Source organism: Oryza brachyantha, chromosome 4, assembly GCF_000231095.2.
Source record: "Oryza brachyantha chromosome 4, ObraRS2, whole genome shotgun sequence".
NCBI classification, from domain to species: domain Eukaryota; kingdom Viridiplantae; phylum Streptophyta; class Magnoliopsida; order Poales; family Poaceae; genus Oryza; species Oryza brachyantha.
Genome location: NC_023166.2, coordinates 1697386 through 1750466, shown reverse-complemented (window position 1 = coordinate 1750466; position 53081 = coordinate 1697386). Strand labels below are relative to the sequence as shown.

Here is a 53081-nt window from a genome sequence, read left to right as displayed (position 1 = left end):
CCACCGCTGGTGCCCGCTTCTAGATCGACTCGTCTTGTATAGAAGGAAAGAGACAGGATGACGAAGGCGGCTCGGCTGAATCCAGGAAAGAGGCAGCACAAAATAGGCAGGAGGACAGGGATCGTAAAGCAGAGGAGGTCGGCTCGGCTGAATCAATATTCATAATTAGCACATGTTTTGCTCCGTTCGGCTGTGTTCGGTTAACCTATTAGCTCAACATTTTGTTTTGCACGCAAAATGATAAATGTAATTAGCATAGGGTTAGTTAAGTATTAATTATTAAGAAGTGGAAAAATAAATTTGTTAGATTTTTTTGAGCAACTTTTATATAGAAAACTTTCATTAAAAAAAGCTAAGTTTAGCCATTTGAAAAGCGTACTAACAAAAAACGAATAACAATTTAAGCCAAAACAATAATAAGAACATGCGAATAAAACTCCTCTTCAACCTGGTATTGTCAAATACTTTTTGGAATTTTAAATAAATATGGTGAAAAAATATCCGTTCACGTATAGTTTTTTGAAATGTGATAACAAAAAGGAAAACTTCAAATATATACTTAATTAAATTTTGACAATTAAGTTCGGTCTAGAACTCAAACCATGTGTGCTCATAAGGAAAATTTAAAACTAAACAATCCCAAAATTTATGTACAAATAACATTTTTTATCACGCCGGTAAGATCACTGAAGCAACATTAGGCCTCTCACAATCAGCTGATCCAGCCCGTCCCTTGAACCCACCACTTAGGAAAGAGAAGGCAAAAACCGCCGTGAACCACAACCTGTGAGGTTGCCCGAGTCTTGCAGGGGATACCGGTTTCTTTGTCAGTTTGCGCAGGGGAGAGGGAGACTCCATGGCTAGGGCACCAGATTGTGGGCGTCGTTCCCCGTGCTCGTGTACTCAGCGGTGCAATCCCCCCAAATGCCCTTGGCTCACGTACTCTTCTCCCCCACCCCGCGTGATCTTTTCCACTTCGCTCCCGCGCCAAAATCGCGGCATCTGTTCCTTTTCTTCCGCCCCCATGATTAATTTGCAGAGCAGCACATCGCATCGAGACCGAGCTGAACATCAGCGGCTCCCCTTCCGTCTCCAGCGTACCGACTGCAGGCCCTAGTATAAGCTCGAGTTCCCCCATCGCTCATGCCCCCCTGGTAGGAGCACCGACACGAATGCATTGTAGATCTTGTTGCTCTATAGGTCCTTCAACCAAATTTTTCTAGATCTACGGGTCTTGATTGCTTGGACTATGAGAGGCCTTATGTGGCATAGCAGGCCTTACGGTGCTGTCAGGCCCTCTACGTTGTGCGGCCCATGATATACATACATGGAATACTTCCTGTACACCAGATGCTGCTCCGCTAATCACTCCGCTGCCGCCGATGATCACGTTATTGACCACTAATCAAATACCCTTCATTAATTAATTATTTACAACAGTGGCATGAAAATAATTTCCAAAAATAACCATCTACTAAACTATTACCTGATCTATGAGTCGTAGCATCAACTTATATGAATCATTGGATGAGCTATATTGGACAACCGATCTACATCTTAAGGTACAATAAAAAAATCTCTTTTTTTTCCAAATAACCATCTACTCTATGAGTCGTAGCATCAACTTACATACATGGACCATTGGATGGGCTATATATTGGACAGGCGATCTACATCTTAAGGTACAATAAAAAATCTCTTTTTTTCCTATCAAAATAGCCAACAAACAGATAGCAATATCATGCAGGAAACTCTACGAGGTTATTATCTGAAAATTACAGGGTATTGCTGAAAATTATAAAATCAGGTTAAGATAAGCTGCTTATCAAATTAGAAAATCAGTAGAGGGTTTGTATATGCATAATAGAATAATTCAGAGCATTTATTTATCTGATTCTCCCGACAAAAAAAATTATTTAGAAGCCCAAGTTAATAACGCACATCGCTGAACATTACATTGATTAAACAGTGACTAAAGAGAATATTTCATCGATATTTTTAAAAAGGGCTAGAATATTATGAATGGAAATTGACATAGAGAGATTTAACTGAAATGAACCATTAGTGACTTAATTAGCAGTGACTTGGTTCAATAAAATCACCTCCTCAAAGTAAATAAGATCATGTGTATTAATCTTTGGTAAATCCTTCACTAAGAAGTTTCTAGCTTACAGATACATGAGAAAGATGGAAAAATACGAGGTAAATGCAAACGGTTGCTAGTTGAATCGTGACAAAATGTAGTCTTTAGTAGGGAAATCTTCAATGGATTCGCATTCAAGAGTGTGCATAACATATCCTAGCTGAGTTTTACCGATCCCTGGGCACAATGAGAGGGTGACGAAGATTCGGCATTGAAACAACACAGATGGCAGCTACAAAGGGGCACGGTGGCGGCTTGGCCAGGGATGACGACCACCCGCTGCTGAACATGCACCCATCGGAACCGGGCATATTAGATCGGCGATGGGGAAGAGATCTTCCTGGCCATAGCGCTCGGGACGCAAGGCTGCTAGGGAATCAGTGGGTGACGGAGGCCTTCCTGGTGCCGGCGTTGGGGATCGAAATCTAGTCGATCCGAGTCGATGTCTGTGCCTGGAGATTCCACAGCGACGGAGATGGCAATGGGTTCATGCAATGGGTGGTTGTGTTTGTGCCCGGCGAATCCACAAGGCAGCAATGACGGACGAGGGCAATCACCAGCGGGTCGGCTCAAACAGCGGCGAAAGCTGGGTTAGAGGGAGCGCGTTGGGGTTTGGGAAGCAACATAGGAGATTGGGAATACCGCGCATCATGGCGTGAGAAACGCAAGTGATGACGGTACGGATAATGCATTGTGTGTGTGTGGGTGTGGGGAGAGACGAGCAACGACGTGGACCATCGGATGAGATAGAGATGATTTAGATCTGTCCAATGAGTAAAATGAGTTGGTGCACTATAGGGTAGAAAAAGTATACTATTGCACAGTGCAAAAAATTCCCTACTTGATAGTTGATACATGTATTCTTCGAAGGGAGTTGAGCACCAATTTTTGCACAATCTGACCCTTTTCAAGAACAACTTATAAAAATAAATCGGTTTGAAAACAATTTAAAAAATAGACCATTTGCTCTATGCCACTCCTGACGGTGCAGAGGTCTTTCATCTCTAGGCACCCACCGGGGATTGGCACTAAGGTAGCTGCCTCCTAGATAGGGCACACTTTGTCAGCAAGGTCCGTGCCGAGTCCTAACGCGGAGATGGACCTTCGTGCCTTTGAGTATAGCCCAGATCAGAATGGTTTATTTTTAAAGTAAGTTTGGAACCAGTCTGCTTTACAATTACTTCTGAAAAAAGGTCAATTAGTGTAAATTTCAGAGTTGCGCAACGAGGGGGACTAGGTTGCCTGTTGCCACTGCACAAGTGCCCAGCGCCTGTTGCCTCCGCAGCTCGTCGTTCGCCCCTGGCCCCTGCGCCGGCTGCCGCCTAGCGTGCGCCAGCTGGTCGACGCACCCGGCCTCCCATGGCCCCTAGCCACAGCCCGATGCCCTGGCCCGCACAGTTGTTCGGCATAGGCCGCGGCGTCGCTGGCCGCCCCTCCCACGTGGTGCCCTGGTCTCGCCACGACACCTCCGTCCACCCAGCTTCGCTTCGCCGCTGCAACCGCTAGTGCATACGCCCGTGCCCATAGCTGCTGGCTGGCCTGACCAGCTACAACTATTGTTCAGTCTTTGTGAAGGGAAAATTGGGCCTTACCTATGAAATAGGCCTAAAGAGGGGGAGTAGGAGACAACCCACTAAGCCTAGATTTTCTTGGGCTGAAATAGACCTTTTTTTATTTTATTGAATACATATATGAAATGTATAGTATATATAAATGTTTTGGCTAAATATTTTGGGTATACATGTCAATAGCGTTGAATAAGGGTGAGCCCTCCATCTGCACTGCTCCTAGCCATTTTGTGAAGAGTCTGTTTTTTTTTTATTTGGCCTTGCCACCAATGTTCCCTCTCTATAGTCTGTACGCTTTGTCTACAAGTGTGCAGTCATTTTGGACTCTGGATGCAGCTGAGCTGGTGCAGCCGAAGTGCCAGCCATTTTCTTCTCTCTTCTTTCCTCGCCTCGTTGAGTCCACGGAGTTTGAGTTGCTCGTCTTCTTCAGGTATGGTGCCTCTTCCCAGCGTCATCCTTGAATCAGCTTTCAAGGCTTAACCTTTCTACCGTTGGACGATTCATCGCGATTACACCAGATTCACCATTTCTTAGAGCCACCCCGGCATCTCGTCCTGCATCTCCTCCTCTCATTGTGTCGATATAATATAATTAAAGTCGCAACAGATCTCTGCTCTTGGGGGTTGGAATTCATTGGTCCGTCGTTCTGGAGAACGTCATCAAACAGAGATTTGAAGCAATTATTGAATAAACAAAGTACTTCAGTGCACTAAGAAATAGTTTACCAATAGATCAAATTCAGGACCGAAAGCTTGTTACTGGGAGTTTCTTCTTTAAGATTATATAGGAGTGAACAAAGATTGATGATGATCACACGATACCAAAAGGACAAGCAATGAAGAAATGACATTTGTAGTGGCTATCGTCGGTCTATATGCAGCAGCGAGCACAACAGGGGGCCAAGCAGCCCCTTCGGCCCACTGGCCCATTAGTACCCCAGCAGCACCTCCAGCTTATTCTAGGGGCTTGCAAGCCTAAGCCAAAACACCGAGCTACTTAGAGCAACTACAACAGTAGAAGATATAAATATATTTTAAGAGGATAAGAGGTAAGAAAATGAGAGTAGGCTATAGATTTATAGCCAGCTATAGTACGTACTCCAAGACATAATGTGTGTACAACAGGTGGGACATGATAATATATGTTTTATAGATTGCTATTGTATGAATTAATTATTAAATTAGTCATAGATTAATTGAAGCCAGTAGTTGGCTATACTACTGAACTTGCTCTTTTGCAATAGAAGATCACGAATACCAAAGGACAACTAGATTTCCAACCCACCATCGCTTCGTTTGGTTTAGCAACGGCGAGAAAATTGCGTCAAGCCGCACTGCACGCTGCCAACTTTCAGCCAGTAAGCCTCTTGGCCTCTCGACATTTTCATTGATCACTTGCTTAGTTGATCTCTTTGATGTCTCTTTGTATTGACTCTTGTTAAGAGTCGCTTGACCTCTTGTGATTTATGATCTTTTTTAATAGTTACTAATTTACAATGCAATAACATGTCTACTTAAGTTCTTAATTATTTTCCCCATTTGTTACTCACTATTAACAAAGTTCAAACAAATGGCGAAAAGAACATTGCAAAATTACTTTTCACGTGATCTAAACAACTCTCCCATTGATGATGCCGTGAATGGATCAAAGAAGACTCAGATGGAATTTAATCCTGAAGACATCATCGCAGATTCGGCAAAGCCTATACCAATTGACGAGGACTAGCAATATACCCATGCTAACGCTACAACACAATTTAATAATATAAATAAGATATTTTAAATTCTTTTAAATACAATCATATATAAAACAAACATTAGAAGTTATTTGTATACCAAACATTTGTTAATCTGATTATTTAAACAAACTCTGACAAAGTAGCAGCAAACCACTAGTTAAACGTGATTATTATAGCTTTAAGTAATTAATCATGGATCGGACAATATTATAATAAACTATGAGTTTTAAGTTTGGACAGTAATTGCAAAACTTGCAAGGCCATATTTATATGTTAATTTTAGAAACACTGCAATAACAAAGTGATACACTGATTTAGATCATTGTAATATCAAGTTCACATATTGCAAGGATAATTTTAATTAAATATTTTATTTGCATTACATAATATTAACAGAAAATTTAAAAACTAAATTTAGTGAGAATCACTTTATACAAACATGAGTTGCATCACGTTCAACCTTCTGGTCTTTCTGTAATAAAACAAATTTAGTTGACGTTTGTACATATCGAAGGAACAAAACAACAATAGTGCAACTCTCAAATAACACGTACTTCAAAGTCTTGTAGGATCGCAACAGGGTAAAAGAACTATCAGAGAGGGGGTGAATGGTAGCTAGATCAAAAAACCAAATCTTTTCACGGAAACAAAAAATTACCTTCACAAAAGCCTTACCGAAGCCTCCGGTCGCATTGCATTTATGCCACCGGTCAGACCACTAGCATAACCTCGGTCAGACCAATGTTGAGTGGCCGGTCAGACCGTCAGCCTACCAGTGGTTAGACTGTCGGGATCCTAGAAAAACACCGGTCGACAAAGCTTCAAGATGTAGATTGAATCTCTCAACTTTTATTGATCAACCAGTAATTACAAAGTGCATATAAAGTACTCCTAACCAAAACTTTCGATCTAAAATCGAAATAGAGTCGAAACCCTGACTTTTTCTCTCAAACGGCACAAAAAAGCTCTCCGGGGGCATACCCCTCGGTACCTATTTATAACCTCGACGTGGGTATGCAAGGCCCACATATCTAGCATAAATTAGGACTCCCAATCTCGTGGAAAACCAATTCTTATCCGTAACTTACCATATCTCTATCTCTAATACAACAAATCTTCTCAAATCCGGACTCTACCCGAACTCAACTTCCATATCCCATACGCACACAATATCTTCATCGTATGCCACATGGAATGTTCACCACCACCTGCATTGAACTCTAGCCTAAGTATCCCGCATGATATCTCGACCGCCGGACGTCAACTTATCTCCAAATTGACTCCCAATCCATCACTGGCAATACTCTCCCGAGGCATCAAGTCACCTACACATGAATCAAACAAAGAAACCATATTCTGCGACCAAGCTATCTCCAACTTGACTCATGATTAGCAAAACAATAGTACCCATACGTATAGAAACCAACTAGAAGTCGAATTCACGAAGAACAAATCTGAAACCGAAAATAAAACCGAAAGCTGAAACTTTCGGGGCTGACCTGCCGGTCTAACTGCCCAGATACCTGTGGTCTGACCGCAGTTATCTGAAAGGTCTGACCGCCCATATACCTGCGGTCTGACCGCCCGGTCATTTTTCACAAAAACATTTAACTCGCAAACCACCAATTTGTTCATCAGAAAAACATGTAGATCACTCCTTGGTCTTACAAGTCTAACTTTGCTATGAGTTTAAAAACAAATTTCATCATGTTTTCTTATATTACTAAAGATATCTAAATTAAATATTAAGTGATCATATAATATCTAGAAAATATTTATCACATGAATTCTTTATAGTTTAAAAAGAATATATAGCAATTTATAACAATGAGAAATTATTAATGATATTTTCATTTGTTATGTTTCCAGTTCATTATTATCAGGAGATGAACATATCTTTCAATGATTTAAAAAATATTCTACAGTGTTGTATCATTTGATATATTAAAAAAATATTTATTTTTCATAAAACCATGGTGGTAAAAAAATATTTCAAGAACAACATATATTCATTCGTATTACTAGAGATTTATCTTTCATATTATTTTTTGTGATTCAACTACCAAGGCGTCCAATAAAATGGTAGAGAGCCTTGATCGATATTATAATTAGCGTAATTAATATAGTGTTGAACATAAACTTCATTGTCTTGGTATCATTTCCGATGTTTTAACAGCGTGAGTCACAAATTATGATAGAACTTTGATTCAAAATGTATACATTGCATATTTATAGAAATTTTATAATTAAAAAATTATATATTTATAACATATAAAAATTTATAGTTGGTAAGATAATGTTTAGTTAAGAAAGTCTCTGAAACATGGAAAGTCTACATAAGGAGAGGTGGAGTCCGTCCAAGCCATCCGATCTTATAAAATGACTTTTATCGTCAGATTTGAAGAATGATGAATGAAACATGTAGAATGAGTAAAACATGTTTACGTACTATAGATGGATAGTTACAAATTTTCAAAATGTAAATTTGTAAGACTACAACACCTATCCAGAAAAAAATAACAGTGTATGTGTTACTCTCTTCACAATCGACGTAATTATACTATCCTATTATTACTCACCTACAATCGATAATGTATCAACACCTATGTGCACACATAAAAACACTAATCTTGTGCTCTGTCTGTCTCTAAATGTTTAACACCATTGATTTTTTCATACATGTTTGATTATTTGTCTTATTCAATCTTTTTTTAAAAATACGTAAAACTATATATATGCATAATTTAATAATAAATGAAATGATATAAAAATAATTAATAATTATGTAATTTTTTTGAATAAGATGAATAGTCAAACTTGTATAAAAAAGTCAACGGCGTCAAACATTTAGGGATAGAGAAAGTAGCATTTTTAATATAAAGTTAGTGAAGGAAGCAAAAGTACCATTGTAGACAACCTGTGCTACTGCAGCGGATGATGTCAATGTATTGCAAACTGTGAAATTGGCGCTGCATAAGGCATCTTCCAACGTACATTCAACATACTTTGCTACTATGAATGCCATTAATGTGTTGTTAGCCACGATAGTGCTACTACACCTACTCCCTACCAACGTTCATTGTACTTAAGAACAATGCAGACAGCAATATGATCTAATAATAATTGGTGATTCTGTGAAAGAGTTTGTCTTATGTATAGAGAATCTCCTAATATAGAAATAGTATATCAGATATTATCCATCCTAAATTAGTGATCATCCTTCCCATCCCACGTCACAAAAAACCATTGATTCAAAAAATCAGAAAAAACAAGTTGTTTATCTGAGACACCCCTTATGCAATGCATCATGAATTGTATAGACTGTTTCTTTCTTTTATATGTATCTGCAGTTTATTATATGGTGTATGGCCCTGTTGAAATGCACGAGTATATTAGCGCCTATTAAATTTGACTGTTTTGTCTGAACTGATTCAAGTGATAATTAAGTTGTAATTTCATTGTAATTATTACATACGGTAATTCAAACTTTATTAACCCACATTTCTAAATTTATCAAAATGCAACCAACTGCAATATTTTAATTGATCACGCCCTTAATTTTTGGTACATGTTTAATTATTCGTCTTCGTCAAAAGAAACTATATAATTATTTTTTATTCTGTTGTGATTAGATTTATTACTAAATATATTTTAATCATAACTTATTTTTTACATATTTACACAAAAATTTTAAATAAGACGAATGGTCAATCATGTGAGAAACAAAATCAAGGATATCATCTATTAAAATATAGAGAGAGTACAAGGAAAAATCCAAAAACAGTAAAGAGATTCAAATACACAAAGTTCACTGACCATTATTTTTATTATACTAGCAAAGTACCCATGCTTTGCAATTGTATATCAAATGCTTCGTAGATTCTTTGAGAGGGGTAAACTTGTATTCTAGAGATGAAATAAGATATTAATAACATATAGAATGACTATTTTTAACACTAAAGGAAAGAAAGACAGGTGGTGGGGTGGCTGCCACCACCATTGTTTTATTTTAAAGTAGTGTAGATTAACTTTCAGGATTTTTCATTTTTCGGTGCGTACATATATGCACAGAACAATAGTAGTAGAATACAAATGATCACCATCGGCCTATGTCTCACTTTTTGTTGTTTTTTCTTTTGTTTGGTATATATGCTCGACCATTAGCCACACGACGGTTGTATACTCGCCACCGGCGTTAAGCTTCTTGGCATGGGACTCTCTGTGACATCGGTTGGCAGCATATATGAGAAAGTTCAACCAAAACCTAAGCAGCATCTTCACTGGATCCAAACCCTTCAATTCTTCTTCACTGTTCCAGTTTAGCCATATCTTGGCAATGCTGCGTGCATACGTGAGACGAGGAATTGAAGGGTCAAACGCAGCGTCCATGTTGAGTAGGATTTTGGCGAGTTCGTTGGTCTGCTTGAGCCCAACAAACGTGGTGGCTGTGCTATTGTCGTTCCAGAACAGCCTGCATGCCAGGTTACTACTACTCCCCTTGCTGCCGGAAGAAATGAGTTGGTCACGGTACTCTGTGCATTTCTCGTCGAGGTTTTTGCAGGTCCGTTGGTACAGCCAGTTCTGGAGTATGCCAGGAAGCATTTCAGGTTGAGTCACAAGGAGGAACATAAGGTAGTTCGAGATTGCCCTGATGGAGTGCACGCGTTCGGCCTCCTTCTTGGTTTGATCTGCGCTGTCACCGGAGAGGATGAGATCAGTGGCGATGTGCCAGATGATGATGCTCTCGTGGAAGTCGACAGCTCGCAGATTCTTCAGCGCTTTTGCTAGCTTAGGGTACCTTTTTTTGTCGACTGGCAGCTTGTCCCATTTATGCCTAAGCAAGCCCATGGTGTTGAGATCATCCTTGGAGAGACTTTTCACTGCCTGATCCTTCGCCATCTCTGGAATGTTCAATCTCCATGAGTAGCAAGCTGTATCCCACCAATCCTCGTATCCCAGCTTCTTGGCTACACAGCCTAAAATGTTTAAACAGCAGTTTGACTTATGGATCTTTGCAGCGCGGAAGTAGAGCAAGTTGAACTGCCCAATCGTGCTCGGCCAACTCCTTGATCTTCCAAGGCAGCCTAGGGTCACTCTTGATGCAATCCACCGAAGATTCAGCACCAGTCGGCGGAGCCGGTGCCATCTTCCGCCGCATAGAGCCTTGTGCTGAAGCCATCTCCACCGTGTGCCACACAGGAAGGAGAGCGCCCAGCTTGAACCCAGCGCACTCAGCAGCGAGGCTGTCTCGATCACGAGGGCACCACCCAACAAGGCATACGTGACAGCGACTTCGACTCCGTTCTGCAGATCTTCGCTGCCACTGAAATGGAACAGCAGGAAGGAGGCAGCAATGGCGACCGGCGAGAAGACTCGGATGCAGTAGCCGATGGAGGTGTGGATCACGGCTGCCTTGGTGTAGAGCACGTCGTACATCAACGACAGCTCCATCTCCATCACCTTCCACATCTTCTCCGGTGTTCTCCTCAGGTTATTGATTATCGTCCTGGTGGTTTCAGTCTCCCATATTTCTGTATCCACATTGCTCACAGAGTCTACTATCCCACGCTTGCAGACGTGGAACAGCGAGTGAGCACGCTGTATAAGGAATTCATCAATGGAGTTGTAATGATCCTCACTCTGCAGGTAACCTTTATACCAGCGGATTTGCTTACCCGGTAGCTCCCTCACAGAGCTCTGGATGTTGCTCAAGTGACCCTGCTTCAGCGCCCATGTCCTATCGCCGTACATAACCAGGCCGACCACGAACATGAAGACGGTGGCCAGCAAGAGAGGGGTCGCCACGCCGCTGCCGATGATGATACGCTTGTAGAGGACAAAGCCAACACCGAGGGCCTGGACAAGGAGGGTCACCAGGTGACGCAGCCACAGCTGGTTGTCCTGCAGGGCGTAGGCGGTGATGTTGTCCGGCCCACCGAGGTGCAGCAGCAGGAATGGCGCCCAGAACGCCACAAGCCTGTGGTCGCGCGTCGTCACGCTGCTGCTGAGGGAGAGGTGGCCGAGGGCGTATATCGCCGTGGAGTCAGCCAGCTGATACGCCAGCCAGAGGAGGAACCTCCAAATCAGAAAGGCATCCGATTCGCGCCGGCGGTGTACAAATCAGAGGTTCGGAAGCTGTGGAAGGAACACCGAGCGGTGCGGCGGTTTCGTGTTGCAATCGCTGATTTAATCACCAGCTAGATCAATACATATATATAGATGAGATTGCTTAATACCTGGCTTTCCTAATACAACAGAAAGGAAACTCTATCTATCTATAGCCAAGATAAAGCGCATCTCTATCTATTTCTGTTTACAAGAGATATACTATGTTTAACACTTCCCCTCAATCTGAACTTATCAAATTTAGATGGTTTTTAAACATTTCAAACGGTCTCACAGCAAGCGCCTTAGTGAACCCATCTGCCACTTGATCCTTACTTGAAATATATTCTATCTTAAGGAGTCTCCCGGCGACTCTTTCTCTTACAAAATGATAATCAACCTCGATATGCTTTGTATGTGCATGAAACACTGGGTTTGCAGACATATACTTTGATCCAATATTATCACACCAGATTTTTTGCAGTGGGTGGTACCTGAATTTCTAGCTCTTTCAACAGAGTTTGAATCCACATTATCTCGGCTGTTGTATCTGCCAAGGCTTTATACTCAACTTCTGTGCTAGAACGAGAGACCGTTGCTTGCTTTCTAGCACTCCATGAGACAAGATTTGGACCTAAGAACACTGCAAAGCCTCCTGTAGATCTTCGATCATCTAGGCTGCCAGCCCAATCTGCATTTGAAAAGCCACTCACAAGCAAAGATGACGACTTACATATCTTAAGCCCCAATTTAGTAGTATGCTTAAGATATCTTAAAATTCTCTTGACAACACCCCAATGTTGTGTAGTTGGAGCACGTAAAAACTGACACACCTTATTTACTGGAAAGGACATATCAGGTCTTGTGAGAGTTAAATATTGTAGCGCTCCAACAATACTTCTATGGCTGTGTTTGGTAGGGAGGAAGATAAGTTAACTTATCCGGTGCGAAAAACGTAGCAATAGATTATGACATGATTAATTAATTATTAATTATTAAAAAATATGACATAGACTAATATGATTTTTTAAAGTAACTTTCTTATAGAAATTTTTTGCAAAAAATACACCCTTTTGCAGTTCAGAAAGTGTGCGCGTGGAAAACAGGGAGATAAGATATCTTATCCTGCCTATCGAACGAGGCCTATATTGTGTTGCATCATTCACTCCAAGTAAATTACTCTCATTCACATAGAGTTTTTCAGATGCATACTTTTCTTGACTAAGCAAAATTCCATTAGTTATCTTCTTTACCTCAATGCCAAGGAAATAATGATCACCAAAATCCTTCAAGGCAAACTCCTTTCCAAGATCCTGTAACAAAGCTGGAACTACACTAGGCACAAAACTTGTTACAATAATGTCATCTACATAGATATGTAGAAACATTGTGACATCCCCTTTACTGTAGAAAAATAGAGATATATCTGCTTTCGAGGCTTTAAACCCTAACTCCTGCAGCTTAGTGCTTAGCCTCGAATACCACGCTTTAGGTGTCTGTTTTAACTCATACAATGCCTTATCTAATTTATAGATGTAGTTTGATAAAGAAGACTTCTCGTACCCTGGAGGTTGTTTCGTATATACTTCTTTTTCTAGGAAACCATGAAGAAAGGCATTATGTACATCAAGCTGCCGCATACTCCAACCTCTAGATACAGCAATAGACAGAATTGTTCTAATAGTAACAGCTTTAACAACGGGACTAAAAGTATCCTCATAATCTATGCCATATCTTTGCTTGAAGCCTTTTGCCACCAGTCTACCCTTATACCTATCCAGACTTCCATCTACCTTTCTTTTGATCTTGTATACCCACTTACAATCGATCACATTTCTACCTTTTTGAGGCGGTACTAGATGCCATGTTTTGTTCTTCATCAAAGCCAAATACTCTGCATCCATTGCTTCTTTCGAATTCTTGTCACCTAGTGCTTCATTTACATCTTGTGGTTCACCTGTTGATGTAAAGCAACCATATTTTAATAGTACCATCTGTAGATACCTTTTCTTTCAGTATTCCACTTCTTGACCGAGTATGCGGTCGTGTTGGTGCAGACGCTTCTGTAGCTTCAACTTCCAGAGTATATTCTAGTTGAATAGTACCAGAATCAAAAAAACCATGTTCTTCTGTGTTGTTTGTCGCCGTGATGGAGTTGTCCCCTCCTGTCTCTTCGGCCTCCCCTGTAGACGAGTCCGCATGGGCCCCGTCAGTGGTATTGGTGGCGCACGTGTCACGCTTGGATTGGCCAGGCGAAGGAGACACACCACCGTTGACGCTGAAAATAACAATCAACGGTCACACACGTAGGCCTAGGAATCAATCTTAGACCATTCCAGTGCAGGACCTCATTTTTAGATATACTGGGCTTGCCAGTCAGTTTGATCCTGTAACTGATAAGATACGACATGAAAACAGTTAACCCTAAAATCGCTATCGGCCGGATAGCCGATACCGTAACAGGACCCTAGCCGATAGACTAGACGATCGGCTTTACAGGAATTTCGTGATAACAGGCATAAATATACTCAATCGGCTAAGTCAGAAGAAGGATAAATACCAGATAAGTCAACCAGAAAATTAATCTCAAAAGATCGGACCCAACCGAGACAGTTTTAAGATTGATCGGCCGATCGAACCGCTACAACATTTATTACCCACTAAATCGCTAGCCGATATAAGACTAAACATGAAATTTATACAATAAACTGATATGCTATTCTAATCATCCGCATAAAACAATATTAACCATCAACATGTATGCCCATACCAGATCTAGAAGATCGAACCTAATCGAGACAGTACAGATCTAAGCATAACCACGCATGGCATCAGATAAATATCATGGCAAGTGAATAACGAGATAGCAAAGCAGCGTAATCCATCAATCAATCTATTAAGCTCAGCCGATCAGACAACTTCCATGAACAGATCATACCAAACATACATAGAGCAGACTTAACCGAGGCAGTACGCAGTTTCGCATGATATAACTACAGAAACATGAAGATCAACAGGTTTAACCGGCTAATCAATGAATTACTAAAGATAACACTGGCTAGAACCCCAGTAGTAAGCCCTCGCAAGCCTCTAATCCAATCTGATAACATGAACCAAGCACACCTAATTGATCGGACCGAACCGAGACAGAATTAGATTGGCAAGACTCATGCGAACAGGTCAAATAGAAGAACTCACAAGGACTTGATTGAGAACTACCATTACCTCAAGCCAAAACAGATTAAAATAATGACAGAACTCAGCCCGCCGATCAACCAAACAGAGGATCCGATGCGACCGAGACAGCTCTGTCTTAGTTGATCGACGAGTTTCTGACGAACTTGAACTTACATTGCGAAGCTGATAAACCCCGTGCCAAAAACTCAAGCAAGTCGTAGATCTGAGGCGATGTGCCAAGTTCAATTGATCGAGAGATATTTTACAAGGACTCCGGGCACCTATATTTATAGCCCCAGGAAACAACTAATCGGATAATAATCCGCTACTACCTAACTTTACATTATTCGAACTCTAATTAAATAACAGAATCCTAAACAAACTTTGAGATAAATCCTAATTAATCTACATGGACTCATGGTTAACTACCAAAGTTATCTCCAGGCTTTGGGCCCAATCGGACTCCCATTCTTGTCTGATCCGAACTCTATCGGCTGCATTCTCCCCGCGTCCAGCTTTTTATCTCCAGCCGATTTGAGCTTTCTTATCCAATTCGGTTTTCAACCATGTTTCAATAATTAATGGTGATTTGCCAAAATCTGGCGTTAACATATGCCCCCCAATTTCGGAATAATTCATTTTTCCAAAATTTACTCTTTTGTAACCGACTTCCGCCATCGACTCGCTAGTGTAACGGTTCACCCAACGGATCCCTTGTTTTGTGCACTGTGCCAACTGTTACTTTCCGCCTGCTTCTATTATAAGCTTCCATTCCGCTCCGGCGTTCAACACTTTCATTTTCACACTCTTCCTGCTCCTCAAGCCCTTGCGCTCTGCATTTCCTGCTCGAGGCTACATTTCCCCACCGTCGTTCCGCGGAGCAGCGCCAATCAACCTGCTACGCCGAGCATCCTCTACCAGCAATGGCCTCCACGAGCTCATCACCGGACACCCCGTACGAGGTCCCAGAGGTAAGTTCTCGTTCCTGCCGTATTTTCGCTTTCCGCCATTGAATGCCCTGTTTTCTTGATTCTAGGGTTCACTGTTAGCGAATTTTCTTTGTACCACGCCTTGAATCGGCCCGTTAGCTGATTCCTCTTTCGCATCGTTTCCTTTTTTAGCAACTTAGAAACCAAATTATGATTCCTAGCCCCAACCCTAGGTTTTACTTTCTTGGGCCGATGGGCAATCCCGAACCCACAGAAATCATCTGCTCTGAAGCCAATCGGATCCCTTTCAAGAATGCCAGGCTCAATACTTCCGATTGGACCCAATCTTTCAGATCCTTCCCTACTCCCTTAACTGGTTCGAGAGATTGGTACAATCGGCTCTATAAGACTTATGGAACCCAGTGGGACGAGCTAGGCATTGGCCACTGCATAGGACTAAGTTTGTCTGAAATGGAAAAGGATGAGCCTTTGCTAGCTGCCGCCTCTTACTTTTGGTCCGACGCCTTGAACGCATTTACATACGGCCATGGTATGCTCACCCCCACTCTCATGGATGTCGTCATGTTGACTGGCCTGAACATCATGGCGCCCATGAACCCTCTAAACTTGAAGGGCACCTTCCAGCATCGGCTGCAGACCAAGGGCGTCGGAGGCTGGTCAGGATACATATCCTCCCACCACAAGGATTCTCGGACTGCCGATCATAGGGAACATAGCGCTTTCCTAAATCTCTGGTTAGAGCGTTTTGTGTTCTGCGGGCAAACTCTAGGCCCTACCACCAACTTCGAGAACATGGCAGAACGCTTAGCCGATGGAGATCCCATCCCTCTTGGCCAATACCTGCTCGGAGCAGTCTACCAGATGCTTCACCAAGTGACTTCCAAGCTATCGGCTGGCTAGCCAGTTGGATATATCGCTGGCCCATGGTGGTTTCTTCAGCTATGGCTGCGCCTCTATCTCTCCATGGTTTTGGAATTATCGGCCTTCTATCAGCGTAGCTTCCCTTCACTGTCTTTCCTAGAGACAGAACCAGCCGAAAGCCAGAGATGTATGTCCTATGGGGAAGTGGTATCTACCTTCCCAGGCCATCGAATGTCAGTTGCCCGATTGGCACGCATATTCAAGATCTGCTACCTGGGACCCGATCCTAATGCACAAACTTGATTTGCCTATCCGGATTTTCAAGAGTACGAAGTTCCGAGCATCCTTCGGCTGGATGAAGTGCACACCGATAAATGTTCCTCGGAGAACTTCTCCTTTGCTTGTACGCCGGGCTTACTACCAGTGAGCTTTCACGTCGGGCGGTTGGCCAGCCCGTCTTACGAGTTCTATCATCCGGCCCTGGCAGCCTGTCAGCAAGATTGAAATGAGAGGCCATGTAGCCTCGGCCTTAGAGTTTGACAAAATTTCCAGAATGGCCGAAGCTATCCCACTTGGGTCAATGGTCTCCTTTTCTTTTGGGAATACGGTGCTGGACCTTTACATCGGCTGGTGGGAGGAACTGCACCAACATCTATTTTCAGCTGCTGTCGGCTTCTTCTATAATCGGATTGACCCCGGTTATGAGCTGATTCTGAGGTAACTGTTGTACTAATTTTATATCTTTACTTCTGACACCTCATCTTGGTGGCTACTAACTCTTCTTTTATAGCCTACCGTCGCAATTCCCGCTGTTAGCAGAAGTGGCAAACCGATCGAGTACTCCTCATCAGCTCTTCCCTCCTTGGGCCACGGAGCACCTTCCCCAAACGAATATATCAAGAACTTCCCGGGGTCATCGAGTGCGGTGAAGAGGCCTCTTAGGAGTAAGAAGGTCACTTTGGCCCCGAAGAAAAAGAAGGCCAAGGCGATGGCGGTAGCCCTACCGGCCCCTGCATCATCGGCCGACTTGGATGCCGCCGTCAATGCTGCTACCGAGGATGTCTCCAACACCGAAATTCGCTAGCTGGTGATTGCTTGTCTTCTTCCCTCTCTGCAGGTAACTGCCTTATAACACACCCTTGCATCTATATTTTGCCGATTGTGTTGCTAATTCTGTTCCCTGCAGTCTCCAGCAATCGGCCGATGCTACCCCGGTGTCACCCACTGCCGGTGGTCCTACTGCTGCTGCTGTCATACCGCCAGTGCCACAGAGCCCAGCCTCACCATCTGGCCCATCCCCGAAATCCGGCACAAAGAGAAAGAGGGTGGCTCATCGGTCTCTCAAGCCAGCCGCCACGTCTGCAAAGGTACGTGTCCGATGGTGCCTCTACCATCTGGTTTTGTATCTTCGGTTAACATTTCGCTTTTCTTGCAATAGCTTCCTGATGCTCCCAGTTCACCGACCCAACCGGCCGATATTGATCCAACACCGGCACTCATCCTAGGAGAAGTTCCTACTGGTGTGCCCAACCCATCGGCCGATGCTGCTTCCGTGGTACAGGTATCCTTCTGCAGCTCATCCTCTTGCTTGACCCATGTTCAGGCTCACCCGTTGTCTCTATTTCAGGACTTAGGTGACTTCTTCTCTTTCGACGTCGGCCAATACTTGGATCCCTTTGAAGCCGACGCCGATGAGCCTGTTGATCTGCTGGCTGACCTTCGAGCCCAACTTCAAGATATCCTAGCCCGATTGGACTACCCCATCGACACGCTGATCAATGATGCCGGGCCGATTAGATCGAGAATCGAAGAAATCCAAGATCGGTTGCCTGACGACCTAGTGGACGCTATAGCTCCTGCGGGCTACATCGAGTCCCATCGGATCCCTGTGCTCTAGGCACGGCAAAGGATCACCGATCATGCTTCCCAGGCTATCGCTCAGGTGCGGCTTCAAGCAGACCGAGAACAGGCCGTAGCCGAGAAGGCCAAACTAGATGAACTGGCTGCACCGGGCATATCAACTTGTATTGAAAGGTTGCGGAAGGAAAAGGCCGAGCTGGAAGTGCGGTTGGCCAAAGTCACCGAGAGCTTACTGGCCGAGGAACAGAGGCTGGTAGATCTTCCATCGGTCGTAATTGCTCAAGAAAGTATTCTGAAGTCTGCTGTTCAAACCGCCATCCGCAGCCGTCGATCCCTGAAGGCAGTCCCTGGCACCGATGCCGATGATCTGAAGATCATTCACAACGCCGATGATGTCCGCCTGTCTGCGATTGCCGCCCTGAAGAGATACTTGGGCTTGTAATTTTAACTTCTCTTATGTAACCAGCTTGTTGCTACTGCTTGACACTTTATTGCCCTTTGGCACTTTTGGCTTTCAATGAACGGCTACCGCTTCCTTTCCGATTTGTGATAGATCTTGGTATAGAGATGTAGCTTCTGTGATGAGTTTTTGGTCTAAGGGCGATGTATTGACACCAGCCATCTTGAGGCGATACTTGATTGTATCGACTTTCACGTTAATCGGCCTTAGCCGATCAAGTGTTTATCCATACACTCAGATAGTATTTCTTTAGGTACTTCCCGTTTAGAGCTCTCTCGAACACTTCTCCATCTAATCCCTCTAGCATATATGCGTTTCCCGGGGCGCACTTGTGAACCCGAAAGGGGCCTTCCCAATTCGGTGACCACTTGCCGAAGACGTTATCTCTAGATCTGATCGGTATGACCAGCTTCCATACCAGTTCACCCTCTTCGAAAGTCTTGGACTTGACTTTCTTGTTGTAGTGTCTTGATACTCGAGCCTTGTTTTCTTTTATTTTTTCTTGCGCCCTTAACCGGGATTGGGCAACTTCTTCCGATTCATCCATCATGAGATTATAGTATTCATCGGCCGTCAACTAATCTTGCAACATCAATCTCCTAGAGCCGATGTTATTTTCCCATGGGATTACTGCCTCATGCCCATTTACCAGTTGATAGGGTGGGACCTGGACGGATCCATGGCATGCCATTCAATAAGCCCAGAGCGAATCGGCTAGCAAGGTATGCCATCTCCTAGGCTGCTCGGCTATCTTTCTTTTTATTAACTTGATCAAGCTTTTGTTTGAAGCCTCTGCCTGTCAATTGGCCTGAGCGTAATAAGGAGATCAATTGAGTAGTTTAATTTCCATACCAGCGACGAATTGTTGGAATTTCTCCGAGATAAATACCGATCCTTGGTCTGTGGTTATTGTTTGAGGAATTTCGAACCAGTATATGATGTGTTCCTTTATGAAATTTATCACGTTTGCCGAAGTTACTCTCTTGAGCGGTATGGCTACGAACCACTTGGTGAAATAATCTGTGGCCGCCAGTATGAACTTATGTCCTTTGCTTGACGGGGGATATATCTGTCCGATCATGTCGATGCCCCATTCTCTGAACGGCCAAGGTTTGATGGTCGGGTTCATAGCCGATGCCGGAGACCTCTGTATGTTGCCGAACCTTTGACAGTCTTGACAGCTCTTGTAATATGTAACGCAGTCTTCCAGCATAGTCGGCCAATACTACCCCACTCTCCGCAGCAACCACTTCATCTTGTAGGCCGATTGATGGGTACCGCATATGGCATCGTGCACTTCGCACATTACTACTTTAGCTTCCTCTTTGTCTAGGCATCTTAGCAATACGCCATCAATCGTCCTGTAATATAGCAGATCTTCGAGTAGTACATATTTGAGTGCTTTGTACCTAACTTTCCGGTTGGCCAATGATGACGGATCCTTTAGATAGTCGATAATCTCCTGTCTCTAGTCATCGGCTTCCGCGCATAATATGCATGCTCCTTCAATTAGCTCTATTTGCATTATCTTTGCTTCGGTTTCTGCATTCATCGGCCGGTAGCCCGATGCCCCTTGGGCTAGGGAGTTTGCTTCAATATTTGCTCTCGAGGAATGTGAGTCAATGTGATTTGCTTGAAATCTCCAAGTAGTTCTTTAGCCGCTTCATGGTAGGTTCTGAGGACGTCATCTCTGCACTCATACTCCCCAGATAGTTGTTTGATTACCAATTAGGAATCCCCCATGACCTCCACTGCCTCGAGACTTATCTCCTTTAACAGTTCCAGTCCTTTGATCAATGCTTCGTACTCGGCCTGATTGTTGGTCTGATACGGCTTGATTGTATATGCAAACTCAAAGCATGCCCCCCGAGGCGAGATTATCATTAGGTCGATGCCGCACCCATGTCTGCAGACCGATCCGTCGAGGAATACTATCCAAGGTGCGATTTCGACGTAATCGGCTTCCTTGTGGTGTTTGACTATGAAGTCGGCCATTACCTGTCCTTTTACTGCTTTGGCCGACTCGTATTTCAAGTCATATTCCGTTAATGCCAGAATCCATTTACCCATCCTTCCTTTCAGGACTGGGGCTGATAGCATGTATTTTATCACATCGGCTTTACATACGACTGTGCACTCGGCTGCCAGCAGGTAATGCCTTAGCTTGGTGCATGAAAAATACAAGCATAGGCATAGTCTTTCGACTTCTGGGTATCTGGTTTCGGCATCTAACAACGTTCTGTTCAAGTAATATACCACCCTTTCCTTGCCGTCTACTTCTTGGATAAGTACCGAGCCGATAGTTTTCTGATCGGCCGACAAATAAAGTTTAAAGGGTACCCCTTTTTTGGGTGGCATAATAACTGGAGGGTTTTTCAGGTATTCTTTGATTTTGTCAAACGCCCTTTGGTGACTCTCCCCCCAAGAGAATTCTTGATTGGCTTTTAATTTCAGCAAAGGAGAGAAGGGCTCGATTCTTCCAGACAGATTTGATATGAATCTTCGGATGAAATTAATTTTGCCGATCAAGGATTGTAATTTTGTCTTATCTTCCGGGCGTTGAGTGTCGTTTATCCCTTGAAGGCATCCCTGGGTTATCTCGATTCCTTTCTTGTGTACCATGAATCCCAGGAATTCCCCAGCCGAGACAGCAAAGGCACACTTGGTAGGGTTCATCTTCAATCCATACTGCCTTGTTCTCTCCAGTATGCGCCGAAGAATGCCCAGGTGTTCGTCCACTAGTCCTGACTTGACCACGACATCGTCTATGTAGATTTCTACCAAGGAACCGATTAAATCATGGAAGATGTAGTTCATGTCCCACTGGGCGTGCCAAAAATGTGTTGACGCTGAAAATAACAATCAACGGTCACACACGTAGGCCTGGGAATTAATCTTAGACCATTTCAGTGCAGGACCTAATTCTTAGATATACCGGACGTGCCAGTCAGTTTGATCCTGTAACTGACAAGATACGACATGGATACAGTTAACCCTAAAATCGCTATCGGCCGGATAGCCGATACTGTCCCAGGACCCTAGCCGATGGACTAGACGATCGGCTTTACAGGAATTTCGTGATAACAGGTATAAATATACTCAATCGGCTAAGTTAGAAGCAGGATAAATACCAGATAAGTCAACCAGCAAATTAATCTCAAAAGATCGGACCCAACCGAGACAGTTTTAAGATTGATTGGCCGATCGAACCGCTCCAACATTTATTACCCACTAAATCGCTAGCCGATATAAGACTAAACATGGAATTTATACAATAAACTGATATGCTATACTAATCATCCGCATAAAAACAATATTAACCAACAACATGTATGCCCATACCAGATCTAAAATATCGAACGTAATCGAGACAGTACAGATCTAAGCATAACCACGCATGTCATCAGATAAATATCATGGCAAGTGAATAACGAGATAGCAAAGCAGCGTAATCCATCAATCAATCTATTAAACTCAGCCCATCGGACAACTTCCATGAACAGATCATACCAAACATACATAGACCAGACTTAAGCGAGGCAGTACGCAATTTCACATGATATAACCACAGAAACATGAACATCAACAGGTTTAACCGGCTAATCAATGAATTACAAAAGATAACATAAGCCCTCGCAAGCCTCTAATCCAATCTGATAACATGAACCAAGCACACCTAATTGATTGGACCGAACCGAGACAGAATTAGATTGGCAAGACTCATGTGAACAGGTCAAATAGAAGAACTCATGAGGACTTGATTGAGAACTACCATTACCTCAAGCCAAAATAGATTAAAATAATGATAGAACTCAGCCCACTGATCAACCAAACGGAGGATCGGATGCGACCGAGACAACTCTGTCTTAGTTGATCAATGGGTTTCTGACGAACTTGAACTTACATTACGAAGCTGACAAACCCCGCGCCGAAAGCTCAAGCAAGTCGAAGATCTGATGCGATGCGCGAAGTTTAATTGATCGAGAGATATTTTACAAAGACCCCGGGCACCTATATTTATAGCCCCGGGAAACAACTAACCGGATAATAATCCGCTACTACCTAACTTTACATTATTCAGACTCTAATTAAATAACAGAATCCTAAACAAACTTTGAGATAAATCCTAATTAATCTACATGGACTCACGGTTAACTACCGAACTTATCTCCAAGCTTTAGGCCCAATCGGACTCCCATTCTTGTCCGATCCGAACTCTATCGGCTGCATTCTCCCCGCGTCCAGCTTTTTATCTCCAGCCGATTCGAGCTTTTTTATCCGATTCGGTTTTCAACCGTGTTTCAATCATTAACGGTGATTTGCCAGAATCTGGCGTTAACAGCCACGAGCTGCAGACGACTGGTTCTGATTCTGATCGCTGGTTGCTGCACCGTCCACCCGATGAGGACCACTAGATGTTTCTGCTGTATTTTCTCCTGCATCATTTTGTCCTGTATTTTCTGCACTTGGTTCATACGAGGAATCAATAGCATCAAGATTAGTATCAGGAGTATTAGACATATGATTATTCTGCATTTCTTCCCCTTGATCATAGCCGAGAGGAACAAGGGTGGATGGCAAGAGAGAGATCTCGGAGCGGAGGCGAACGCCAGCATTAGGATGCATGTGAGCAAAAGGGAAAACATTTCCATCAAATGTAACATCTCGAGATATATAAACACGACCGGTAGAGGGATCAAGACACTTAAAACCTTTATGGAGAGTGCTATAGCCGAGGAACACATTTTTTAGACCGAAATTGGAGTTTATGTGTGTTATAGGGACGAAGATTTGGCCAACATGCACAACCAAAAACCCGAAGAGAGGTGTAATTGGGTGACTGATGAAACAACCGCTCTAAAGGAGTAGAGAAGTCAATGGCTTTGCTAGGAATGCGATTTATGAGATATACAGCGGCGAGGAAAGCTTCGTCCCAGAGTTTTAACGGCATGGAAGCATGTGCAAGCAAGGCTAGGCCAACCTCTACAATGTGTTGATGTTTCCTTTCCGCTGACCCATTCTGTTAATGAGCATAAGGGTATGACACATGATGAGATATACCGATTTTGCCAAAGAAAGAGTTGAGTTTCTGATAATCCCCTCCCCAATTGGTTTGCATAGCTACGATTTTGCGATCAAAGAGTCGCTCAACCAATTTTTGGAACTCAAGAAATTTATCAAACACTTCAGATTTATTTTTAAGCAAATAGATCCAAACAAACTTGCTATAATCATCAATGAAACTAACATAATATTGTTTGCCACCAACAGAACTAGGAGCATTGCCCCAAACATCAGAGAAAATAAGTTCCAAAAGATGATGCGAAACACTAAAAGACTTAGGATATGGCAGCTGATGACTTTTAGCCTTTTGACATGCATCACAAACGGACTCTTTCTTATACTCAGAACGAAAAGGTAGTTTATTGGTGCTAAGGACTCTACTAACAACTGGAGTAGACGGATGACTCAGACAACTGTGCCATCCTGCAAAGGAGGAGGAGGAGGATCTGCAGCCCGAGGCTCAGTAGAACCAGGATCTGCGTTGCCCACGCGTTCCATAGGCTCAAGGCACCTTCGGCCATTCTTGTGAATTTCGATTTGTGTGGAGAACGAATTTGTGAGTGAGGTATTCCGCTACAAACACTCTCTGAAAGAAGCTATTTAGCTAGCAGTGAGCCAGTGACACTGTCCATTAGTCAATGCACCTTTGACTCCGAGTACCTGGTTGGAGCTGTGTACGTACGTATATACATACATACGTATATTTAGGCTCTGCTGTTTGACAAAGTTACCTAAACCAGACTCACTAGTTTTTGTGTGCACTTCTGGACTGCTAAACAGTATGTTTTTTATAAAAATTATATATATATATATATGAAAGTTGATTTAAAAAAATCATATCAATTTTCCAAGCTTTTTATAGTTAATCAGTACATTTTACGCGTTAGTTACTTCACGCACTGTTAGGAAACAATAGAAAGGCACAGGATTTAACATGAAAAACCAAAAACCACGGGAGACAAATCCACTAATAACGGTACGGGATTACATGTACAAGGGTGGCCTATATTTATAGGCATTGAATAAGACTAGCACTAGGACTAGGACTAATACTACGACTAGGATTAGTACTAGTACTAGGATTAGAATTAGGTTATTTGAGTCATAACCCAACAAACCTCCCCTTGAATCAAAATCCCTATAAACATGAACTAGAAGAAAATGTCTCCAAAACCCCGAAGGGTAGCTAAGCACCATGAACACCTACTAAGTCCAGGCAATGCTTAAACTTATTATTGGAAAGTGACTTCGTGAGCATATCTGCAGGATTGTCTTCAGTGTGTATCTTTCACACAGTAACTTGCCCTTGAGCAACAATATCACGAATAAAGTGGTCCTTAATATCAATGTGCTTAGTCTTGGCATGAAACATGTCGTTCTTCGTCAAACAAATAGCACTCTGGCTATCACAATAAACAACATTAGTACCCTGTCGAATATCAAGTTCAGAAATCAGACCTCGCAACCAAATAGCCTCCTTGACACCTTCAGTAGCTGAAATATATTCTGCTTCAGTGGTAGAAAGAGCAGTAACAAACTGAAGCGAAGCTTTCCAACTGACAGCTGAACCACACAAAGAAAAGAAACTTTTCTGAGAAAGAAACAGTGTACCAACCTTACGGTCACGCTGAATTTCCATGCCAAGGATTTTCTTCGCAGGACCAAGATCCTTCATCTCAAATTCATGACTAAGTTGAGCCTTCAACTGATCAATCAGTGGCTTGTCATGAAAAGCAAAGAGCATATCATCCACATAAAGCAACAAATAAACAAATGACCCATTGGGAAATTGTTTAAAGTAGACACAACTATCATAATTGCTGCGTGAATATTGTTGTGCAATCATAAAAGAATCGAACCTTTTATACCACTGCCTAGGAGCTTGTTTAAGACCATAAAGAGACTTCTTCAAATGACAAACTAAATGCTCTTCACCAGGAACAGCAAAACCCTCAGGTTGTATCATATAAATCTCCTCATCTAAATCTCCATGTAAGAAAACAGTTTTAACATCACGTTGCTCTAACTCCAAGTCAAATAAAGCAACAAAAGCAAGTATAACCCGAATCGAAGAGTGACGCTCAACAGGAGAGAAAACTTCATTGAAGGCAATACCTTCCCTTTGGTCACCTTTTACCACTAAACGGGCTTTCCATCTTGCAGGTTCAACTCCAGAAATACTTAGAAGAATTTACACTTCAATGGCTTTTTATCTGATGGAAGCTCCTTATAAATCCATTTGCACTTCAATGGCTTTTTATCTGATGGAAGCTTCGTCAAATCCCATGTATGATTTTTACGAAGGCTCTCAATTTCTTCATTCATGACAGTCAACCACTTAGAAGAATTTACACATGAGATAGCTTCAGAACAAGAAGAAGATTCAATGGTATCATGAATATCTTGAGCAGTAAGAAGAGCAAAACAAGTCATACCATCAGTGTCACGATATCTAGTAGGAATAGAAGCATTCCTTCTAGGTCTGTCTCGAGCAATACAATGATCATTTGTTACTAGAAGATGTAGAACCAGAAGCTTGTTCTGTAGCAGGGGGAACTAAAGAATCAGAATCAACATCAATAGTAGGTGAAACTACCTCAAATTCTGAATTCTTTGCAACAACTTCATCAGTTTCAGTTTCAACTGGGGGAGTATTACTAACCGATGATAGAAAAACATCTTCATGAAAAGTAACATCACCACTAATGATCAATTTGTGAGCTTCAGGACACCATAAACGATATCCTTTGACACCAGAACCATAACCAACAAATATGCACTTTCTTGCTCTAGGCTCCAATTTTCCAGTGTTAACATGAGCATAAGCAAGACAACCAAAAATTCTCAATTTAGAGTAATCAACTGGTTTACCTGACCAAACCTCTTCAGGAATTTAAAAATTTATGGCAGAGTTTGGAGAACAAATAATCAAATAAGATGCAGTAGAAATCGTCTCAGCCCACAAAGCACGCTTATTCCACAAGCCTGCATTAGAAAGCATGCAACGAGCTCTTTCCAGAACAGTGCCATTCATACGCTCTGCCACACCGTTCTGTTGAGGACTCCCTGGAACAGTTAAATGTCTTGCAATACCATGCTTAGCATACAAAGTGTCAAACTCATAACTACAAAATTCCAATCCATTGTCAGTTCTAAGCTTCTTTATTTTTCTGCCAGTTTGGTTTTCAACCAATCGTTTCCACTTCTGAAACACTAAAAGAGCTTCATCTTTATGTTTCAAGAAGTAAACCCAAACTTTGCGAGAAAAATCATCTATGAATGTAATAAAGTACTCACATCCACCAAGAGAACGAAACTTAGATTTACCCCAAAGATCAGAATGAACGTAGTCAAGAATTCCTTCAGTCCGATGAGTAGCAGTACTAAAACTAACCCTCTTCTGTTTGCCAAAGACACAATGTTCACAGAAATCAAGTTTGCCAATGTTGTTCAAATGACCTTTCTTGCAAAGTAAATGCATACATTTCTCACTCATGTGATCCAAACGCATGTGCCAAAGCTTGGTGGTGTGAGGATCTGATGCAATACTAGAAACAACTGCAACACTAGTAAATGTAGATCCTTGCAAGAAATAAAAACTGCCAATTTTATTGCCTTTTAGAATAGCAAGATTGCCTTTCGAAATCTTACGAACACCATTGTCGCCGACATATTTATATCCCGACGACTCCAAAGTGCCCAAAGAAATAAGATTCCTTTTCATTCTAGGAACATGGCGAACATTTGAAAGGGTCCTAACAATGCCATCATGGGTTTTAATTTGCACAGAACCAATACCAGCAATTTCAAGAGGAGAATAATCACCAATCACAACTTCACCAGTATCAACAGAATCATAAGTAGAAAACCACTCCTTATATTGACATATATGAAAGGTGCAAGCCGAATCAATAATTCAAGCAGTTTGATTCTCAATACTAGTAGTACTGATTAGAACCTCCCCATCAGAATCACTAGTAACAAAACTAGCCTGAGTAGGTTTCTCTTAAATTTTACTCTTCATCTCTTCCTTCCTTTTCACTTTAGGGCATTTAGAGATATCATGACTATTTTGCTTGCAATAGCGACAAAATAATCTAGACTTACTATCTCTTGATTTAGATCTGGACTTTGATCTAGAAAAATCAACCTTTTGAAAAGATCTACCTCTAACAATTAACCCCTCAGCTTTAACTTCAGAACGAGGATCACTGTCAAATTTTTCCTTGGACAACAAATTTGACTTAACATCCTCAAAACTAAGGGTATCATGATTACCGTAAAGCATAATCTCTTTGAAATGTTTAAAGGTAGCAGGCAATGAGACAACGAGTAAAATAGCCTTATCCTCATCATCAATTTTCACATCCAATTTCTCAAGATCAATAATGAGAGAATTAAACTCATTAAGATGAGATCGAATAGAGGTACCTTCTGCCATGCGAATTGTGTATAGACGTTCTTTCAGGTGTAATTTGTTTGCGAGACTCTTTTTCATATAAAGCGCCTCCAATTTCTTCCACAAAGAGAACACAAACGTCTCGTTAATAACTTCATGCAAAATATCTGTAGACAAACTGAGTTGTATGGCAGACAACGCCTTTTGATCTAAATCCTTCCACTTGTCATCAGTCATACCATCTGGTCTAGCCCCCAATACCTTCCGAATACCAACTTGGGTGAGAATAGCTTTTATCTGAATCTGCCATATGCTAAAACTGATCCTATCATCAAATTTCTCGATGTCAAATTTGGACGACATATTAAAGAGAAAAAATATAGCAGATCAAAAATATACAGCAGATCTTAAAAAAAAGAGAAAATTCCCTGGTACGAAGTTTGGATGGAGCTAACAACTTTCGTTGAGACAACGATGCTTGTACAGAACGATGCTCAAATGTTGAATTGTTTAATCAACTTGCACGCTCTGGTGGTTTCACTCGTTGATAGACTGACGATGAATTGATTTCGCCGGGAACCGTGCAACATGCAACAACAGAGAAAGAGAGAGAGAGATTGGATGCTCCCTCGGTTGTGTGAGTCCTGATCGCTGCTGCTGCGACGCGACAAGAGAACCACCACGACGACGCGGCCGGACGAAACGCACGACGACAAACACGCACGATGCGACGAGATGGAGTCAGCCAAGACGCGCGAGGAAGAATACCGTGGCAGAACAGATCGGATCGCTCGACCGAAGACACGCGACAACTAACGCCGTCACAGGATAGATCGAATCTTTGGCTTTGATACCACTTGTTAGGAAATAATAGATCAATGCACAAGATTTAACGTAAAAAAAACCCTCTGAAGTAGAGAGGAAAAAACCACGGGAGACAAATCCACTGATAATGCTACGGGATTACATGTACAAGGTTGGTCTATATTTATAGGCATTGAATAAGACTAGCACTAGGACTAGTACTACGATTAGGATTAGGACTGGAACTAGAATTAAAATTAGATTATTTAAGATTAGGATTAGATTATTTGAGTCATAATCCAACACGCACGAATGAACACTGTCTCGTTATAGCCAACTGGAAGTACACTCTTCGTATCCTCTCAGGCTCAGCAAGAAGCCAGAGAAACTGATCAAAAGTTTTGCATCTGAGAATAGGAATACTATACAAAGCACAGTTAGGTAACTCTGAATAGTAGGGACCATGCCATTAGGTACTAAAGTACAGTTTCAAACCATGTGCATGCTTGGTTCCGACCTGTCGATTTTATTGTAGTGATTGATGGTTGATCTGATAGAGATAGCAGGGGACGTGTGGACAAACAGAAAACCAATAATTGGAGTGCAATCTATTTAAATTGGTTAACTAAAAAGTTATTTGCTCTACATCATTTTTGGGAAATTATATGGACGATTCATCACTCAATGTGAGAGAGTAGTTATGTACTACTTTATATTGAAGTGAATACAAAGCTAGCTAGCAGCACACAACAGCATACACCACAGGAGTTGCCTTGTTTATAAAAACATTAAGGAAACAATTCCTTTGTTTCCTTTACTCGCAATATATTTTACAAAATAATTAGCACCAACATACAGTTGGCTACTAGCTAGCCTACTGGCACAAATTAAAATTGGTATGGACCATGTAGGCTGCGTTCGACATTTGGTTTGTTAACTAGCACGAAAAACACGGTAACAAATTAGTATATATGACTAATTAATTATTAATAAAAAAATTAAAAATAAATTAATCTGAATATTTAAAACAACTTTTATGTATAACTTTTTTAAAAATATACTGTTTAATACTTTAGAAAACGTGCGTACCAAAAGAAGGTAATATGGGTTAGTAGCACGTATGGCCGAACGCGGTCATAGTATATATTGACCTTTCTGAGAAGCGGCGATACCACAACTGGTTGGCTTGAGTTCGACTCCTACTGGACGGATTTTCGTGTTACCTCAGTGGGGTTTTTTCGCTAGATCCACACAAGTATGTGAATGTGGTGTTGTGTCCTTGTTTATTTACTTTTTGTGCACACCTTTGTATGAATCATTAAGTCAAAGCCACAGACAGGCATTAGTATATAAGTTAACCACAGAAAATATAGTATTGCTCCATATTTTTTCCCACGACCTTATAAAGCATGGAACAAAACATTAACTAGTCAGATAGTCATAGGCAATATAAACTTCAACATTATTCATTGCATTACTCCTTGATTGCTTTTGCTAACTGCTGCGAGTGTTCTATCATTAGCCACACGATTGTCAAAAACTCACCGCCTTTGTTAAGCTTCTTGGCATGTGATTCCCTGTTGCAGCGGTTTGCTGCGTACATTAGGAAATCTATCCATAAATCAAATAGCACATCAACTGGGTCTTCCTTATCCCATTTGGATAAATCACGAGCAACATTTTGTGCATACGTGAGGCGAGGAACTTTAGGGCCAGGTTTGACTGCTTCCTCTCCATGACTACTGATCAGTAGGATCCTGGCAAGATGCTTTGACTGCTCGATCCAAGAGGATTTCTGTCCAACATGCTGCAATTCCTTGGTGACGCCAATTGATTTTTTGCATGCTTCGACTATGTTGATTTTGGTCTTCTGGTACAACCAGTTCTGTGGAAGACCCGGTAACATGTCTGGGCAATTCACGAAGAGGAACATCATGTAGTTGGACATCGCCCTGATGGCCTCCACTTTGGGCCCATCTTGTTCTTTTTCGGTGAGGACCAAGTCGGTGGCGATGTGCCAGATGAGAATGCTCTCATGGAAGTCGAGTCCACGGTAGTCCTCCATCTTCTTGTACAGGTCATGGCGAGCCTTATTGCCCCACTTCTTAGACATTGCCAGCTTCCCCCAGGTATGCCTCAGCAATCCCATCGTATTCAGATCGTATGGCTTAAATCTGTGATGCATTTCTTTCAGAGATGTCTTGACCATCCCAGGAACTGTGATATTCCATGAGCAATGCTTCATGTCCTTCCAGTCTGTCAAACCGACCAGAATGGACAAATCTTTCAGCAGTTTGAAACTATGACGACTTGTTCCCATGGTTGTGACATCATGATAGCAAGAGTGCAGCACGTTGTACTGCCCTATGCGGCCCGACCACCTCCTGGAACTTGTTGGCATCACAACCCTGGCTGGCCGGCGGAGAGAGAGAACTGCACGCCGGAACCGATGCCATCTTCCGCCGCAGAGACCGACATGTCGAAGCCAGCTCCAGCGCGTGGTGCACAGGAACACGAGCGCCCAAGATGACCCGAGTGATGTCAGCAGCGACCTCGTCTCGAGGACGAGGGCGCCGGCGAGCAAGACATATGTGATGGCCACATCAACTCCGCTGTTACTACCGTTGCCACCGAAATGAAACAGCAGCAGTGAAGCAACTACGGCGATCGGCGCCACGACACGGATGCTGTAGCCGTGGGAAGTGTGGATCACAAATGCCTTGGTGTACAGGATGTCATACATGAGCGAGAGCTCCATCTCCATCACCATCCACATGCTGCTGTGGTCTTTCTCTTTCTCGAGAAGGTCACGGATTGCTGTGGCGTCAGAGTCATCAGCATCATCGGACTCATTGAACATCACCGAATCAACCATCCCACGGCTGCAGACATGGAGCAGGGAGTGAGCTCGCTGCAGAAGGAACTCATCACCACCAGGCTGCCGAGGGAGCTCAGATTCGATGTAGAAATGCTGGTGCTTGTCACGCGGTACAATCCTGAGAATGTTCCGGATCGTGCTGAAGTTGGCAGACCACAGCGCCAATGTCCTCTCGCCGTACTTGGCAGTGCCCACGACGGACATCAGGATGGCTGCCACCGTGATCTGCACCCCATTGCCGGCGATGTTCTTGTACAGCACGTAGCCTGCTCCCAGAACCTGCACCACGAGAGTCACGAGGTGACGCTTCCAGAGCTTGTTGTCCTCGAGGGAGTAGGCAGTGATGCTGTCTGGGCCACCCAGGTGCAGCAGCAGGAACGGCGCCCAGAACGCCACCAGCTTGTGATTTCGGGCGGCGCTGCTCAGGGAAAGATGGCCGACGGCGTAGATCGCCGTCGAGTCGGCCAGCTGGTACGCCAGCCAGAGGATGAACCTCTCCACGGGCGAGGCCTCACGCCGGCGCACCCCGGCGAACATGTGGAGGACGACCTGCAGGGTGAGGCTCAGGAGCACTAGGATCTGGGGTGCCCACTGGTTCCATAAATCCATCGGCCCTCGTGCCATTTTTGCAAGAGCTCCGGGAGATCTTGCAACAACTGGACTGCAAAAATTATGAGGTGTATGCCTGCGACGTTATGAGCAACATTCATGGAAAAAGATGCAAGAAATGAAGCTTACACAGAGGTAACAATCAAGCTTACATGAGCTAGATGATCCCAAGCAAGGAGCGTATAGGCCGTATGATACTGTGATGCTCCACGCATTCATATAGTGAAACAAAGCACTGTAATACATTATACATGCACTGTCGACGGCCCGAGGCAGAGTATGTTTATTCCGAGTAGCTTGCTAAGCAACAAACTATATGGCAAGTTTCACATTCACTTTCAACATGAAGTCAAAGAAACAGCAAAAGCTGAGAAGTTTGATGAATCATCCCATGTGCTACCACTTGTTCACGTGACCGTACGTGATTTGAGGGGTGATTGGTTGTTTTTTCAAGGAAAAAAAGTCCAACATCGTATTTACAAAAAAAAAAATTTATGAATAAAACTTTTATTTACATGTTCTTAGTGACCTTAATCAACTTAGGTAAAAAATAAACTTTGTTAATTAAAAAACTCCAAAATCCAATGATTGAAAATTCAAATATTGACTAATAAGCAAGCAGAACTGAAAATATGACAAACTGCATCATGAACCAACTCTCATCAGTAGTAAATCCGGATTCAGGCAACTAGGTAGTTAAGTACAGTTCTGTACATGCCCTACTTTGTCCGTCGCACTGTAGTTGGTAGGTGGTCCACAGCTAAAGTAGGAGCACTGTAACTACCAACTAGATGCCACTGCTCTGGATTAAGTCTTGTGCTCAACATTTTATTTTCTGTTAGCTTGCATGTAGCTTGAGTCACAGTAGTGAGGCACTGAGGCCAAGTCAGTATATGGCAAAGGCCGCGATCGGCGAGGCCATGTTATCTTGTCACCTTGTTTTTCACACGCATGCTTTCCGAATTACTAAACGGTATATTTTTCTAAAAATTTTCTATATGAAAGTTGTTTTAAAAAATCATATTAATCTATTTTATATTTTTTAAAAATTAATAATTAATTAATCATATACTAATCTATTACTATGTTTTTCGCGCCGGATAACTAATACCCTTCTTCCCCTCAAAGGAACACGGCCAAAGTGCAACAAGTTCTTCAATCCTGATCTAAAGCAAGGATGTGATTTTCTGCCGAGAGGACAGGTCCTGAGGAGTGGAATCTTGCGTGGCATCTACATGTTGTGCGTGCTGCTAGATTTGGCGTAAGGCTTACCGAGGTTGTTAGTTAATTAATCATGTGATCAGTTTACTTGTATAGTAATTAACATGAATTTCGGCCGAGTGATTGGCTGTTTGTAATTCTTTGCATTTATCTCATCTCTATGTATAAGTGGTATTAGAGCTTGGTCCATAGTCTCTCTAATACCATGCATCCTCATACGGTGTAGGCCTGAAGCTCACTGGACCCTGGGTGTGAAGATTATATGTGTCTATGTGTGGAGGTGATCAGTAGACCACCCAACACCCTAAACATCGCAAGCAGAAAGTACCATGCGCCACATGCGACAGGCTAGGCTGGGCAATGCAGCCTACTAGTGAAAAAGGATTAGTTGAGTCCTTCCCAGACGGTCTCTTCAGTGACCGTATGTTTAAAACATCATGTTTTTCCCATTCTATTAAGTCAGAAAATCTACACCCCGTTTTACCCTTCCTTTCATTTTTCTTCTCCTCCTCCTTTACTTTTTCTCGCTTTTTTTTCTCTCTTTTTCTCTCATTATCTTTCTCCTTTTCTTTTTTCTCTTTTTTTTTTTCCATCCTCCTCCTAGCCTCGTGACGACCATGCCCATTGTGCAGCCCAACTCTCCCCACCCCATCGATCGCCACTGTCGTCGCTCATCCTCCCTCTATGGATGCTTTCATAATGTGAACTAGAGGATGATGCAGTTGATTCATTTTATTTTGTAATCTGAACTTATTTGCCTCGGAGATATATTTTGGATGGTATTATGACATTTGATGATCTGAACTTGTTAGACCTGCTTATGTATTACCATCTTTTATAGGACATGTGCTGCCAAAATTTATATTTGCATGCTACCAAATTTTCTTGGTCTATGCCATGCTGTTAAAATTTTCTTTGTATATGCTGTAAAAAATTTGTCGACCTGTTGTCAAAATTGCTCATGCTATATTGACATAGTGTCAAAACTGCTCAAGTTGTGTACATGCTTTAAAGATTTCTTGGTAAATGATACAAAAACTGCACTTTAATTTGGACTACAAGGTGTTCAGTGCATTGCAAAGGCAGTCAACATTTGCAATACAGCATGTCCAGTACATTTGCATGTAGCCAACTTGCTGTCAAAATTTGGTTTCTCATGTTGAACACAGAGGATTTCTCAGAAAATGATCCACCGAAAAAAAATCACCAAACATCTTTACAAGTTACAACTTAATTTGTTCAAGAATTTTCCATTGCAACAGCCAATTACCGCATGCTCTTCCATTCCATCAATTTCGACAAGAACAAAAAAATATATAGCACAAAATACATCAGAGTTAACTGGGACGAACAAAATGCAAAACTCAATTCAACAGACGGACAGGTCACGGAGAACTCCAGCAGGACATGCCCACGGCACTAATGGCTGGAGCGTCACAGATGTGACGCCGACGGCGGTAGCCTGGTGGCAGAGAATGCGAGCCGCGCTGTGGCGGAGCAGCATCCTGACGAGCGCCAACGTGGCGTTTTTCTGCCTCCATCTGGATCGGTCGATCCCAAAAGAACTAAACAAGTCATCGATCTCTTCGACATTCACTGTGGGCCTAGGGGCATAACGGTAATACTCCTTTCATCCCTAAATGTTTAACGTCGTTGACTTTTTTATACACGTTTGATCATTCGTCTTATTCAAAAAATTTACATAATTATTAATTATTTTTATATCATTTCGTGTATTATTAAATATATTTTTATGCATATATATAGTTTTACATATTTGACAAATTTTTCGACTAAAACGAATAGTCAAACGTGTATAAAAAATTCAACGGCATCAAATATTTGGAGACGGAGGTAATATCAAGTTTCTGAATAAAAGATAATTGGAGAAATGAATTAAATAAATTGAGAAAAAGAGAAGAAAGGGTGCCAAATAGAAGAATTCACACTTCCTGTGGTATAATTCAAAAGTCGTGTGAATTAGATGTGAAATCCTGAAAGTAGTGCTAGTTGAGTGTAATATTGAAATTTTGCGCAGGGTTGGTGACAATCAGAATGAGAGAGACAAAGAGAGGTGGGCAGGAGAGATTGGGGATTTTTTTTTTATACAACATGCACAACTCATGAAGCAAAATCTAACTGTCACAAAAATCAACTGATGTATTAGAAATTTTGAGACGCTTAACCAATAGCAAATCCATATTATATAGATCAATTAACTAAACTACTTGTAACAATATCACAGAATGATGGAATATACATATATATGCCTCTCATGTTTTCGTTTTTGTTTGGTATATGTGCTCTATCATTAGCCACACCACTGTTGTGAACTCGCCGCCAGTATTGAGCTTCTTAGCATGGGACTCCTGTTGCATCTGTTGGCTGCATAAATAAGGAAATCTGTCCACAAGTCATGCAACACCTCTAGTGGATCTACATATTTCGTCTGTTCACGCGTCCATTCTAACACTATGTGAGCGACGTTGCGTGCATACGAAAGGCGAGGCACTGAAGGGTCAAATTCACTTCTCACCTTCTTCTCGAGTAGGATTTCGGCGAGTTTTTTTGGTACGCTTGACCCCAAAAGGTGTGGTGCTAAGGCCCTGTTTAGTTCCTAATTTTTTTTTTCAAAAACATCACATCGAATTTTTGGACATCTAAATAAAGCATTAAATATAGATGAACCAAAAAACTAATTGCATAGTTATGGAAGAAATCTTGAGACCAATCTTTTAAACCTAATTAGTCCACGATTAGCCATAAGTGCTACAGTAACTAACATGTGCTAATGATGGATTAATTAGGCTCAAAATATTCGTCTCGTGGTTTCTAGGCTAGCCGTGAAATTCGTTTTTCCATTCGTGTCCGAAAACCTCTTCCGACATCCGGTCAAATATTTGATGTGACACTTCTTCCAAAAATTTTCTCAATCTAAAAACCACCTAATAAATGATGCATGTCGTAAACTAGAGTCGACGATTATGCACCTTTTTGCCAACTTCAGATGAAGATTCTCGAATAGAATTAAGTAATTAAGTCGTAAACTAGCGTCGACGATTATGCACCTTTTTGCCAACTTCAGATGAAGATTCTCGAATAGAATTAAGTAATTAAGGGTTCTTTTATCTTGGGTTGGTGTCTTTTAGTTTGGAGTTTCTCTATATTATGTCAGTGTGTGTAAAACTTATTCATACACGGATTTTGTAATAATTGGCCGTAGCTTATTGAGCAAAGGTCGAAATGTTATCCCATTATCTAAAAAAACACCACCTAATACTATGGCCTCTGAGCAGCTTCTTAAGCACCCTGAAGAACGGGTTATTACTAGCTTTGCCACCTGAAGAAATGAGTTTATCACGGTTCTTTTTACATCGTTTGTCGATGTTCCTGCAGGTCTGTTCGTACAACCAGTTTTGGGGAAGTCCAGGGAGCATGTCAGGGCGAGTCACAAGAAGGAACATGAGGTAGTTAGGGACTGCCCTGATTGCCTCCACAAGCTCGAGTGCCTCGTTCCCGCTTGTTTTTCTTCCATCACCGTGATTCTGACTGGTTTGATTTCTGTCAGCGAGAATGAGGTCGGTCGCAATGTGCCAGATAATGATGCTTTCTTGGAAGTGTAAACCATGCCAACTGTTGACGTCGTCCGGCTGCTGCAGCCCAGGATACCTCTTTTTATGTAGTCCAAGCTCGCCCCATTTTTGCCTGAGCATGCCCATGGTGTTGATATCATCACGAGAGACCATTGTTACTGCCCGCTCCTTCACCCTCTCTGGAATCTTGATGGTCCATGAGTAAGCAGCGCTGTCCCACCAATCCTCGAAGCCCAACTTCCTCGCCATCCAGCCAAAATTTTTGTCCACCTCATGGATCTGCGAAGCGCGAAAGTAGAGCAAGTTGAACTGGTCTATGGTACTCGAAAACCTCCTTGATCTGTCGAGAAAGCCCAGTGTCATGTTGGCGACTACCGGCGAAGAGTCAGGACTCCCATGCGGAGCCGGTGCCATCTTCTATGACATAGAGCCGTATGTTGAAGCCAGGTCCACCGTGTGGCGCACAGAAAGGGAAGTGCCCAGCTTGACCCTAGCGCACTCAGTAAGGATGTTGTCTCCATCACAAGGGCGCCACCCAACAAGATGTAAGTGACAACGATGTCGAATCCATGCTGACCTTGTCTGCTTCCACTGAAATGGAAGAACAAGAAAGAGGTGGTGATGAAGACTGGAGAGATGGCACGGATGCAGTAGCCAGACCAGGTGTGGATGACATCTGCCTTGGTGTAGAGGATGTGACAACTCCATCTCTATCACCTTCCACATCTTCTCAGGTGGTTTCAGTTTCAAGCTTTTGCATATCCACTTCGATCACGGAGTCTACGATCCCACGCTTGCAGATGTGGAACATGGAGTGAGCACGCTGCAGAAGGGATTCATCATTATCAATATAGGAGCTGTAGTGATCGTCGTTGTGCAGGTGACCTTTGAACCAACGGAGCTGTTTACCCGGTAGATCCTTGACGGAGCTCCGGATACTGCTAAAGTTGCCACGCTTCAGTGCCATTGTCCTCTCGGCATACTTGACGAGGCCCACCGCGAACATGAAGGCAGTGGCCAGCAGGAGCATGGTCTGCTGTCCACCGGCAATGATACGCTTGTAGAAGGCATACCCGGCTCCGAGGACTTGGACGACAAGAATCTGCAGGTGACGCAACCAGAGCTGGTTGTCCTGCAGAGCGTAGGCGGTGATGTTGTCTGGCCCGCCGAGGTGCAGCAGCAGGAATGGCGCCCAGAATGCCACCAGCTTATGGTCCCGGGTCACACTGCTCAGTGAGATATGACCGAGGGCGTATATCGCGGTGGAGTCAGCTGACACGTACGCCTGCCAGAGGAAGAACCTCGGGATGACGGACAACTGACGCCGCCGAATCCCGGCGAGAGCGAGGAGAAAGATCTGCAGTCCGAGGCTCGAAAGAACCAGAATCTGCGTTGCCCACGCATTCCACAGCTTCAAGGGCCCTCCTGCCATTGTTGGCTAGATTATCTGTGAGCTCTGGTGCAGGCAAAGCTATCTACAAACACACTTTGAAACAAGCTAGGAGTGAGCTAGTGACACTGTCCATCAGATATCAGCAAGTGCACCAGTGACTCCCTGAGGTTTTGGTGGAGCTATATATATATTGAGGGTAACCAACAGGGAGTGGAGGCTTCATACCCACTCGATCCATGCACGAAGCCAAAGAAACAGCTCAAAGTTTTGAGGACGGATGAGTAATGCATGTGAGTCCGTACTTCTTGGATCTGACGACAGTACGTACTATATAAATTAAATACCGTTGCGTAGCTCTCAGTAGTGAATTCTTGGATCATGCGATTGATTAGGTAGTTTTGTACACGTTCAAATTAACCATGTGCTTGCTTGCGGGCGCGGCTAATTGTAGTGATGCTCGATCTAATCTCTTTTAGTTATCTAGGACCAGTGGATGACAGACAGAAAAACAATAAGTGGAACTACTACAAAACAATAAACAGGGGACAATACTCTGTCTACCGATTCCAATACATCTGACTCTTTGCTCCCTACACACAAAAATATTTATCGATGAAAACAAGATTCAGTTAAAATTTTGAAAAACACTTTTTCAAAATAATTTATATAATCTAATAAGTTTATAATATTATGTGTGGCATACCTGTAAATAGGGTATCCGTAGACTATACATATACGTATGGTAGGGGTTATCGAATAGGAAAGTAATTATATCTGTATCGGATCGGTTAGGAATTTGGTAATGTCCAGATTACATGCCGCCTATACCGGGCCCAACCGTATCTATATGATAAATTCTAGTCTTATCAGATTAGAAGTCTACCATATCTATAAGTCTTATCCCCCACTATATAAGAGGGACAGGGGCACCCCTTATGAAAGCACGACATATTTAGATCGACTATTTTCTAGTTGATCTGCCCATAATTAAATATAATCGCTAAGCAGAAGTAGAGTATTATCTCCCTAGCCGAGAGCCTGAACCTAGCTAAACCTGTGTCTTCATCTTAACCATCAATCTTTGCACTCCCTAGTCAGCTCATATATTTTGCCGACACCAATCGTCGACATTAAAAAATACTATTTAAAGAGAATATAAAAATAACATTTGTCTGGTATCTAAACAAAGCTTTTAAGAAATTAATAAACATCAAAATTTTAGAAGTTTAAGCGCATCTATTATATATATAAAGTAATAGAAAAAGGACTTCACGTTATCTCTCACGGTCTAGAAATTCTGACATTAATTGAAGAAAAAATAAAAAATTGACTGCCAGGTCATATTAGGATTAGATTTTAATGTCGTAGGTTAAGATGAAGGAGTCCCCTACTGATGACGTCACACACATTTATCCGAGTATGGATACGTCTTCATCCGCGTACCAGCGCAGGACTAGGCCCACACCAAGCAACCTTCAGTTACTCAGGAAAAAAAGATTATTGGATCATCGCTGGCAGGAAAAAAAAAGAGAAGAAAATCATTGATCGTTGCCTGGCAGAAAAAAGAAGAAAATTATTGGGTGCGCTCTCACGGCCTAAACAAATACATTACTAATTGAAAAATAGAAAACAATTAGAAATACAATTTTGAAAAAATAAAGAAAAGTAAAAAATAGTACAAGTAGAAATAATTTAACAACATGTAAAAATCAGATTAAAAAAAAGTATTGTTAAAGAAACAATCCATCTGGAAATATAATTTAGAAGTACCTAAATTTGAATTAAAAAACAAATATTAATGGCTTATCAAGAAGTACAATTAGAAATATTTTAAATTTGAATTAAAAATAAATAATATAAAGAGAAAATTTCGTGTGAACATATAATTTATAAATATCTTAAATTCAGGTTAGAAACAATTACTAATGAGAAAAGAGTTTATTAGAAATATTTCAAATCTAGATAAAAAGTAGATAATATTGAGAGAAGGGTAAATATTTGAACTATATTAATTAAGGACTCTTATAGGAACCACATACTAATCCTACAAGATAAAATTGGTAGAAATTCTCACGTCAAAGTGAAAATGTTAGAATTACCGCCTTACTCAAACAAAAATAAAATAACTAACTGGCCCTCAAGAATACAACCAGTAATAGACACCTACGTATAGAGTCGTAGGTATTGGTTGTCCATACTAACTGGCACCTATAATGATCCAGATTATAGATATCAATTATCATTATAAGACTTAGGAGAAAGGCTGTGTGTGGGCCACGACATATTCTGTTGGTCCGGCAAACGTCGTACGTAAAAATGTCCTTTTCTTATGTGTTCGCTTAGTCCCACAGCAACGTTAGGCCTAGTTTAGTTCTTAAAAACTTTTCCTAAAAATATCATATTTAATCTTTGGACATCTAAATAAAGTACTAAATATATATGAAGACTAAAACTAATTACATAGTTATGAAAGAAATCGTGAGACGGATTTTTTAAGCCTAATTAGACCTGATTAGTCATAAGTGCTACTGTAACCAACATGTGCTAATGATAGATTAATTAGACTCAAAAGATTCGTCTCGCGGTTTCCAGACGAAATCTGAAATTTGTTTTATAATCAAACTACGTTTAATACTTTAAATGTGTGACCGTACGCGTTGATGTGATCTTTCTTCTAAAAATTTTTCCCATCTAAACACCCCCTTAGTTTTCTTGTGTGGGTTTTGTATGAACCCAAAAAAAATAGCACTGACAAGTGGGCCATACAAACCATCGTGTAAAACGCACGCATCCAAGACTAAAAGCTAATTTCCCTTCATCCCTGTATAAGCTGGCGCTTCTATTTCACCCCCAAAATCCCCATTACTTCTCCTCTACAGCTGCTAGCTACTAAAATCTAACGAAACACCATGTAGTCTAGCTGTCACAAAAATATCTTAGTAGTATTTAAAGACCTGGGTTCGACTTCTTGTTAGAGCGAATAATCTAAGGATCCTCCTGAGGAGAGAGAGTGGGTGTGCTTTGTGAGCGTCTATGTTATCAAAAAAAACTACAAAAATCTACAATTTCACTGGAGGTCCGAAACTAGCTGCCACCACACAGCGATCAACCAACCAACCTCCACGTCAGCCCACCCCGCTCCCACTACCACCACGAGTGTTGAGTTAAAAATAACTTATATATGCGTAGGGTGATTACTACGATATATTGTGGAGTTAAAAATTAACTAATGACAACATGAAAGAAATGTGTCCGTTTACTGTTGAGGAGTTAAAAATTAACTTTCATTGCACATTCAACCCCACTATCAGTGTATTAGTTAAAAATTAACTCATATGCCTAGCATGTGTTGTGTCACTGGCTTGTATTCATGCTTCAGTATGTTAAAATTTGACCGAAATGAGTCAAAATTTAACTCACTTTATTCGGGGACACCCCGCAAGTAATTCAAAAAGTTAAAATTTAACTGCAACGTGCAAAGGTATGGTGGTTGTTCTGTTGGTGGGTGGCGTGGGGTCTGGTTTGGTTGTGGTGTGTCATACGTTGTTTATTACATAGCGCTCAAGCCGCTATATAGTAATTCTATATATATGAAAATTAGATCCTATTAGCTAAGTATAATTACTCCCTTCACGTTTAAACGCTACTGCAGAACCACCTATTGGTATGGGGTCCGTAATGGACAAAGGGTTATTAAAACCCAAACATTTCTGTCAATGGACCGATACGGATAAATAATACCGTTAACGGTTCGTTACTGTGAACAGTGACCGATATGCTTTGAAAAAAGCATGGAGTTCCAAAGACTACCCGTGACCGATATGTATTTGTAACGAGCTGGAAACACCAACCGTGACTGATAGTATATTATCGGTCATGGGCTATCTAACTATGACCGTGATAGATAATATCAGTCACGGTCCTAAATTATGGCCCATTACCATTATTGCAAATATGCAATATGGGTATCAACCATGATTTCAGACCCATTACGAATATTGAATTAAAAAGAAATTAGAAAACTCGGCTGGCCTCAAGTACTTCTAGCCATGCCCTCTGTAAACAATAGAAACATAAAGATAATTCTGGTAATACGCAATGTGTAATCCACACAATAATCAACGAATATAACAATGAAATATTCAAGATTATATACACAGTCAATCAACTCTTGCATCACAATATAAAAAGTTTTACGTATAATGAAAAACTTATTGTATTATAGTGACAAAGTTGCATTGAAAATATTGAACCAAGTCAAATACAATGACAAATCAGTTAGTCCTTATACTTGGTAGAGTGAAATTGCCCATTTGGATGAATTACATCGGCTAACAAGAATGCCGCAATTTTTCCTCCGATCTTGCTTACATCAAATGTGTGTTGTCAACTTCAAGAACACTAACTGTAGGATTAAAGATTTAGTTATTACGTAAGTTATGAAATAGATCAGTGTCTTCGTTGGGTTCATTTGGACAAACCTCATGATCAAACGTGTTCACCTGCTAGGATAAGTTGCTCATGTGGTGACATACATGAAAACCACACATGAGTCTAGTGTGTTGAGCGATCGAAAAGTCGAACTTATGTGTAAGACGTGATCTCTTTGCATCGTGCTTCCCACCCTTAGTCACATATGGTTCTCGTGCCCTGTTCAAAGCTTCTTCTATTGGGACCCATGTGTAATTCGTTGATATGGCCGAATTGAGGTATTAGACAATGTTCCACTTTGGGCATATGCATATAAGACTCGAATGTCTGCTATAATAGGCGAGAGTAAATTTGCGACTGCTTCATAATCGAATGGAAAACTCTAAATTAATAAGTTATTGCCCTTACTGTTGATTATGGGCCAAAAATATTGTTTCCTTGTCTTGATGGGCCCACAACCTCATCCCAATATAGTTGTCACACCCTGAGTTTCATCCTAACCCTAAAGCATTTAATAAATCGCCTAAAAATAATTCATTTAAACTTGATTTCCAGAGAATAAATTTAATTAAAACCATCAAAAGGAATTTATTTAATTAAATTCAAGTTCGCTAAAATATTCTAAAATATCTCGGGACGAGTGAAATTTATTAACTAGATTTAAACTTGATTTCTAGAGAATAAAATTTTCTCAAATAATTAATTTAAAAAATGGCAAAAGTGAGGCCTTTTTTCTTTTTCCCTCTTTTTTCCCTTCCTCTTATTTTTCCAAGTTGGGCCGCAGCCCAATCCTCCTCTCCTCCCCGGCCTACCTCCCCTGTCCCTCTCCCTTCTCCCTCGCCTGAGCCGTCGTGGCCCAATCGCCTCCTCCTCCCCCACGCCTCCCTCTTCTCTTGGGACGAGGCCCAGCTTTCCCTCGCTCCCGCGCTTGCGCGCAAGTTTGCGTCGCCTCCCTCCGCCTCACAATCCACTGATAGGCGGGCCCCACTTATCAACTGCTCCTCCCTCCGTGCGTCAGGCCGAGTCCGCCTCCCTGCAGACTCCACCAAAACCGCCGTCGCCATTTGTACCACCACGAATCCCGTTCGCACCCGACACGGTCTTCAACCACCCGGCCGCCCAACCCGCGTCGACTACCCCTTAGATACCCCCTCCAATGGCACATTCTCCGCCTCCCCATGCGCCGCCGCTCCGACCCTGCCCCCGTTATCGCAGCTCGCCTCTAGACACCGCCGTTGAGCGTGGTTTTCATGGTCACCCTGATCTCGCTGTCTCGCCGCTTTCCACCTCTTTCTTCCCATTTCTCCCTTTGGTCGCCATCGCGCGCCCATGTCCTCCCGTCGCTGTCATGTCGCCTTCGAGGCCCGTGCGTGTCCGTCACCGTTGCGCGCCATCGTCGTCTCCCTGACGTCGCCGTTGCCTCGGATCTCTTCGGCCTCCGTTGCCGCTGAGCCCCCACCGTCACCGGTCGTCACTGGTCATCGTCGCTCGTCGGACGTCGCGCCGTCACCGTCGCCATTGTTGGCTGGCTGTCCCCAAGCCATCGCCTGAGCATCGGCCTCGGACCCACGTTGTTGTCCTATCACTGGCATGTGGGCCCCGCCCATCGGCCTCACCCCTTCCCTCAGCGTTCTCTCCCTCCCCGCGGGCCCACCTGTCGGCCTCCCATCCCTCAGGACCTCTCTCTCTGACCAGGGCCCACTCGTCAGCACCCTTTCCCCACTAACAAGTGGCCCCCACCTGTCAGCGTCGGCTCCTATCTATGCTGACGTCAGCGGCCTCATTAAATGCACAATAATTTCAATTTAGGACTTTTCTGTTTAGTAAAAAAAGCAGAAAACTTCTAAAATTCATAACTAATTCATCTAGTCTCCGTTTTTGTCCATTCAAGTCTCATTAAATCTAGAAAAATGCAAATAATCCACTAAAAATATAATATTATGCTATTTCGGTAGACTTATAGCATGTTTTGCTTGTTTCTGTGGTTTGTCACTTAGATTCGGAGCACGTCGACACGTCAATATATACGTACTACCAGCAAGGATCGACTCTGATTTTTCATCAGGCAGTGTATATTAACTAGTCTATAGTTACTGTCTTTCCAATAATCTCTACTTCGAATCTATGCTAATTTGATAGTACATAAGTACTACCAACTCATGGACCACATATTTACATGGGCATATATTTCCACTAGTGATGACCTATAGCATCAATATGCGGCTAGACACCAAGGGCGTATCTATGATTTTTATTCTAGGTGGTCGATCCAACTTACATGAATTTTTTAATTACCACAAATAATTTTTCACTTACATTTATTCCTGCAGCTATTTAGCTAATTTACCAGCTACATGTCGTTGTAATGTCACAGATCCAATCATAAAAATTGTACTCAGCAAAGGAGATTTTGTTCAGGCTTAGCATGCTAGTGAACTTCGGGCATCAGGAAGGGGGTAGCCACGGTCCGGGAGAGGGTAGCCGTGCTCAGGGATGGGGTAGCCGCCGCAGCAGCGCTCGGGAGTGGGCAGCTGCTGCACTTGGTAAGGGGGGAGTCGCCGCCGCTTGGGGATGGAGGAGTCGCCGGCACACTCGGGGAGGGAGTGGATTGATGCCGCCACCGTGCTCAGGAGGGTAACATAGGGTTTGAAATGGTTGCACTGAGGGATGTGTAAGGAAAATACAAGTTTTTAATTGCTATATGAAAATATTCGTAACGGTCTATACATACGAACCGTGACAGATAGGTGTATCGGTCATGGTCTATTTAACAGGACCATGACCGAAACACAGTATCCATCACCGTTCATATTATACAAACCGTGATGGATAGTAGGTATCTGTCACGTTCCATATAATACGGACCGTGACCGATACTACTATCCGTCACGGTCCATTTAGTACTAACGTGACTTTCAATTAGCACATGTGAAAAAAGTAGACAGACATATTGATATAGTCTAGAAGTGTAATTTTGAAGTGAAACATATATATTTATATATTTAGATACTTCAAAATCATTAAAGAAATATGTGTACAACCCACGTATCGTAAATTTAGAACAACATGTAGCTTCGTTATTTGGTGGGTGTTTTATGTAGAAAACTTGTACTACCTGTTTTGCAAGGACAAAAGGCTCATCCTTGTAACCTATTTTAGAGAAATCGACTAATGTGAAACCCTCTTTATCGATCGTCACCCCACCTCAGAGGTTATTGATGCATCAAAACAACGACACTTTGGACTTCACATAGTTGATCTCCCAATTATTAGTGATGCGATCGTAGTATGAATTACACCCACCGCTGTCCTAAATAGCATCTATACGGACACCACTATTTTGCACGGTGCTTTTGTCATGTTGATCGCACGTGTAGAATGTGTACCCATTGATGTCTAATTCTTGACATATATCTGCACGTCCCATGATGACCATGTGCCAATCATTTCAATGTGTTGCTAACAGGCGCATGACTAGTTGCTATTCTATTCTTGAACCATGCGTTGAAATGTCTCGTGTTCTCCTTGAATATCCAACCATCTGATCGACCACCATTATCTTTTATTCTCTATGTGAGGTACTCTTCAAAGTATGGCCCAACATTTACCATGTGTTGTACCACTGTCAAATGGACTTTGCTGTACGGCATCGATCCAATTTTATAATCTTTCTCCCGATAATTCCAGCACCTTGAAGTCTTCCTTCGTGGCATGACTCCAGAACTATGATAGCCCGTTGCTCTTCCATATAGTCAACACAAAACTCCCCTCCGTCGTGTAGTCTTCTATAATACTTACTTATGGACTGGCTCTATTATACCCATATCTCTTCAAGATGCCCATGTATCTTCCGAATGTGTACTTCAGTCTCATGAATGCTGAACCACAATTTTTTGTCTGTTTTACAAGGTGGATGATGACATGCACCATGATATCAAAGAACGAAGGGGGAAAGTACATTTTTAGACTTATTTGCTCATCCATGATAAAAGCATACTTTCTAAATAAAATGTACTGCCATCACTTTTATTTATTTAATGCACTTGACTTTTGACTCTATGTTTGACCATTTATTTTATTAAAAAAATACATAATAATTAATTTTTTATTATGATATGATTTATTGCTACAAGCACTTTAAGAATGATTTATAATTTTGTATACCTTTATAAATAACTTGAATTAGGCAAACCATTAAATATGGAGCGAAAGTCAATGGTTTAGAAAAACAAAAGGGAGTATCACCTAGGAGGATCTAACTGGGACTTTGGGCATGCAGTCTAAATTCACTTCTTTACCATATTGGATATTTCTCTCTACTTTATTTTGTCCGGTTCCCTTTTATGTACTACACTTTTTTAGTTGCAACGTTTGACCATTCATCTTATTTAAAAATTTAGCACACACATATAAAATGAGAAGTCATACTTAAAGTTCTTTTGATAATAAATTAAGTAAGTCATAAGCAAAATAAAAGATAGTCCCATAATTTTTTGAATAAGACAAATGAACTAAAGGATGCTGTTAATGAGCATCCAAATGTGGTTCCAGCCGACCAAATTGTCCTCAGCGTCGCCGTTGCTGTCTCATAACATCCATATTTTATACTCTAAGCTACTACCTACATATGGAAGAACTAAAGGATGCATTGTGAATGAGCATCCAAATGTGGTTCCATGTCCATGTCGTATGTATTCGGTTCGATGGATATACGATGAAATGGTTCAGGTGATCGGACCTAGTTTTTGTCTTTTCCAATTAATATACACAAAATGGATTGACAACATGCAAAGCACGGCAAATTTGAAAACATTCACCAGACAAGTAGATATATTCCCTGCGTGCGCACACACATATTAAGAATTGGGATTGCTTAGATTTCAGGCACCTAAAAATTTCAAATATTTCAATCACATCACTGATTCTAGGATTACAATCAGGCATGCGGTTCAGTCGAATTAAGATCGTTCCACGGTCGCCACTATAGTAACATTGTCAACCGTAAAATGCACTATTGTGACTGCAGCTGATTTGGATCCAGTTCAGTCATCGATTGTTCCCATATTACATTTTTGTAAAAAAAAAAGTCCATCCTCATTAGATAATCTGTACTATATATTTCGATCACTTGCTATAAAAAGTTTAACTAAGGCTGCGTTAAGCCAAGTTTGAGAACTTCTCTTCCCTCATGCAAAACGGAGTCATATATTATCATATAACTAATTAAGTATTAGTTATAATTAATTAAGTATTAGTTATAATTAAAATATTTTATAGATTAATAGTTAGACTTATTTTCTAAACCATGATAACATGATAACAGCATACTTTCTAAATAAAATGTAGTCCCTTCACTTTTATTTATTTAACACAGTTGACTTTTGAGTTTTGATATGCACGGGGGTGGCCCGATCTTTCAGAGTTGTGATAACTACGATTTAGAAGAAACATTGACGATCCGACTACAACCGTACTGAACGATGTTGTGTTACGCCTAAGCGATCGATACACCTCTACTTGGGTTATTGATCTTGCTGATGCAAATCAACCTTATTACTGCAAGTAAATCGAAGAAACAAACGAGAACAAGATAAAAGCAATCTGATATTGCAAATATGAATTGAATATAAATGATATGTTGGGGTTCAGTAACAAGCAACCCGACGATCTAACCGATCACGGGATTAACTCAACAAAGTAACGACGCTATATTTGATCTAAACAAAACCCGAATAACTCTAAAGGGGTAGCTAACTATTTAAAGGAGTGGAGGAGGCCTTGGGGTGTTCTCCCCGTGGTTGGGGCGCAGCCTCCATTGGGCCCCCTCTTGACTATAATCCAAATCTTTGCTATTATAAAAATTAATAGCGTTTTCTGTCGTCCGTCATCCGTCATCCATTCGTCTTGCTCGAGTGGGCCAGTCGGGCCTTGTCGCACATGTTGCGTGTTCTGCATGAGGCTTCCGTCTGCACGAGTGATCTACCTTAAGTGGGTCTCGTCATGTAGAACCATGTAGTGCATGCAATTCGTAAGTGAACGGTCGTGAGTTTAATGTATTGGTCATTAACCTATGGTCATTAATCTAGATGTGCTAGCTAAATATCCATTTTTTGATATATTTATTTTTGCCTTTTATATCAAAACAAATCTACAAGTAGTAATATTTTTTGTCTTTTATATCCAATCAAAATTTATTTTAATTAACATAATAAAAATTAACTTCACTCGGTGCAATGCACGGACATTTTTTTTCAGTCAATTAATACTTGTATATCTACACAGCCAAATTTTTACCATCTGAAGTAATAAATTTATTACTCCTTTTAAAGGGAGTCGTAGCTGCACGGAGACGGCTAGGCCCAGCCGACCAAATTGTCCTCAGCGTCGCTGTTGCTGTCTCATAACATCCATATTTTATACTCTAAGCTACTACCTACATATGGAAGAACTAAAGGATGCATTGTTAATGAGCGTCCAAATGTGGTTCCATGTCCATGTCGTATGTATTCGGTTCGATGGATATACGATGAAATGGTTCAGGTGATCGGACCTAGTTTTTGTCTTTTCCAATTAATATACACAAAATGGATTGACAACATGCAAAGCACGGCAAATTTGAAAACATTCACCAGACAAGTAGATATATTCCCTGCGTGCGCACACACATATTAAGAATTGGGATTGCTTAGATTTCAGGCACCTAAAAATTTCAAATATTTCAATCACATCACTGATTCTAGGATTACAATCAGGCATGCGGTTCAGTCGAATTAAGATCGTTCCACGGTCGCCACTATAGTAACATTGTCAACCGTAAAATGCACTATTGTGACTGCAGCTAAGTAAACTACAGATCAGATATCCACCGCTAGAATCAACCGGCAGGGAAGCACATGGTTTGGAACCGTACTTTAACTACTAATTCCCGGATCCTAGAATTTACTATTGAGAGGTAACTATACTTTACATGGAAATGTACTCAGATACAAGCAAGTATGGTTACATGGGCAGTTGTCAAAACTTTTAGCTGTTTGTTTGGCTTCTTGTTGGAAGTGTAAATAAAACATGTACTGCTTGTTGTTTAGCAAAGCTACCTACTGCAACTTACAAAAAAAAAAGCTATCTAGTACCCTATAATCTCCACAATAATTGAGTCTCTCGTTCGCCGACTTGAAAGCGTGAGCTATCAGTGTTTCCCTTTGCCCGTCACTAGCTCGCTCTCCTTGTTCTCAAGCTAATTCAGAAGCAACTCTTTGTTTTCATCAAGCTAGCTCATGTAAGTGTCTTCTAGTTTTGTTAATAACATGGCATTCATACGTACATATGTATGGATCTTAATCTTCAAGCACGTACAGCAATTGCAGGATTTCAGTGAGTGACCAGAGGCAATGGCACGAGGGCCACTGGATCTTTGGAATGAGTGGGCGACCCAGATACTGGTACTCTTGAGCTTTAGTCTGCAGCTCGTCCTGCTCCAGCTTGCCGGTTCCCGTCGCCGAGAAGCTGCTCCTGTGATGAGGCTTTTGCTGTGGTTGGCGTACCAGCTGGCTGACTCCACCGCGATATACACCATCGGCCACCTCTCCCTCGGCGGCACGCCGCGCGAGCACAAGCTGGTGCCATTCTGGGCGCCGTTCCTCCTGCTGCATCTCGGCGGCCCGGACAACATCACCGCCTATTCCCTCGAGGACAGCAAGCTCTGGCTCCGCCACCTGATCACCGTCGTTGTGCAGGTGCTGGGAGCCGCGTATGTCCTCTACAAACATTTCAGCGGCAGTGGGAGTGGCAGCCCACTCCTGGTCCCCGCCATTTCGATGTTCGTCGTAGGTGTCGTCAAGTACGGGGAGAGGACATGGGCGCTCAGGTGCGGCGACATGAACACCATCCGGAGCTCACTCAAGAAGGAGCTACATACCAAGTGCTACTATCACATTGATGATAAGCCCGAGCGGAGGAGCTTCAATGAAGGGCACTTTAAGAGGGAGGCCGATGAAGAGGAATTCCTCGTCCGTTGTGCTCACTCCTTGTTCCATGTCTGCAAGTATGCCATTGTTGATTCTTCAGATGACAGTGGTGGAGATACCCATTTTCGTGACAAGGAAATATTTAACGGCCTTACAGATGAACAGACGTATGCTTTGATGGGAATAGAGCTCTCTCTCATGTACGATATGTTGTACACCAAGACGAGTGTGATCAGTGGGTGGATTATTGGCTATTGCATCCGAGTCATCTCATCTCTCGCCACGGCCGGTTCATTAGTTATCTTCCAATTCAATGGTAAAGATGGTCAAAACAGAGTTGATGTTGCTATCACATATGTTTTGCTAATTGGTGCTTTCCTCATGGAGGTGACCTCGCTGTTGCGCGCACTAGGGTCGAGTTGGACGTTTAGCTTCCTCTGTGCCACATGGTGGAAATGGCTTAATCATGTGGCTATGTGCAGCGGAAGATGGCATCGGTTTCGTCGCAATGTTGTGTCTCTTCGTCACTTTTTGAAGGCCATGGGAATCAGTAGATACTGCTTATCTTCAAGACGGTGGTCCGGATCCATGGGGCAGTATAATATGCTGCATTTCTGCACTCGTCGTGGTACATCCTTTACTAGTCGTCTAATTGGCAGATTGGCCATTATGTTGGGACTGGAGGACTGGTGGGAAACAGTGCATTACTCAGGAACTGTTGAAATTCTACAGAAGGTAAAGGAGATGGTGTTCCAACATATTCGTAACATAGTCGGGAAGCGTGATGTCAATACCCTGGGCATAATCAGGAAAACCTGGGGTCAGGAGACATCGGAATTATGGAAACTGAATGACGAGCAGAGGACACACCTAATGGGATCTGAGTTTCAAGAGGGTATCATTATCTGGCACATTGCCACTGAACTTTTTCTCGCCAAACCAAAGATAACCGACGATCAGAATGAACAGCCCACAGTGCAGGCAATCAAGGCACTATCCAACTATATGATGTTCCTACTAGTCGACCGCCCTGATATGCTACCTGGTCTTGCTCAAAACAGGCTGTACCAACGAAGCTTGAAATTTTTATCCGAGGAAATATGGCCTCAAGTCATTAGTGACCCCACATATCGTCATCCTAGTAGGAATGTCTACACAATGCTCAAAGAGCTATTCCGTCTGCACGATAACCCCAACTCTGATTCTTGGCGACCGCAAGGAGAGAAGCTTGCTAGCAAACTATGGGAAGTGCACAAAAATTATGTGGACGACAAACTTAACGCAATATTGAAACCTGAGGGTTCTCGTGTCATATATGCAGTTAATGTGGCCGAGGAACTCGAGAGAAAGAATGAAGGGAGTGACCCCTTGAAACTGCTCCTCGAAACGTGGACCAATTTTCTAGTATATGCGGCCAACCGGTGCAGCAGGGAATCTCATGCTAGGAAACTTAACAGTGGAGGTGAGTTAACAACTGTCGTGTGGCTTTTGACACAACACCTTCACCAATTTAAGAAAGTTAGGAGTAATTAGTCATCAACCCGTGTATCCGCACAGGTTGTTTATTTTAGATGTCTTTCAGCATTGTTTAACTAGTTTTATGAGTTGTTTATTATTTCATGTCATAACAAAAATTAATTCTTAGCTAAGATAGGGATTTGTAAAGTAAGAGGAGGATTTGTAAAGTAAGTGGATGTAGTTACCCTGCTGAGGGCATATACAAACATGTTTATAGCCGATTCTGTCTATCACCATGTAAGAAAATATTATGGCATCTTTGAGACAGCGCATGAAAGAGAAAAGTAGTTGCCATAAATGGTGATAGCTTAGAGTTGACAATATTCTTACTCCATTCCACGTTTA

The 53081-nt window shown here is 42.1% G+C and overlaps 2 protein-coding genes and 2 pseudogenes across 2 annotated transcripts; 1 reads left to right on the top strand and 3 right to left on the bottom strand.

Moving 5' to 3' along the window:
• Positions 1–9556: 9556 nt before the first annotated feature.
• On the bottom strand, positions 9557–24447 carry LOC107303984. The gene is made up of 2 exons (XM_015835878.1): positions 24347–24447; positions 9557–11561 (listed from the first exon to the last, which is right to left on the bottom strand). The coding sequence occupies exons 1-2, from the start codon at positions 24445–24447 to the stop codon at positions 9557–9559; spliced, it is 2106 nt and encodes a 701-aa protein (XP_015691364.1).
• Positions 24448–30476: 6029 nt separating this feature from the next.
• Positions 30477–32631, bottom strand: LOC102713074. The gene has a single exon (XM_015836468.1). The coding sequence runs from the start codon at positions 32629–32631 to the stop codon at positions 30604–30606; it is 2028 nt and encodes a 675-aa protein (XP_015691954.1). The 3' UTR covers positions 30477–30603.
• A 4460-nt stretch (positions 32632–37091) lies between these two features.
• On the bottom strand, positions 37092–38862 carry LOC107303983 (annotated as a pseudogene).
• An 11780-nt stretch (positions 38863–50642) lies between these two features.
• LOC102712803 lies at positions 50643–51450 on the top strand (annotated as a pseudogene).
• The last annotated feature ends 1631 nt before the right edge of the window (positions 51451–53081 follow it).

What these genes read in the sequence shown, in the direction of transcription:
- LOC107303984 (XM_015835878.1), bottom strand. Translation starts at nt 24,447, where the DNA reads ATGGCCGAAGGTGCCTTGAGCCTATGGAACGCGTGGGCAACGCAGATC. An exon ending in CTCCTCCTCCTTTGCAGGAT is followed by an intron (nt 11,562 to 24,346) that starts GGCACAGTTGTC and finishes CTGATTTGTACA; the next exon opens with CCGCCGGCGCGAATCGGATG.
- LOC102713074 (XM_015836468.1), bottom strand. Translation starts at nt 32,631, where the DNA reads ATGGCACGAGGGCCGATGGATTTATGGAACCAGTGGGCACCCCAGATC.